Source organism: Selaginella moellendorffii, unplaced genomic scaffold, assembly GCF_000143415.4.
Source record: "Selaginella moellendorffii unplaced genomic scaffold, v1.0 SELMOscaffold_13, whole genome shotgun sequence".
In the NCBI taxonomy this organism is placed as follows: Eukaryota; Viridiplantae; Streptophyta; class Lycopodiopsida; order Selaginellales; family Selaginellaceae; genus Selaginella; species Selaginella moellendorffii.
The window spans coordinates 2,765,246-2,835,394 of NW_003314274.1; the positions used below are offsets into that span (position 1 = coordinate 2,765,246).

A 70,149-nucleotide genomic window follows, 5' to 3' on the forward strand; every position below is an offset into this window, starting at 1 on the left:
ATCAAGTCTGGAAACCTCATCTCGCCCTTCATTGTTCGGTAGTAGGGGATCACGTTTGCGATGTCGGGTGTTACTGGACTTGCCAGCATCTTCTGCTTTAGTTTCTCCACCCACTCATCAGATACTAGCCTGTGGTTGTATTTGCTTTGGATGTCGATGTGGCTCACATCGATTGTATATACTTTATTGGAATAGTAACAAGTACTATTATCTGCGACGATTTTTGCTACCTCTTCTTGCTCTTTCTGCTCTTTGCGGCTCTTCTTTTTGGTGGGTGTAGTATTCGAACCCGAGGCAATGGCATCACCGAGTAGCTTCTTTTTTGGAGCAGGAGAGTCGGACGTCGGCTTGAGCTTGACCACCCTTTTCTGCTTTGGGGTATTTTCCAGATTGACCCCCTTCCCCTTCGCTTCGCGAACTGGAGTCACTCTCAATGGCTCAATGTTGGAATATAGTTTTTGAACATCACCATAGGTGAGGTCCGTGGATTCCATGTCATCTTCATAGACCCGCAGCGTCTTTGAAATTGTGGGCCTCCTGGACAACCTCTCCCTAGCTCCCTCTAGGAATTCCTCATAGCCGCTGCCCCCCTCCGGGAAGCCGCTAGGATGTGCAAGGTGGATCTTGAAGGCGGACGCTGTCTCTATCACAAGTGGCAGTCCATATTCTTGCATGGAACTGCATGGAGTGTCTGTCACTTGGATGAGGATCCCCATGCATTCTTTTCTCCCACCATATGTGTTGTACAGCCTCAGATCCTCGCCTTCTATCCTGAAAGTCCAACTGGTGAGCTCCTCCCCCTTCTCTGCATCCACATTGACAGTGGCTGGAAGAAGAATGCAATTCCTCGCCTGTTCAGAAATGCACAACAATTAGAGCTGACAGATGAAAAGCTAGCAGCTGGAAATAACGTGAGTGTGAGACACAAAATCCCTAGGCCCCAAAGTGGAGCCGGAAGGGCGCCACATGGTAGTGGCCGAAGCGAGAGCCAAAAGAGCGTAACACGTTTGGACCAAAAGCTCCGACTTGAAAAGTCAAGAGCGGGAGTGGAACTCCCAACGAAGTGCTCGAGGAACGAGCACGAAGCGAGCAAAAGGCAAGGCTCCAAAAAGGGACCCAAAAGGACCAACACATGACACGTGGGAGTGTCCGAAATGGACTCGAGTTGGAGTCCGAAGTGGAGTCCGAGATGGACTCGAGTTGGAGTCCGAAGTGGAGTCCGAGATGGACTCGAGTTTGAGTCCGAAGTGGAGTCCGAGATGGACCCGAGTTGGAGTCCGAAGTGGAGTCCGAGGTGGACCCGAGATGGACCCGAGTTGGAGTCCGAAGTGGAGTCCGAGATGGAGTCCGAGATGGAGTCCGAGATGGAGTCCGAGGTGGACCCGAGATGGACCCGAGTTGGAGTCCGAAGTGGAGTCCGAGATGGACCCGAGATGGAGTCCGAGATGGGACCCGAGATGGAGTCCGAGGTGGACCCGAGATGGACCCGAGTTGGAGTCCGAAGTGGAGTCCGAGATGGACCCGAGATGGAGTCCGAGATGGAGTCCGAGGTGGACCCGAGATGGACCCGAAATGGAGTCCGAGATGGAGTCCGAGATGGACCCGAGATGGAGTCCGAGATGGAGTCCGAGATGGAGTCCGAGATGGACCCGAGATGGACCCGAGATGGAGTCCGAGATGGAGTCCGAGATGGAGTCCGAGATGGAGTCCGAAGTCGAGACCGAGACCGAGAAGGGCCAGAGCCCCGAGATCGGGACCGAGACCGAGACCGAGGCCGAGGCCGAGACCGAGCCCGAGCCTGAGTCCGAGTCCGAATCCGAGTCCGAGTCCGAGTCCGAGTCCGAGTCCGAGTCCGAGTCCGAGTCCGGAGCCTGAGAGGGTGAAAGCCCAAAGCGTTCGTCTCCCAGACCCTGGGGGGTTTGGTGAGCCCCAAAAGTATAGTAGGGGGAGGACTGCAGTGGAGCCAGTTTGGCCAGGAAAGGCCAGTTTGGCCCAGGAAGGCCCGACCCAGTGTTGGGTGATGAGCTGCCCACTGGGAAGTCCAAGACTAGAGTGAACACAGACCGACAAGCGGGGTAGCTTGGTGAAGTGTTCAAGAGCCGGCTCTAGTTCCCCCGGGAGATCGACTGGCCGATGCTCCCAATCCAAGTGTGGGTGGCACTACCTACTTGGATACCTGGTGTGGCTCAACGGAACCCGCTCTAAGCCCATGGCTAGAGCACCCAAGGGTAGAAGGCGAGGAGAGTACCCAGGTGGCTCGCGTAAGGCCACGGTGTTCCGAAATGTTGTCCCAAAGGCCCAGACTGTGGAAAGGAAGAGGAGCAGTCCTCTGGGGTAGTGACCAAGGACACAGTCGTGTGGTGAGGAAGTCCTAGAGGACCGTGGGACTTAGTGGTCGGGCCTGTGGGTCTCGGTCCTGTGGCAGTGTTGGCAAACACGGCCAGGGGCAGAAAGGGACTTAGTGGGGACTGACAGAGGGATATTGGGGAAGGCTATTCCCCTTGTCGGTGGGCATCCTAAGGATGCTAAGGAGTGGATCTGAGATGACCACTCACGGATGGTTTGCCTAGTCTTGGGGAGCCAAGACTGTGATGCAAGTGGTATTGGACTACCAGTGTGGCAAAGGTGATTGGGCATGGCCTTAGCGTAACGGGCTGCTATGTCGGTGGTACCTTTGAGTGTCGGTCATGGGATCGGACACGTGGAGCACTTGGACCAAGTGCAAATGTTGAGTGGCATGGATGCCATTCTCGGGGCTAGCAAGTCCCAAGTCCTGGATTGGACTTATGGAGGTTGTGAATGAGACTCCTCCAAGTGGTCGGAGGTGTGGTTAAGTGACTAAAGTAGAATGGAAAATTTAGTCGCTTACAATTTGGTATCGGAGCTGTTCCTTAGTCCAACTTTTATTGGTGCTCAAGTATATCACCACTAGTGTTGGCATCGGAAGGTCTAAGGAGTGGGTCTATCCTTGAGGAGTAGCAAGTCGGGAAGACATGGCTCTCCATTATAGTTCATGTGTGAACTTGTAGACGAGGGTGGATAGAAAAGTGCCAATAATGGAACGACTTTGGGATCTTGGGAACAGTGCAAGGTTTTCCTCATTGAGTTGAGGATGTGATCCGGATGAGCATTTGTCTCAGCAAATTGGCTAAGGTTGTTGTGGTAAACAACCAAAGTTGGGATCACGGGAAAGATAGAGACTCCAAAACAATAAAGGAGTCACAAGATTATCCTCATATAGTTGAGGTTGGTGCTCATGAATGTGAGACCAAAGGTAATGACCGTGGAAGGTCAAATACGGAAGAGGACTCAAGTCCTTGAAATGGTAGCCGGGGCTACCTCTAATAAATGCTGGAACAACCCAAGGAGTTGGGGGTGTATTGAGTGGATGAGTTGGTATTCTCATCACATGGACAAGTAGTCCTAAGGGGCAAAGGTTGCCCCCAGAGAACAAAATCAAGTGTCGGAGTAACACTTGTGAAAATAGTCCTTTTGAGTAGGACAGGAATGCAAGAAGTGTATTCCAGTGAGCTAGTGCCTCACAAGTAGGACCTTATGGGTCTGTGGATTAACCAAGTCCAAAATTGCTGGATGACTCAAGTAGAGTCAACGGATGGTCCTAAAAGGACTGATGGAAGCATTTGGACTGAGGTGTGTTGTACCCCACAAAGGATGGGGGGGGGGATCATAGGATCCAAGGATGAGAACAGAGGGTATCTCATCAATGGCAAAATAGGCCATGCTAAAGTTATGGGAAAGGTGTTCCCAGAAGAAAACAACTCTGACATAAAGTTGTGTGTGACCTCTATGGTGCAGTGCTAACGGATGGTTGGCATGAGAAAGAGCGGTGTTGGTCTTGGCAAAGACTTAGACACGAAGGGGAAATGTCATAGAGGTAGGCTCGTGGAGCCGATGGTGTGGAGACACCAAATGTGCCAAGGTGTGATACCTTGAGGCTATGTTGGTGGGTTCATGAGAACCCCTTGCCAAAGGAATCCCAATGGAAATGGGAATAGCATAGCCTAAGCTGCAGAGCATGCAGTTGGAGTGTGGTGACCCAGATAATGATGGAAGTGTGAAAGCACCAAGCAATGAGTTGTAGGACTTGACAACTATGAGGCAACTAAGCAAGAGGTGCAAAATAACTGGTTAAACGGGTAGAAGGTAGCTACCCAAGACTTCTTAATAGCATAAGGAAGTTGGATATACCCTTACGGGGGATAAGTTGCTTGTGTTGCGATATAGTAAGTCAATGTCATAAAAGGAAATACTCATTGTCAAGAAAGCCATCATTGGGACACCCGGACACTCTAGAACACCAGAAGGTGGTGTTTGATGTCGCGAGGGCAATGGATAAAGCCCAAGGGACTAAGTCCCTAGCGAATGATGGATAGAAGGTGCTATCCAAATGTCCAAGGTTGCGGAGACAGGAGAGGACTGTCTACCCGAATTGGACAAAGCCAAAAATGGAATTTTGGCAAGGCTAGTGATGGGCATGTAAAGGCCCATAAGCAACAATGTAATCCCAGTGTGTGGGATTATAAGGTGAGCATACCCGGATTGAGGAACCACTCCCTAGGCTATTGGGTAGGTCCATCCCTAAGAATACTTGCTAAAGCAGGACAGAAAGTGCAAAGCTATCCTCCTGGTCTGGAGGAGAATGACCGAAGGAAAGGTGTGAAGCCAAAAGCAAGTAGTATTGGGATGGAATTGAACCATAGAAATCAAAGGGCATATCCGACAGTGGTTATGAAAGTTGGGAGTGGAGAATCAAGAGGGTGCTCGAGGATGTTGTTGCTAGCAACCGTGATGCCATGGAGAGTCTAAAATATGGAATTGTCCATGTTAGACTATATGGCAATTATAAAGCTTGCGAAAGGGGAGGCCTTAGCAAGCTGAGGGACAGAGTTCCTTCAAGGTTCCCAAAGACGATTCTAGGTAGCGTAGTACCTAGAAAGGCCAAGTGTAAATGGTTCATGGAAAGCGCGAAATCAGAGTGGTGCAGCAGAAGTGTGGTCTTGAAGCTTGCCATGAGGCAAGGTTATCAAGGTTAGGGAAGTAGTTCCCGAGTGTTCAAAGAGAGGGCTTTCAACGAAAGTCGATGGTCAAGGACTTTCACGCTTATGCAGGAACCATGTTACAATGGTCGGAGGACTTGCCAAGTGAGATTGGCACGTCGGGGGAACAAAGACCCTAGTTGAAGGTGATAACTTCAAAAAGGGTGGGCCATGGGGCCGAGCATGGAGGAGTCCATGCATGATCACAGACATGTCAAGTGAGAGGACTTGGCAGTGTGGAGGAACTAGGTTCCTAAGCTGTGATCTGTAGAGCGCTTTAAAAATAGGTTGGTGCACCGGCGTGGGGAGTCATGCCAGGCATCTAGTGTGATGCCGTCCGTAGATGCATATACGGAGGTTGGGTTCGAGTCCCGACCCTCTAGTGCTTGGGTTCGAGTCCCAAATCACTAGGGCGTGGTGATGGTTTGGAATATGAGGACACTCATATTTCGGTGGTCATGGACTCTCAGTGGGGAGACTGGTTTGGGCACACCGCCAAGCGAGGGATGCCTCGGAGTCGTGATGCACGGTTAGATTGCTTAGTGTGAAAGCTCAGCATATCTAACTTGAACACTTTGGTGCAAGTGGCACCAAGGTCGTGGTGAGTGAGATGGGGACACCTAATCTCAGTTGCTATGAACCCTTGGCCGTAAGGGCTAGCTTGGGTGCACCGCCAAGTGTGGGGGATGCCCCCGGGGTTATAGTCAACAACTTGGAGGTCTAGAAGACCAAGTACCTCTTGGCAACTCTGTTAAGGTGCCAAGGTGAGATCACTAGGTGATCTTATGGCCAGATAAGGACAAGGTCCTTGGTTGGCTAAGGAATGAAATTCCTGGTTCAAAATGTTGAAATTGAACTGTTTAAGGTGGTGTGGCTTGGTCGTGATAACCAAGTGGGAAGAGCACCTAAGGGAAATAAACTATGTCCGTGCGATGGCATAGTGAGTCCGAGGAAAGTAGTCTCTATAAAAGACCCATGGGAGGGTCACGAAGTTGGGCCGTGGATAGAGCCCATAGCAGAAGATGCTAAAGAGACGTACTAGGGGTGAACATCCTCCGGACTTGGCAAAGAAGAGTCTTTGCTATGGAACCGAAACAATACCTCAAGGAGGGAGGTAGAGATTCGATGTTGCTTGGTGCAACAATCAACGGATAGGAGCAAAAGATGAATGGCCAAGATAGGGCCGTGGAATCCCTTGGAAGGAATCCAAGTGACAAAGTTAGGCGAGGAACACTAATGTGTTGGACGCTAACAAGTTGCGGGAAAGGAAGTGTGTTTCCAAGGAGGGATTCCGAATTGCTCCGATTTGGCAAAAGTGGAAGCTCCAAGGGAGGGAGCGGTAAGGTAGCCAAATGATAGGGCCATGAACAGCCCTAGCACAAAGTATGATAACTGGAACTTTGGCACGAAATAGAAGAGAGGATGATGGTGCCCTCAAGTAGAGAACTTCCTAGGATGGGAAGTGGAGTTGCACAAAAGGTGCAAGGCAAGGTGTCGGAGACACCTAGGAAATTGACTCCAAGAAGTCAAAATTCAAAGTTCCAAAGTGCAAAGGTTATATCGATGGAAATTGAGACTACTCGAGAAGGAGTAGTGGGTTTGATTTAGAGAAGGGTCTCTAAGAGGTTTAGCGAGAACTAAACCAATAAAAGGAGAGAACCAATCCTTGTGGTCCAATCAGTCTCTAAGTTGGGGAGACTACCCTCCTTAGAGGATAGGCAAGGCATGGTGAGCCTTTGGTGTCAAACCATTGAGGCATATGCAAAAGGCATGGTGAGCCTTCAATGTCAAACCATTGACAAATATTGGCTAGGTGCCAAGGATGGAAATGGTAACACATACGGGTGTTACTTTACAAAATGGTTTACCGTTCGATGAGGACATCAAACTTCGTCTATGGGTGGTGGAGTTGTGAGACACAAAATCCCTAGGCCCCAAAGTGGAGCCGGAAGGGCGCCACATGGTAGTGGCCGAAGCGAGAGCCAAAAGAGCGTAACACGTTTGGACCAAAAGCTCCGACTTGAAAAGTCAAGAGCGGGAGTGGAACTCCCAACGAAGTGCTCGAGGAACGAGCACGAAGCGAGCAAAAGGCAAGGCTCCAAAAAGGGACCCAAAAGGACCAACACATGACACGTGGGAGTGTCCGAAATGGACTCGAGTTGGAGTCCGAAGTGGAGTCCGAGATGGACTCGAGTTGGAGTCCGAAGTGGAGTCCGAGATGGACTCGAGTTTGAGTCCGAAGTGGAGTCCGAGATGGACCCGAGTTGGAGTCCGAAGTGGAGTCCGAGGTGGACCCGAGATGGACCCGAGTTGGAGTCCGAAGTGGAGTCCGAGATGGAGTCCGAGATGGAGTCCGAGATGGAGTCCGAGGTGGACCCGAGATGGACCCGAGTTGGAGTCCGAAGTGGAGTCCGAGATGGACCCGAGATGGAGTCCGAGATGGAGTCCGAGATGGAGTCCGAGGTGGACCCGAGATGGACCCGAAATGGAGTCCGAGATGGAGTCCGAGATGGACCCGAGATGGAGTCCGAGATGGAGTCCGAGATGGAGTCCGAGATGGAGCCCGAGATGGACCCGAGATGGAGTCCGAGATGGAGTCCGAGATGGAGTCCGAGATGGACCCGAGATGGACCCAAGATGGAGTCCGAGATGGAGTCCGAGATGGAGTCCGAAGTCAAGACCGAGACCGGGACCGAGACCGAGACCGAGACCGAGATCGGGACTGAGACCGAGACCGAGGCCGAGGCCGAGGCCGAGACCGAGCCCGAGCCCGAGTCCGAGTCCGAATCCGAGTCCGAGTCCGAGTCTGAGTCCGAGTCCGAGTCCGAGTCCGAGTCCGAGTCCGGAGCCTGAGAGGGTGAAAGCCCAAAGCGTTCGTCTCCCAGACCCTGGGGGTTTTGGTGAGCCCCAAAAGTATAGTAGGGGGAGGACTGCAGTGGAGCCAGTTTGGCCAGGAAAGGCCAGTTTGGCCCAGGAAGGCCGGACCCAGTGTTGGGTGATGAGCTGCCCACTGGGAAGTCCAAGACTAGAGTGAACACAGACCGACAAGCGGGGTAGCTTGGTGAAGTGTTCAAGAGCCGGCTCTAGTTCCCCCGGGAGATCGACTGGCCGATGCTCCCAGTCCAAGTGTGGGTGGCACTACCTACTTGGATACCTGGTGTGGCTCAACGGAACCCGCTCTAAGCCCATGGCTAGAGCACCCAAGGGCAGAAGGCGAGGAGAGTACCCAGGTGGCTCGCGTAAGGCCACGGTGTTCCGAAATGTTGTCCCAAAGGCCCAGACTGTGGAAAGGAAGAGGAGCAGTCCTCTGGGGTAGTGACCAAGGACACAGTCGTGTGGTGAGGAAGTCCCAGAGGACCGTGGGACTTAGTGGTCGGGCCTGTGGGTCTCGGTCCTGTGGCAGTGTTGGCAAACACGGCCAGGGGCAGAAAGGGACTTAGTGGGGACTGACAGAGGGATATTGGGGAAGGCTATTCCCCTTGTCGGTGGGCATCCTAAGGATGCTAAGCAGTGGATCTGAGATGACCACTCACGGATGGTTTGCCTAGTCTTGGGGAGCCAAGACTGTGATGCAAGTGGTATTGGACTACCAGTGTGGCAAAGGTGATTGGGCATGGCCTTAGCGTAACGGGCTGCTATGTCGGTGGTACCTTTGAGTGTTGGTCATGGGATCGGACACGTGGAGCACTTGGACCAAGTGCAAATGTTGAGTGGCATGGATGCCATTCTCGGGGCTAGCAAGTCCCAAGTCCTGGATTGGACTTATGGAGGTTGTGAATGAGACTCCTCCAAGTGGTCGGAGGTGTGGTTAAGTGACTAAAGTAGAATGGAAAATTTAGTCGCTTACAGTGAGGCCACACGCCATTCACCACTGCATCAGATGTCTTGAGGTTGCATCCTAAGATGGCGTGAGGCTACACGCCATCTGTAACCGGACTGCACTCGAGAGCCCAATCGGTGCATGCCAATGTTGCTACTGAATGGCATGTGGCCTCATGCCATTTTCTACTTGGCCTAAAAGACTTACCATTTGAAGCCGAATGGAGGCGTGACAATCGAGGCCGGACTCGCTGGCGAATGTGCACTGTGTGTGCAGCGGATCGTAGCAGCAAGGCTACTCTGCCACTTACAGTTGGAGAGTGGCGCTGAAATCTCCCAGGACGCCAAGTGGGCTGCGTGTGGGTGGCGGAGTTGGCGGCGAAGTTACACACTGGGTGTGTCTTGAAGTGGACGCCGATGCACACAAGCGCGATGCGAGTGCAAGTGTGATGCAAGCACGAGTGGACGCCGATGCACACGAGAAACCTGTAGAGAAGGTAGATGAGCGCAAATGTGAGCGTGATCGCGAGTGGGAGCGCGATGCAAGCGCGAGTGTGCGCACGCGAGTATGAAGCAAAATGCAAAACCTAACCTCACACGCGCGAAATGTCACGACGGTTGGTAATCCCGCAACGTCATCATTCCTCGGACTTGGGTGCCACCATTAATTTCTGGATCGCCGCGCGCATGCATGCAAGTGAAATCCAAAAGAAATCCGCAATGTCATCATCCCTTGGACTGCATGCACGTGAAATCCAAAAGAAAGATCATGATTGGGATATCATTTAATACCCTCACTATATTTATATCATGCATGATTGGATATTCCAAAGCATCTTGTATTTCCAAAAATGCCAGATGTTCAGCTAAATAAAGAATGGTATACAATGTCCTTCTTGATGACCCTGCAAAGAAGCATCTCGATCGGACACCACATGAGACCACACAAGCCTTATAATGTTTCAGGGGCATTTGCCATAGATCCGACCGTTATTTTGCTCCAAGATTCTACAGTTTGGTGTGCATTGACCTTTCCATCGACACTGCAAAGGGACATCACAATCAGATGCGGGATCACAAGAAACCAACTTCACTAACTCTGGTTTCACCAAGATCTACGTAAGGAGTTATGAAATGAAAGGACCCTCTCTATTGAAATGTGTTTATGGTCCTAGGGGCATTGTGACATATCAAAAGATTTTGCATCAAGTTCTGTATTTTCATGTTTATCAAGCTACTGAATTGCTAAACCCTAAACCCTAAATATGTGGCAAATGCTGCGTGAAGAAAGATGCCCTTTCTGGGCAAATGCTGTAAGAGGCAGATGCCGAGCAGATGTATCTCAGGCTAGCAAAGGGGACAAACAAAAGCTAGCTATAAACATGACGGGATGCAAATAGATTACTAGGCTGGTCTTGCGAAAATCAAAAACCATAATTGAAAACATTGAAAATGCAAAAAGAAAGGTATATAATATTTTTGAATTTTAAGCAACCAAAGGAATGTAAGTAGGGCATGTGTTTGTAAGTTTAAAAATGCCTCAACCACTTAAATTCCCAAGTAAATAAAGCTGTTTTTATTTTTGGTATAGGTAAACTTTATAGCGTGTGGGCTCATGCAATTTTGAACCCAAAAATGCACCAAAAAATGCTCGACTAGCATTATTCTTTGAATGGCGTGTGGCCTTATATTGCCATAAATCGACGTACACACACAGCATAATTATTCCTTTACACGGCGAATAATCTTGGCGCGGATTGCTGACATGGCATGGCAAAGTTCGAATCACTGACATGGCACAGCTGGATCGAGGCAAGGACATGATGTGACAAAGTTCAACGTCCGACAGCAAAGTCTAGAAGCTACTCAGTTTGAAATTTGTTAGAGGAATCATAAGATCTGGTTTGTCAGAGGATTTGATGTGACGTTCAAGCATGTGTTATTTTTGAATTCTCGAACTCATTCCTAGGTCTATCATTTTTGTGCGCCGTGTTCTTGGTTCCGCTGAGCGCAGTGAGCGCTACTTGTGTAAGCGGCGTTGTGAGCTGTGGTTTATGCGTCTACGAGCGGTTGCGGCATTGCGAGCGCCATTGCGAGCGGCAATTTATGCGAGTGGCAGTTTGTGCGAGCGGCGCTACGAGCAGTTGCGGTGGTGCGAGCGGCGCTACGGTACCACTAATGGTATGAGGGCTCATGCCATCTTGGGGCTTGCAAGTTCATCACTAGCATATTGCCAATAGTTTCTTTACCTGCCTGTAGCTCTGTGTTTATCAAGATGGCATGAGGCCTCATGCCAACTTTGTGAATGTGAAATTTCACGTAGGTGTCAATAGCATGTTTGAATAATGGCATGTGGCCTCATGCTATTGAGGTTGTTTGGTATGTTATGATTTAGGCCATTCTCCAATCATTTTTTGTATGGTCTTAACTTCTTTTCTGCACTTTCAGAATGGCCTCCGCAAGTGCGATGCATGTTCCCTCCGTGGATCTTAAGAACTGTGCTACATGGATTCAGACAAAGGTGTTTCTAAACAACCCCGAGGGGGAGGTGGTAGCTGAGGGCTTAGCCACAGTTGTCGATCCAAGAGATGCGGTTGCTAATCAAGAATTGGGCTGGGATGATATTGCGATTTTAGAGGTTGTTGACACAGAAGAAAATAGTCTGACTATTGAAAGCATTGTGCGGTGGAAATTGAGGCACTTAGTGTTTGAGAATGTGAAGGATTCACAATCAAACACCACTACAACTGATGATAGAACATCTCTTCATGGGAAAAGAAAGTACACCTTCCTAAAGCGCAGCCAAAGGGATCTGAGCAACGAACCGAAAAGGCAGAAAATGGCGATGGAGGTTCGAATGGTCTCGACAGTTGCTTGTTGCAAGAGGAGGTGCTGTCAACATGCTGATTGGGATGCTATTGAAGAGGAGAGAGCAAGATACAAGACATTGTCCTGGAAGGCAGCTCACAATTTTGTGTATGAGGCATTACGGTCATTTGTTGATGCTTCAGAACATCAGGTGGGGGGCATGGTCTTCCAGAGGGGTTTGGTCTACATGAAGGCATGGAGAATCATTTATGGAGTCCCTCAAACCACATTCTACAGAATCAAAACTGAGTTCGAGGAACAAAGGGTTCAACAGGCAGTCCATGGGAACGACGGTACTCACAAAACCAGGGGTCATGTTGTATATGGAGAGGCAATCTTCAAGAGGTTTGTCGAGACATGTAACGAGCAGCAACCTCATAAAACCCGCCTCTTGGAAGATGGAACACGAGACACCCAACGAGTTCTCCCTTCCATGTATACCAAGGGGGCCATATTGGAAGATGTGAATCGGGAACTCCAGAGTAATGGCTACAAGAAGCTGAGCCAATCTAGATTTAGTAGATTGTGGAGCAACAGGTTCAGGGATGTGAGTATAGGAAAGTACTCCAGCTTTTCAAAGTGTGACGAGTGCACTGCTATCAAAATCGCTTTGTCGAAGAATTCTTGCATCGCTCAAGAGCGAGAGACGTTGGTTAGAAGGCGGCTCGACCACAACATCGAGCAGAGAAGCTGCAGGACTGCATATTATCATAACAGGATTCTCTCCATGGAGAGACCTGACTCTTACCTCTGCATCATCCATGACAAAATGGACCAGAAAAAGACGTGCTTACCTCGACTCAATCCTGCCCCCAAGGCAATCTCTTCATCCATGCAGCTGCCTGTGTCTCTGTTTGGCATAATCGCTCATGGGCATGGTGCCCAGAACTATGGGAACTTCTTTGTACCTCTATGGGGTGGCGGGGGTGCAAACATAATGATTGCATCCCTAGCAAAACACTTAAGGTCTCTGCAAAGTGCGCAAGGTCTCTGCAAAGTGCAAAGTTAAATGACTTCTCTAGACTAGCAATGCCTCTTGCTACACCTTCACAATTAGATTCGTTAGAAAAAGATAATATTGAATAATATCTAAATGTTCTCACTATTAAGTTATATGTCTGGCTAATAGGAATGACGTTCATCTTGGAAAGTTCACCACACGCTCAATGAACAAACAAATAGTGTGTGCGCACATGCCATCGCTCTTCTTTAGCTTCAGATTCGACTTGTTCACCTTGACAATGAGATTTATTATACAACCAGATGGACTCAGTCTGGACACAAAGTCACCGCGCTAGTCACCATGCCCCAGATATGTCTAGCCCCTGGACAAAAAACATATAATTTCACGTCATTTTCAAATACTTGAAAATTTGTACCTAGTCCCATTTTACTGAATAAATCCCACTTTAACGAAATAGAGCTTTAACTCGCCAATCTCACTTAGCAAGTCATCCAGTCATCGTAACACGGTTCATGCATAAGCATGAAAGTCCTTAATCATCAACTTTCGTTCAAAGCCCTCTCTTTGAACACTTGGGAACTACTTCCCCAACCTATAAGCAACCAAAGGGAACGACTTGAGAGACGATCCATGGGGTTCAAATATAGAGGGAAAGGGCCCATGAAACAAGAGTGCACCCCCTTTTCCAATCGGTTAAGGGTCTTGGGATATTTGGGGTTAAGCGTCCTTGGGTTTGAATAGTACTGGGCTGGGTGACCTCCCGGGAAGTCCAAACTCAGGAGCTTACACAACCTTGATAGCCTCGCCTCATAGCCAAGTTCAAAACCACGCTTCTGCTGTTCCACTCTGATTTCGCACACTCTAGGAACCATTTACACTTGGCTTTCTAAGTACTTATCTACCCAGAATTGTCTTTGAGAACCTTCAAGGAACTCTGTTCCTTAGCTTCCTAAGGCTTCTCCTTTGCAAGCTCCCTACTCACCACATGGTCTAACATGGATAATTCCACATTTTAGACTTTCCACGACATCATGGTTGCTAGTAACAACATTTTCGAGCACCCTCTTGATTCTCCACTCCCAACTTGCATAACCACCATTGGTTATGCCCTTCGATTTCTATGGTTCAGTTCCTCCCAATACTACTTGCCTTTTGGCCCCATATGTTTCTTTTGGTTATTCTCCTCTAGACTAGTGTAAGTGACTAAATTTTCCATTCTACTTTAGCCACTTAACCCGAACTTTAACCACTTGGAGGAGTCTCACTCACAACCTCCATAAGTCCTATTTCGAACTTGGGCTTGCTAGCCTTGAGAATGACATCCCCGCCACTCCACCTTTGCACTTGGTCCAAGTGCTCCACGTGTCCGATCCCATGACCGACACTCAAAGGTACCACCGACATAGCAGCTTATTACGCTAAGGCCATACCCAATCACCTTTGCCGCACTGGTGGTCCAATACCAGTTGCATCACAGTCCTGCCTCTCCAAGACTGGGTCAACCATCCATGAGTGGTCATCACAGATCCACTCCTTAGCATCCTTCGGATGCACACTGACAAGGAGAATAGCCTTCCCCAATACCCCTCTTTCAGTCCCAACAAAGTCTCGTCCTACTCATGGCCGTGTTCACCAACACTGCCACTGGGTCAAGGCCCACAGGCCCAACCACTAAGTCCCAATGCCCTCTGGGACTTCCTCACCATGTGAATATGTCCTTAGTCATTGTGCCAAAGGTTTGCTCCTCTTCCTTTCCACAGTTTGGGACTTTGGGGCAACATTTCGGAACACTATGGCCTTACGCGAGCCACCTGGGTACTCTCTCTGTGTTCTGCCCTTGGGTGCTCTAGCCATGGGCTTAGAGCGAGGTTCCGTTCAGCCACACCTGGTATCCATGTAGGTAGTGCCACCCACACTTGGACTGGGAGCAGCAGCCAATTGATCTCCCGGGGGAACTAGAGCTGGCTCTTGAATACTTCACCAAACTACCCCGCTTGTCGGTCCGTGTTCACTCTAGTCTTAGACTTCCCAGTGGGCAGCTCATCACCCAACATTGGGTACAGCCTTCCTGGGCCAAAATGGCCTTTCCTGGCCAAACTGGCTCCACTGCAGTCCTCCACTGCAGCCCCTTACTATACTTTTGGAGCTCACCAAACCCCCCAAGGTCTGGGAGATGAACGCTTTGGGCTTTCACCCTCTCAGACTTGAACTCGGACTCAAACTCGGACTCGGACTCAGATTCGGACTCGGACTCGGACTCGATCTCGGGCTTGGCCTCGGTCTCGGCCTTGGCCTCGGTCTCGGCCTCAGCCTCGGTCTCGGTCTTGGTCTCGGACCTAGTCTCAGTCCCGGTCTTGATCTCGACTTCGGACTCCATCTCGGGTCCTTCTCGGACTCCATCTCGGATTCCATCTTGGGTCCATCTCGGACTCCACCTCAGGTCCATCTCGGACTCCATCTGAGGTCCATCTCAGACTCCATCTCGGACTCCATCTCGGGTCCATCTCGGACTCAATCTCGGGTCCATCTCGGACTCAATCTCGGGTCCATCTTGGACTCAATCTCGGGTCCATCTTGGGTCCATCTCGGGTCCACCTCAGACTCCACCTCAGACTCCATCTCGGACTCCACCTCAAACTCCATCTCGGTCCATCTCAGACTCCATCTCGAGCACTTCCACGTGTCATGTTTTGGTCCTCTTGTGTCCCCTTTTCTAGAGACTCACTCATGGCTCACCTCGTGCTTGTTCTTCGAGCCCTTCATTGGGAGTTCCACTCCCACTCTCAACCTTTTCAAGTCAGAGCTTTTAGTCCAAACATGTTACGCTTGTTTGGCTTTCGCTTCGGCCACTACCACGTGGCACCCCTTCAGCTCAACTTTGGGGCTTAGGGATTTGTGTCTCACAACTAGGAGGATAGCTTTGCACATTTTACCATGCCTTAGCAAGTATTCATAAAGATGAACCTACCCAATAGCTTAGGGAGTGGTTCCTCAATCTGGGCATGCTCACCTTATAATCCCACACACCGGGATTACCGTTGCTACTTATGGGCCTCCATATGCCCATCACTAGCCTTCCCAAAATCCCATTTTTGGCTTTGTCCAAATCGGGTAGACGGATTCCTTTCATCTCCACAACCTTGGATGTTTAGATGGCATCTCCTATCCATCATTCGCTAGGGACTTAGTCCCTTGGGCCTTATCTATTGCCCTCGCGACACTAAACACCACCTTCTGGTGTTCTAGAGTGTTTGGGTGTCCCAATGATGCTCAGCCATGGGCTTAGAGCAAGGTTCCGTTGAGCCACACCAGGTATCTAAGTAGGTAGTGCCACCCACACTTGGACTGGGAGCATTGGCCAGTCGATCTCCTGAGGGAACTAGAGCTGGCTCTTGAACACTTCACCAAGCTACCCTACTTGTTGGTCTATATTCACTCTAGTCTTGGACTTCCCACAGTTCATCACCCAACACTAGGTTTGGCCTTTCCTGGCCAAACTGGCTCCACTGTAGTCCTCCCCTTACTATACTTTTGGAGCCCACCTTTCTGGGCCAAATTGGCCTTTCCTGGCCAAACTGGCTCCACTGCAGTCCTCCCCTTACTATACTTTTGGAGCTCACCAAACCCCCCAGGGTCTGGGAGACGAATGCTTTGGGCTTTCACCCTCTCAAACTAGGGTTCGGGCTTGGGCTTGGTCTCGGTCCTGGTCCCGGTCTCGGTCTTGGTCTCGACTTCGGACTCCATCTCAGGTCCGAGATCGGTCCCAGTCTCGGTCTTGGTCTCGATCTTGACTTCGGACTCCATCTCGGACTTCATCTCGGGCCCATCTCGGACACTTCCACGTGTCATGTTTTGGTCCTCTTGTGTCCCCTTTTCTAGAGACTCACTCATGGCTCGCCTCGTGCTTGTTCCTCAAGCACTTTGTTGGGAGTTCCACTCCCACTTTTGACTTTTTCAAGTTGGAGCTTTTAGTCCAAATGTGTTACGCTCTTTTGGCTTTCGCTTTGGCCACTACCACGTGGCACCCTTTCAGCTCCACTTTGGGGCCTAGGGATTTTGTGTCTCACAATTGGTTCTGTCACTTTGCTAGTTTAGATCTCACTAAATCTGCTATAGACACCTTTGTAAGCTCTTGAGTTTGGACTTCCCGGGAGGTCACCCAGCCCAGTACTATTCAAACCCAAGGACGCTTAACCCCAAGTATCCCAAGACCCTTAACCGATTGAAAAAGGGGGTGCACTCTTATTCATAGGCCCTTTCCCTCTATATTTGAACCCCATGGATCGTCTCTCAAGTCATTCTCTTTAGTTGTTTACAATCCACCACACTTCCCTGCAAGTTCACGCCCTCGTGAACGGAAGCTAAGAGCCGCAGCTCTCCCGAGAGCCCCACTCTCTTGACACCCTACCCCTCGGGTTGAGCCTAGCGGGAGCAAACTGGACCAGCCAGATGTCAATCAACATGTGGTGTGATTCCTTTAGCCAACCAACAGAGTTGGATCTAAGACCGCTCTAATACCAAATGTAAGCTCCTGAGTTTGGACTTCCAAGGAGGTCACCCAACCCAGTACTATTCAAACCCAAGGATGCTTAACCCCAAGTATCCCAAGACCCTTAATCGATTAGAAAAGGGGGTGCACTCTTATTCATGGGCCCTTTCCCTCTATATTTGAACCCCATGGATCGTCTCTCAAGTCGTTCTTTTTGGTTGCTTACAACCTTCTCTATCTCAATCTTATTACTCATTTTGGAATAATCTTGAATCATACCAATATAAATATTGCTTTTTAAAACATTAATATTAACTTTTTGTATCAACTTTCTAGGTGTCTCCAACACCTTCTATTGCACATCTTTGTTGTGCAAATTTTACTTCCCCATTTTAGGGAGTTCTTTACTTGAGGCACTATTATCCTCTCTTTTATCTCATGCCCTGTCATATAAAGACCAAAACATGTTCTAAAGAACCATACCACTAACCTAGTAAAACTTTTGCAAGCTTTATCAATATCTTCATCCCATGAGTTTTTCTCATTATGTCTATATAGGCCGATCAAGTGCTTTTGAGTATACTTGGTCATTTTATAATGTTCTGATTTTGATCACTAGGTGCTTCTCGGGGATCCAACCTGAAAGGAGTTTATGTTACATAATGAGTACGTTATGTTCTACCTCAGATAGATCAGGATCTTTCAATCTGCTCATGATCCTTGCCTGTAATTCCTGAATCTCTTCATGAAGTTTCTCAACCTTTTCACCTGTCTGTTCCTTTGATTCTAACTCATCCAGAAGTGGTCTATATAAAATCCCTTGTTCGCTATTATCTTGAGAAAGTTGTGGGACACAGCTAGTTTCTTCATTAAGAGTTTCTTTCGAGAGCTTTGAGCTTTCATGAAGATCCCATGGTTCCAATGATTGCTTTTCAGACGTAGCACCATCAGCTTGCAGTGCTGCTCTTGCTTCATTGTAAACGTTCCTCATAGAACCGTTGATCTGTGTTAAAGGCCCGGAACATTGGTTGGCTTTAGCTGACACAGTGTCTGTCCATGACGACAAACTTGAAACAAAAGCTTTTGTTCTTTGAGAATCTCTATCTGTGACGCAGTTAGCAATATCTTTGCTAATAACAAATCGCATACCAGATCGTAGCTTCATTTCATATTGGAGCCTTCTTACTGATCCCTCTTCCATGTCCAGCTTTCTTTGCAGCTCCTGATATTCTTGTTGTGCCTCTTGCATCTGCCCGATCTTTTAGCACAAACAACCATAGAAAATAGAAACAACCTCAGCTTGCTTTTGCATGAGACTACTTTCAAGGTGATGAATACGACCATCACGTGCTCTCAAGGCTTCTGTGAAGTTGGAATTCGCAACAGACAGCTTTCTTTGAACTTCATTGAGCTCTAGTTCCTTTCTCTGGCAGTCACATGGAAAAGTATGCAACAATGTAATGAGAAAACTGTATTACCCTGCAGTTCCCCTCAAGAGTCGCATATTGATTTTCACGGTCTTCAAGAAGCCTCCGCAAAGATGCCGCAATTTCAAATGCGCTAGTGAGCTTCTCCTGCGACTCATCCGATGCCCCTTCTAATTTCTCTGCAGTATCCTTTAGTGCCTGGACCAGAAAAAATTAAATAGAGAAGAGCCCAATTTGATGTTACTTTTTCATATGAAAGGAGTTGTGAAGTCTTTTCAGAAAGCTGAGTTTGAAAGTCCTTCAATGTCCTTTCAAGGGTTTGAATCTCTATGGTATAATGCACTTCGTCAGCAGTATCTTCTAGATTTTTAAGCTGTAGTTTCTTCTGCATAAAAATGTTGACAGATTGACTTTGTCATCAATGAGTTTCCCACCTGTAAATTTAGAACGTCTAGTTCAAGCTCTTCAATTCGCATATTCTGCTGTTCGAGATCTCCGTGAAGAGACCCTTCAATAACAGCACCATCTTCTAAAGCGTGTCGTAAGTCTTCTTCTTGCCTTTCCTTCTCGGCAATAGTTATTTTTAACAAAGCTATTTCTGAAGACATTGCATGAAGGCGATCAATCAGCTGAAGGTTTTCAACATCAACAGCGGTTGTTTGCTGTTTTTGCTCCTCACATTGTGCCTAGTGTATTTTAGACGCGTCAGCCAGCTTGCAAAGACGGAAAACAGAAGGAACCTTAGCATCAGACAGCTCAATGTGAAACTTCGCATTAGCAACAAGCAGGTTGTCAAATGTCGCATGTATCCATCCGTGTAAAGTATTTGCTAAAAGTGTTCCGTGCCTTCGTGATGATAAAAGCTGGCTAAGCTGCCCTGCACGTCTCCTCCAAGCATTTTCTTCCCACCAGCAAATTAAAAATTCTCTAGCTATCTGTAGGAAACTCCTTTAACACTAGCATAGATTGCACGGAAAAGACGTACTTTTCTATCTCGTCTCTTTCTGCACACACTTGCCTTCATTTCTTTCTTCTTCCTGTATATCCAATATGAGCACAAAATATCATGTTTATGAACATAAATACTTAATTGCGTGAGACACAAGGTAATCACGCCAAAATATCATCGATGCTCTCTTCAGCGCTTGGTTAATTTCTTGCATGGCCAATTTCTCCACCTGTTGTATTTTAACACTTCGTTTCCAGGCGCTAAGACCCTATAATTAAAAGTCAAAGCGGTTTAGAAGAGCCATAGCAACTTGTAACAGATATTCAACCTTTAATCCAAGAGCCCGAAGGTATGTTCTGAATGCAAAGGCCATTGAAACCCTTTTCTGCCTTTGAATTTCTACAAAAGTGTGCCAGCAATTAAGTATAAACTTTTTCTGGTGACTACTGTAAAAGCGAAATGCATTATCCGTGTAATTCTGCTGATTTTTTTTATCGCTCAAAAATTGGAGCCATCTGTAAGAAATACTTGATTGAAATATTTAGCATATTATGAATACCTCCACATTGTTCGCTGCTTGCATTTAGACGTGCCACTTTTTGCTGCTTGCTCGCTTTTCAGCAATTTGATACGCTTGACTCGAACAATTGATTTCCAAGCATATAGAGCCTGTTGGCACAGTAGCTTATTGACGTGAATCTGAAATTCCCGCATTTTTATCTTCCTTGGTTTTGCCAACTTTATTATCCAGCAGTGCCACCGCCTTAAGTAATGCTGGCATGTAAACCTTCTCCAGTGCTTTTTTGCCGCATTTGTAAACTGATGCTCTTCTGCATTCGAAAGCTTTCCCATGCCTAAAACTGCTCTCCAACTATTCACCGTTTGACACAAAGACAACTGCTTTTTACGTCGTACAGATATTTCAAATCTCTTCTGAGAAATTGTTGCCAATCGCCAGGACCTCCAGCACTCCTCTATTCCTGCCTGTAAGACCTTAAGAGGTAACAAATGGTTAAGACACAAACCTTCGCTTGTCGGTCATGGGCCTCTCTGATCTTCAAAGCTCGCTTTGTGGCGAGGCGGAGAGCTGAAAATCCACTCTTTAAAGATCTGTATTTCACAAACTCTTTCGCCATTATGTCATAATAAGACAGCAAGCGCTGGTTCTGCATAGCCTTCTTGAAATTGTGTAGAGACCTTCGTAGTAAGCTCTTCCGGAAGCAATTATCCAGTAGCGTCTCCTTATGTTTCTGTAAGAACAGGTTATTGAACGTTTTCAGTAACATGTAAGAGAAACCTTCAACATCAACTTTTGGAGCTCGTTGGCATACTCGTCAGCTTTATGTGTCAGGTAATCTGTTTCAATAGTTGACGTATTAAGTTTCTCCTCGAGCTGCTTTTTGGTAATTAAAGCAAGTTCCAGTTCTGCCTGAGCAACAAAGTCCCTGCTGACGAAAATGTCAAGAGGATCAAAGAAAGGTCCTACCTGAATCGCTCTTGCTCTGGCTTGCGAATGTGACTTTTCACGCAATTCATCATTCAGCCTCGTGATGCGTGATTGGAGGGAAGATCTTTCAAGGTCAAATTCTTCTAAACATTTCCTTAACGCTTGCTCTAACTCTTTCTTTTCTTTTTCAAGAGATGAGGCCCTGCAAAAAAAATTAAAAACCGTGAAATTTTCTATATGAATTTTCGTACTGGATTTGCTGAAATTGATGTCACCTTTGAGCCAGCCTGCGTTGCAAATCCAGTGTCTGCTCCATATCTTCATGCAACGTGTTGAGCTCATTTTCTGCTCTCTCCACGTTTTCATGGTTCTGTTGCATGTATAGCTCCAGTCTGCATGGCAGCGTTGTCATGGAATATGATCCAATTTTATCCGCGTCACCTTTCACGAAGTTGTTGGTTGAGACCCTGCAAGCGCTTCTCTCCCTCCACATGAGATTCTAAATCCAACTGCAATGCTGCCACTTGCCGCCTCAAGGTTGCAGCATCCGATGCAGGCGGTGCCATGAGCCCCTCTGCCCGCAGGCGTGGCCCAATTTTCTGCATGGAAGCTAGCTGAGAGCCCGAAATTGATGCCCTTGCAGCATTAGCAACACTGATGGTTCTGGCATCCTCCGTGCCCAAGGCTGATCCGGCTTTGTTGCTGTCACTGTAGCCAGCTGCCCTACTGCTCGAGACGGGCGTGCTATTACCACCGGGAGAACTGGCGGCTCTGTTGAGCATGTTAGCAGCCAGAATGCTAGAATACGTGGGAGCGGCAGAGCTTCTTCTAGGTCCAATTAGTTCCTGGGCAGGGTCCGGCTCGTGCTTCCTGTCACCTAGCACCTGCCACATCACTCCGACAATTTAGGGCAATATAATCGCGGTAACGGAGTCGTTTGTGATTCGCACCGGTTTATAACAATATGTCCATTATTGCTAAAATCGTATACACTTTCTTGCCTTGTCCAGGACATCCCTGCGAATCTTGATAGAGTTGGGAAATAGCTGCATTACAGCTTGACATATTGCAATCGCGTCCATGTACCTCTTCAATTTAAGGTAGACCCTTGCTAGTTTGTATCCAACGGTGAGGGAAGACCCTCGTTGGTGTTTCCACGCACATTGATAGAAATTTGCAGCTTCAGTGTATGCGTTACCTCTCTCCATCGCTACTCCAAGGAACTCCCACGCCTTCGATGATGATCTGTTATAGCTTATACATTTCCTACATAGCTGTTCAGCTACGTCCAGCTTACCAGCCTGCTAAAATACATATTGAGAACAACTAAGTGAGAACATATTGTAGACCTGAAGGTAAGTCTGAGCAAGCATTAGCCAGGCCCTCTCAAAGTTTATCCCTTCATTCCATTTGTATGTCAATCTGTCAATGCTCCGAAGTTCAGCTTTTGCTTTCCCAGTCTGGTTAAGTATCATTAAAGCAACAGCACGGCAAAGCATTAAAAGGACGTGATCCTTTTCTCTGGCTGCAGCTTTGTTAATTTTTACGAGTGCAGCTTCAGCATCTCCCTTTTGTCCGGAGTACATTAGACCGAAGCATTCCCAAGCTACCACAGTTCCATATTCTTGTCTAACTTAGAAGAAATTAATTATATATAAAAAAGATTCACGAAAATGTTCACCTGAATTCGCTTAGCAGTTGTTGAACTTTAGAAACGTCCTCCACTTTCACATATGGAACCGTGAACTCAAGGTTCTCCTCGTCATGAAATAATTCATCGTCAATATGAGAATAAATTTCAATCATTGCAAGTAGAGCACGTTTTCCCCATTTGGCATCACTACGTGCATAGTTGAATAGCTGCACATTTGAAACCACTACTTTTAGATGCTATAGAGGTTTTTAGCATACTTCAACAGCTTGCATCGATTCATTCATATGCTGGGCATAAAATCCTTTGCAATAATAAAGCCCCGCATCGACATCACGTTTGGACGATTTTTCTGCCTGCACAATGTAATAACTGGATTCTTCAACTCGCCCCAGTCTTCGCAAAAGCTCAATAATCTATTTACAGATAGGTTAAATTAAACTTCTAAAAGGTGGCTTTAAATTTCATACTTGTTCAAGAACAATGTAGCAAGTAGGATCTCTCTGAAGGAGTTGCTGCATGCTTGAAAGTGCAGCATCATACATTTCTCTCTGTAGTAAAACCAGAATTAACAGCTTACCACCATCTGAGCTCGTCATATCCACTTTCAATAAGTTGGCACAATTAACCTCACATTCGCTTAATTCACCCCTGAGGCAATCACTGTATGAAAAACAAGAAAACTTGAAAATTACAGACCTTACTAAGTGAATGTTGGACAACAACAGAAGTGCTGAAGTATGAGCAGGACAATCGTTCAGGGTTTCGCTTAAAAACAATATGGCGGAGTCCAAGTCATTATTTTCTTGGCAAACCTGCAGCCCATATTTAACGCAGGTTTTACAACACAATGTATTGTCACCTTTGCAAACTCCAAACAAAAGTCTGCCAGGTAGCTTCCTCGCTTGGCAGTGACCGTCTGTCTTAAAAAAGCTTTCAGCTTTACAATCTCCTGTGAAGCTAAAGTTAATGAATGATGATATATGATAACATTAAACCTCTGATGCAGGACTATATCTTCCTTGAGAACTTTGAATCTTCATGGAAAGTAATAAAAACATCAGTAATGTTTTACTTGGAGGAGAATGTTCCATCTTTGCAATGGCATCTCTTGTAAGTTGTTCTGCTTTGAGAAAATCTTTCAAAATGAAGTATAATTCTGCAACGAAACACTGACGAACGTTCCAACACGCATCTTAATGACAGACCTGCTAAGTCATATTGAACATATTGATAACAAGAGTCCCTTAGATTGCGTCCTAGTGATTTCACGTACAGTGCCTTAGCTCTTTGATACTCATGACATGTTATCAATGCGTTCCCAAGCTTTTTGATAATTGATGCATCATTCGGACTGTTCTTCAATGCCGACTCCAACGATTTCATTGCTCGAATTGGATCATTAACTTTATTAAATGCGTCAGCTAGCTTCAAATGCATCTGCATTGTAGAAGATCGTAGAACACCTATGCAAGAATAAACCGGACCTTGGCACTTGGGAAAAGCTCAGCCAGCTCCGAGAAGCACTGTAGAAACCGCATTTTGTCACCTTTATGCTCCAAATATATGTGAGCCATTGCTGTCCTTGCTTCTATTAGACAGTGGCTATCACAAGGAATGTGGTGTAGTATTTCTATTCCCAAATCAATTTTTCCTTTTGCAACGAAAAGAACAGCTCTAGCTACTTCCACCAAAGCCTAAAACAAAAAATATTAAGGAAACCAAGTATAAACGATTAAAAAAAACGAACCTTCTCGTGTAGACCTGAAAATAAGCGACTTGCATCATCAATGGTTTTTTCCGCTTCAGCAAAATTTTGCATTTTTATCTGCATCTTAGCAAGTAGGAAATACAGCATCACTTTATTTGCACTGCTTTCGTCCATTAACATTTTGCCTTGCGTTGAGTAGTATTCCAGTTTTTCACTGTCCCTGTTCATAGATGGCAGAATGATAGCAGATTCCAATACCTATTAATTACATGGTTAATAGAAAGCTGTAAAAATACAAAGGTACTTAACGGAAAGAGCATGGCCAAATTCTCCAGTTAGTATATGTAGATTAGCTTGCAAAGCAAGAAATTTTAGACTTTCTCGGACACTTGAATCGACAGTTGATGCTTGCTCTAAATAGGATTGCGACAAATCTATGTTCATACGTTCAAGTTCAATCTACAAGAATAATATTCAAAACGGCTTAAACGCAACCTTCTTATACCTGAGCTAAAAGAATATAAGCGCAGGCACAAGTTGAATCGAGCAAAAGGGCAGTTTGAAGAGATTCCTGAGATACTTCTAAATCCCCCAATTCCATATGAGTGCGTGCAAGCATAACATGTGCATTCACGAAACCAGGTGCCGCTGATAAAAGAAGCTCAAGTGCTGCAATCTGTCTAGTAAGGCTAACAGTGCCATTTCTTGTAGTACACTTTGCAAATAATGCCAGGTAAAGGTGTCCTGCTCCAAGAATCATGTCAGGATCTATTTCTGTATAAAACTGATAGTCTCGCCTGATCCTTGTTGACTGTTTAAATTGATTTGAAAACTCAAAGTCATATTTATCTTTTGAATTACCTTTAAATGCAATTCCAGTGCTCCGTTAAGAAACTCCCAACATGCCTCATGCCGATTCTCAAGCCACGACTGCTGAGCTTTGAGGTAAAAGACGAAAGATGATGTTCCATCCACTGATTGTAAGAGCTTGCTGGCATCATCAAGATTTTTCAAAATGAGCAAGCATTGAATTACACCATTCGTCGCTTCAGTTTTAACATCTTCCATTTGGGACGCAAGCCTGCAAGACAGATGTTCTGCTTAAACTAGTCTTCGTGATAAAAATTAAGAATGCCAAGAATGATAACTGGTCACCTGAAACGTGAGATTGCAGCTGAATAGTCTCCTAGAAGAAAAAACTCCTTTGCCATCTCTAGAAGATATATCCCATTGTTTGGAGCAAGTACCTGAGACTTCTCAACCAGAGAGAGTGTATGATTTAGTACACCTGGTGAACCTCGTCCGGCAAGTCTGGCAATAGGTTGGGCAACTATAACATAAAAGATAACAATGTTTGAGCACATTAACAAGCTAACGCCAAAACTCACACTCAATGTAAAGTCTTGCATTTCTCGGTTCTTTCTGGCAAACATTTCGCACGAGATTCCCAAGTAGGTACATGGATGTGACAGTACTGTTATTCTTACACAATAGAAAATGTGTTTGAAGGCGCAGAGCATCAATATTCTCTGGGTCCTATCACATTAAAACTGTTCCCTTCAACAGGACGCTTGCCAGGGGGCAAAATTACCTTCTGTAGCACTTCTTGAGAAGACTCATAGATACAATCCCAATCCTGTACCAGCATTCCCACCCTTGCCTTCTCACAAGTTGCAGGATAAAACCATGGATATAGCAGAGCCGCCTTCATAGAACATTTAAGCACATGGAACCAGACGTATTCATGAAAGTACATACCTGATCTAATTCATACATAGCCCTTGTGTATTCCTCCATAAATTCAAAACAAGCCGCTTTTCCTAACATTGCGTCCAGACAAGTGTGTTTTACACCAAGAACTTTGTCAAAATTTTGGCTGGCAGCTCCAACCAAGTCCGCGTTTAGATCAACCTGAGCGATAGTAAGTAGAATCCATCCATGCAAGCACTGAGCCTCAATGTTATCTTGGGATCTTGAAATCCTGAAAATAAAATAAAATAAAAACTAGATGAAGCGTGTAATTGGTTTAAACCTTGTAACATATTGCTTAGCTCTTTCTAAGTCCTTAAGCAGCAAAGAAAATACGGCAGCTTGAATTAGCATTTCGTCAGAAGCGTCTTCTTCTTCATATTCAAGGTTTGAAATAAGCTTTAGAGAAGTCTCTTTATCTTCGCAGATATGAATTTCAATCAGGAGTGCTGCCATGAGCAGCTCCCGTTCCTCCTTTATAACCCGCAGCTCCAGCAAAATATCTCTGGTCTTAACGCCTGCTACGGCCATCCCGTAGATCTGTGAACGGTGCCAATTTAAGAGGAAAGCAAACACGTTAGCTTACTTTCCAAAAATGTAGCAGCCTGTCGTGAGTTTGGGGGAGATACATGTTGCAGATTGACAGGACATGATTTGCGTAGCCTTTCCGAGCATAGTAGCGAATTAATGCTATGGGGTCCGCCATTGCTACCCTAACCTAATTTCATAACAAAAACTAAAAACAGTACCCACTAGGAAAGGGGAGCCCGGATGAAGATCTGCATTCATCAGTCTCATTGCTTCACAATTGGCACCGCGAGACTGTCAAAACAGCATATAGACAGCTAGATAAGACATGCAGACTAAAAAACATGAGCAAAATTCTTCTTCAGGGTGTAGGATTTTCTTTCTTTCTATCTATTGTTTTACAACGGTGACCCTGGCGGTGCTCAACAAGAAGCATAAGACCATTGCAATATACATTGTGAAAAGGTTTGATAATTGTTGTTGACAGCTCCACTCTCCACTATTTCTTTATTCTCATTGCTCCTCCACGCTCAACCTCTCACCTCCCTTGTGCTCCTTGCTCCTGTGCCAGCATTCCTTTTCTCCTCCTCCTCCAGAGAAAAGCAGGAGGTGCTGAGGAGGCACTGAGAGTCATCCACCATTGTTTTGCTTCTGCTCATCTTCTTTCATGGTATCAGAGATGTTGAGGTTTACACTCTCTATGACATGATCCTAGGTGGCAGTAGTGCCACATCACTGATCCAACTGTAAGAGTCACGACTATTGATCGTGTATATACACAGTGATGATATATCAGAGTACCATCATTTGCTTCTGCATATCTCTTCATGGTATCAGAGCCTTGAGCGCTCCAGATCCAGGGATGATCTGGGGGAGGTATATGCTCTCTATGACATGATCCTAGGTGGCAGTAGTGCCACCCACTGATCTAGGTATGGAATCCGGGATCCTCCAATTCTTGTTTCCCTGCATAAAACAAACTTAATAAAGAATAGGATTTGTAGTGTCACTAGCACATGCAAGATACAGCTGATGATTCTGCAGCATGCAATTGCATAGCCTAAGACTGCCACCAAAGTTATTGACAAGCTTGTGTGTGTGTCATTAATGATCAACCTGGAGTTGGGGCATGTCCAACAGCTGCTGGCTGTTGATGCCATGTGACTCCACTCCAATACTGGACAAGAATCTGCAGTGGAACTTGCATTTTTGAGGAGGCATAGTGTGTTGTACAAGGGAACCCCAACTAGTCCGCAGTGGTTAAGTGTGGATGGAGGTGGTGGTGGGCAAGGCAAACAGCCCCACCCACACCCGGCTCGGTCCATAACCATACTTACTCTTAGTGGCATTATTCTTGATGGCAACAGATCCCACTAAGGTGCTCCCAGTCTCCTAACACTGGCAGTTGCCCTAACCCTAACCCTGTCATCCTGGCCATTCATTGTGGATAGAGTAAATCTTATACATCTGTTTCTTTCTACATTTATTTCCTAGCAATATACAATTTATGCTCCTTTCTAGATTTGATGACATGGCAAAATCCTTGTGAGTTATAAGATGTGACTGTGCCATAATGTAGAAATATCACAGCCACATATCTGGAATGTATAAATTGATGGCAATACAAAATGACAAATGAGAATCATGTGTTTTCTTGCATGTCATAAAATCTTATCATAAAATGTTAGAATCTTAAATTCATAAATTCATAAAATTCTTTTACTTATTCTACATTCTTATAGTAGAAGGTGTTATTTCTAAAGCAATGTGACAGATATTTTACTATAGGTGATAGATGATAGTACACAGGTGAAATATATTGAAATGAGTATAGAAGAATGTGATGATTTCTGGCTTTTATCATGTATTAAATATATGTATAATATTTAAGACTAAAATGACATTTGACTTGGACAATTTTGTAGTGTGTATGGGATCTTGCTTACACTTTAGACTTGCAAGCTAGTTTGAAAAATCATTTATCATATGAACAAACTTAAAGCATGTTTGTAGTTTGGTGATATTATGTATTAGTCCATCATCCAGGTCTTAGAAATTGATGTTGAGAAGGTTGGTCTATCTAATATTCTTACTCAAAGATTGGTGAAGACACACTACAAGACAACTCCAGAGTTGTTGATTTAATGGAATGGCTATCTAGGAATAAAGCTACATGGGAAACTAAGGATGATGTGAAGGAGTGTTCTGAGTTTTGGTTATAACTTAGATAAGATTTCTAAGGATGAGTTTCATAGCTGTTTTACTATATGATTTGAACTATTTTCTCCATTCTCATTCCTTTGTTTCTATGACTATATTGTCATGTGAGAAAGCTGTATTGTTTTCTTTCTTTCATGATTGTTTATCATGATATTAGTGTTGTCATTTGCACATCTTTTCTCCATGGCTATATTGCCTTAGACTCCCTTCATGTAAGGCTCATTTAGCTTCTTGAGGCTAATGTGCTAGTGTGGAGGGGAGAATGACACAAATCATAAGAATATTCTAAGAATATCCTATAGCCTAGGGGATTTAAGGCAAGAACACTTTAAAGGTTGGGAGGTTGGCCTAGGGTTTGCTCCTTGTTTGTTTCAATGAGAGTCAGACTTTGAATACTATTGGGCAGCAATATTCTGCATATGATCAGCAATTGCTCTCAATTGTTTATGTTTTGTGGATGTGAAAGCATTATCTTTATAGTGTGGTGTTTGTAGTGTTGACAGATCATAAGCATTTTGTGTATTTGTTCACACAAAAGAAGTTGAACACTAGGCAAGCTTATTAGATGGTCAAACTCAAGGAGCACTAAGGAAGCTAGCTAGATGGTCAAACTCATGGAGTTTGGAGAGTTTCTTACTGATTATAGTCTAGGTAAAATTGAATATGGTGGCAGATACTTTATTGTGTATTCATTATGTGACATAATATATGTTATAGTTTTGTCATCATTTAAGTAAGTTGGTCAGCAAGTTTTAGTGTGATTTCTTTGCCTAAATAGAAGCACCTTTCTCATTGGTAAATGAGATGTTGTACTACAATGGCCATGTGTATTTACCATAGGTGGATGCATTGATTAATGAGGTTATTTTTCACTATCATGATCATCTTGAGGCAGTAATTATGGGGGGAAGAAGATGTATGAGTTGATTAAACACAATTTTTAATGAATGAATATACTATTGTAAGTAATATGATCTCTATGAGTGGGTAAGGTGCCATAAGAGAAGCTAGGGGGACTTTTGCAACCTTTGCCTATTCTAAATGCATGCTTTGCCAATGAAACCAGAAGTTACAGGAGATGTTATGCTTTAAAATTGTATGTATACAAATACTGTAGAGACATGATGAGATAAATGTGATAAGAGAGATATGGAAAAATGATGCCACCTTATTCATACTGCTAATAGGTTTTAGTTCTCCCTTTCAATGGACACTTGTCAAGTTATCATGTTTGCAATGACTTTTGTTCATACAAACGTATAATAGACAATTATATGGATCCAATCACACAGAAGGCTTTTACATTATATATGAAGGTAATTCAATTAACATTTTTATTGCAAAGCCACAAACCTCAGAAAAAAAGGGAGTAGCAATAGTCGAAAGTCAATTAAAAGAAATATCTTTACACATGTTCAAATTTATTTGTGCAAAAGAATTAGATTGAAAGTCCAGTCATTAACCTTCTTTTAAGCTAACAGTCATATAAAAGTCAATCACGACTACCTTTTCCAACTGCAGCTGGCTACGATGTGCTTCCAACCTGTTTCCTGCCTTTCTTTCAAACATGAACTTCATTGCCAGAGGATTTCTTTAAAACAATACGAAAATCGACATCTACTTTTTGGCTATCTGAGATTTGATCGTTGCAGTCAAACTTGGAATTCGAATTATGTGCTCCCGCACTGCGCTTTCAATGCAGTGCTGTGCTTTTTCAGCAATTTGATTTTCTGTATTACGATGGCTATCACGCTCCTCCTCGAACTTTTCTTTGCAGTGGATTATGCTTTTATTGATTCTTTCCTACAGACTGTAATAGCAACAGGATATTACACATTACGCACTCAAACAGTTACCTGAAACCTGGCGACTTCACTTCTGATCACATTTTGTGCTGTTTGTGCTGGAATAGAACAATCTTCAATACATGCCTGAATGTTGGTCACTGTCTTGAATGTATCAAAGCAATTGGCTGCGCACTTATAGAAACCTTTCTGTAGGAAAGGATAAGACAAGACACCAATGTTCGCTGTAAATTAAACCTGTATGTTGAAGAAGATATGCATCTCTAATTCACCCATCGCATTGGTGAAAGCCTCGTTTAGTTCGCGCTCCAGTCTTTCGGTCTCCATAAGCACAACCTAAAATGGCTATGCCTTAACAATCCTCTTATAAGCTGCAAGTGATGCTTCGAGAAACCATTTGTCATCGGGAAGAACACTAGACAAAAAGAAATGAGCAAATTTCCTAGAGAGACATCAATTTAGAAACCTCATTGGATCTTGACCATTCAATGCGAATGCATTACTTGCTAGGGCGATGTTGCCAGCAACCACCTTATACATGACATCTGAAGTGCAGCTTCTTTCAGTGGCGATCTCAATCACGAATTGCATGTCTAACACGAACTACAGAGGAGAAACAAATTATGTAAGTGGAAGAAGTGACCAAAATTACCTTTCTAAGTCCTATTGAACTAAATGTTTTTGGACCTTCTTCAACTTGGCTCCAGAAAGATTTGTTGTGCTGGATCGCAGTTACCACACTGGTCAAAATATCTGTAATCAATAGAAGACAGACATGTTCTTGTCCCCGAAAAACATCTTCCCCTGCTTTAGCTAAGGCGACGACTTTAAAGAGGAGTTGCTGATTAAAGCATGTTAGAAAATGATAAGAAGAGCTAGCATACCTCGAAAGGTGACGATGGAAATGGGTTTTGTTGCCATTCTGGGTCTGCGGCTTCAGAATAAAGATCGGGAGTCAGAAGTTCTCGATCTTTATCGTACAGAATATCCTTTATAAGAATGTTGCATATAGTAGACTTCAACTTCTCACACGTGTGCTGCAGGTATAACTTCCACTCTTTTTGCTGCTCATCATCAATGGAACTGTTGAAACTCTCCTGACATTGAAGTAGTGAGCGAGAAACCTTGGGGAGTATATCCTCAGATAAAGCTGTTGCATTGCCCAAGACAACAAGTTTTTGTGACATTGTTTTTGCTAGTTTTATGTTTCCTTTCTGCAAGATCTGGCCGTCAGGCAGCAAAGCGTCTATAAGGAGATCCACATAGCGCTCATAGATCTTACACAAAGCTTCAAGGGCCGAGTGGGCCAGCTGAAATCTTGTCAAAGGTTTGACACCATGCAGAAAGTCCTGTAACTAGACTTCCAATCACCACAATCTTTGTTGGCTAAATTTCCATACCTCGATCAAAATGTTGAACGTGTGTGCACTGCTTGACAAGCGTACATAAATACCCTCTGCAGTGCGATAAGATGCTCTCCCACCCATTCTCTGATCATGGAGGGGCTGGATAAGGTTCCAGTCATCTGCTGCAGCTAATGCAATGACGTTGTCCCCAATTCGTACAACATTGGCTGAAACTGCTTCCTCTACAGATGGCTTGAGAAGACTCGAAAGGTAAGGACAGATTGCAAGTCCCTGGGTTTCAAGGAGAAAACAGTGTCCCAGAGCCATATGCACGCATTCGGCAGCTGCTCTTAGTCCCCCTGCCGCTGCTAGAGATGAGAGCACATACTTCTTTAGTAAAGTAACAAATTCCTGGGTTATATCTCGTGCCCATAAAACAAGCTCTGATCCGCAACTGAAGTTTCCATTAAACACAGCAGCGGAATCCTTTAAAGCCAAGGAAATAGCAGAAAATGCAAGCTGAGAAAGAGCTGCGGTGTAGGCACCGCCATATGAACTCTTGCTTCTGCATAAACCTTTGATATTGTACAGTAGCCTATTTCGATGAGACACAAGCAGCAAGTCATGAGCTCTTGAGCCTTCACCAAGTTTCTGAAGAACTGAGCATGTATCACGTAGCTCAACGCCACAAACAGAAGCCTTCATAGTCGAGTTAGCTAGTTCTTCTGCTAGTCGTTCTTTCATTGATTTCAAGTTCAATGCAATTACGGCAGCTTCCGATTTCTGGGGTGCATTTTCATCAAAAAACACTCTCCCTTTCTCTAGCTCATCTAAAGCTTTATGTGTTTTCTTCTCAGCAAGTAAAATTTGGAGATTGTCCAGCAACTCTGGAAACTGTTGTCCCCACTTTGAAGATTTAGTACCTTCTTCTTCCTGGAGAAACTGCGGATTGCTCACATCTTGTGCGCATAACTCAGCTGATTTTTGAGGTTGTTGCAACAAACAATGAATTATCGCGGCTTGATTAGAAAGTAGATTTCGCACCCTAAAAAGTGATGTCTCCAGCCATGATATGTCCCGAGTCGCTCTGTACGACCCAAATATTAAAGAAGTCAAGGTAAATCAAGGCATTTAGTAACCTTATGAAGTAAGTATAATCTCTATGTACATTACTTCTCGAAAATTCTGTACATGTAATTTTTAGATCAATGAGTTCTTGCCGCAGCTTTTTCACTCCCTTCACACAAAACACGAACTTGGCATTGGAATATTTTTAATTAGACTACTGAAAACCTTTTCACTCATAAGTGGACACTTCGATCGGATGTACTGGTCAATATCAAAAGCGTCTCTTTCCAAAAGTCGTAAGTCGTTTGCTAGAGCTTCATCCGCTCCCATGGATCGACAAAGAACCATGGCTATGCTATGTTGGCAAACAGAAAAACAGGAAGACACGTCGTCCCTCAAGACATGTCATGCTGACTAGGATTTCCCATCGGATACAAAGCATCTTCTACGATGGGATGCAGACGGCCATAACCCGTGTATGATTTTAGGGAAGAGACTGTACACATAAAGATGCAGGCAACTCGAGTTGTTCTGCAGGAACCCCTACGCTTGGCAAAAATCCTTGATCCCTCAGAGCAGGTGCCTAGAATATTTTAGATTCTTTTCAGCTCAGTTCCATTTCTGTTACAGGTTGGACATGGAAATTATCTCTCAATGTCAAAGATTATTGGGACACTCGGGCCAAAGTCGCGTGCAGTGGAGACAATTGAGGGCATGCTGAAAGCCGGAATGACAGGTAGTTTGAAAGAACCATCATTGCCTCCGGTGAATTGTTTGCAGTCGCGCGAATTGATTTTTCATATGGAACACCGGAATATCATCAAGAAACAATGGAATTCTTGAAGCAGGCTGTTCGCAATACCCGAACCCTTTGTGGTGTACGTTTCTGTTTCCAGGTAGCTGATTAGTTTTAATGCCCTCGAGAGTTGAACAGGTTATGATGGATACACTTGGGCCAGAGCTCCAGATTATAAACAAGAGTGAAACTCCAATTGCTATTGATGTAGATGCCTTTGTCACCTTGACACCAGATCAAAGTAAAGAAGCGTCTTCGAAGTACCTGCCAATAAACTTTCAAAACCTTGCTAACGTAAGCTTATTTTAGCTTTATTTTTCATGGTCGCCCTCACACAAATAACTTGTGCAGGTAGTGAAACCAAAAGACACAATCTTTGTTGGGCAATACCTTTTTACAGGAAGTGAAAGCACCTCAATATGGCTTGAGGTCAGACTCATTTCTCCTCGAAACTATTTCTACATCAAATTTTCAGGTGAATGAAGTGAAGGGCAATGAAATCGTGTGTCGAGCTAAAAACGCTGCTACCTTAGCCGGGCCACTTTTCACCGCACTGGCTTCTTCAGTGCGCATTGATTTACCAACACTAAGTGAAAATGACAAGAAGGTGTGTGCGTCTTCATTTTGCCAGTGAGATTGAGATTTGCTGTTCAGGTCATTGCTTCGTGGGGTAAAGCAAATAGGATTGACTTCCTGTCTTTGTCGTATTGCCGACATGCAGAAGACGTGAAACAGGTATATGAGTGTCACCCATGAAACCTTTCAACCCTCGTTTGCAGGCTCGGGCACTTCTTACATCACTAGAGCTTACCAAGACACAAATTTTTGCGAAGATTGAAAATGCCGAGGTTTGCTCAGGTCAGATTCTCTGAAGTTAAGACTAAATTTGAAACTTAATAATGTTGTAGGGTCTTAAGCACTTTGATGATATACTCAAGGAAGCGGATGGGATTATCCTTTCTCGCGGGAACCTTGGAATTGATCTTCCGTCCGAAAAGGTACAGTAATTCTCAAATTGTTATTGACACATACTGTTTTACAGGTGTTTCTCTTCCAAAAAGCTGCTTTATACAAATGTAATATGCTTGGAAAGCCAGCAGTAATTACGCGTGTTGTTGATACAATGACTGAAAACCCCAGGCCGACGCGTGCGGAGGCTACAGATGTTGCTAATGCTGTTCTTGATGGTAAAAGAAGTCGGGTCGTTGATGTCTCAGCTATCCTGTCCATTCTAGGAAGCGACGCTATTTTGCTAGGAGCGGAGACATACAGGGGAAATTTCCCTATCCAGTGCATTGGAACAGTTCGCCGAATCTGCAGGGAGGCAAGTTCTACTTCTAAATAATAATCACGAGACTAGGATCATTTTCATGTAGGCGGAAATTGTGTACAATCAAAGGTTTTATTTCAAGAAAGTCCTTGAATATGTTGGTGAACCAATGGGACATCTTGAATCTATTGCTTCCGCAGCAGTAAGTAACTTTAAGTACTTTAAGAAGCGATATAACGTTAACAAGTACCAGGTACGATCAGCAACTAAGGTCGGTGCGTCAATGATAATTGTATTTACATCTGCAGGCCAAGCTGCAAGGCATACGTTTAACTGATTCCCCTTTGTAATTTCTAATGCGGCTAATGCAGGTTGATAGCTAAATATCGACCTCTGATGCCTGTTATGGTGGTTGTCATTCCACAAATCAGCACCAATTTTATGCGATTTAGTTTCAGTGGGACGTTTACGGTACAGTTGTTCTGAAAACGAGCATATCTGACGTCAATCAAATTTACAGACAACTCCTCCTACTGCAACACAAGAAGCAGTTCTAAACAGTAAGATCATGCTGGTATGTGTGTATCCTCAAACTGTGTGTGTGTCCCTCGTTCACTCTTTTACATTTTCTGTAGGCAAGACAATGCCTGATTGTCCGCGGATTATTTCCGATACTTGCGGATCCTCAGGTAAGAACTTTTTCCTGATATTGTGTTTAGGCCAGCTCGTTTGCAGGTAAGTACAAGCAATGCTGCGAATGAGCTCGTCTTGAAAATGGCTATTGAGCATGGAAAAATGGCTGGGTGCATCAAGGCTAACGATCGTGTGGTTGTATGCCAAAAGATTGGTGACTCATCTGTGGTCAGGATCGTAGATATGGCGGCATAGAAACCTTCCTGTGCTGACTATACAATCTCAAAGATCTTTTTAATAAGCTCAATTTAGGGCAATTAGCCGAATGGTGTCAAGGGACCAAGGGACACAACCCCCGTCCAAGATGGCATCACCTTTCCTCACTTTTGAGCAAAAATTGTGGCCAGTGCGTCAATGGCCAGCACAACAAATGCCAGCAGCAGCAATGCAAGAAAGAACAGTATGGTATGCTGCTCGTCTTCTTCAGGATTACCGCAGCCGATCGCTATGCCACGGAGATGGGGAAGCCTACCACCTTATATGGATTGGAGGCTTTGGGGAAACCTTCCAGATGATCTAGTCGAGAGGGTCCTTGCTTGGCTCCCCATACCTTCTTTCTTCCGCTTACGGTCCGTTTCCAGGCGATGGCGGTCAATCATGTATTCGAAAGGCTTCATGGAAATGTGTGCCGACGTGCCACCGAGGGGTTTGTTCTTCCTAAAAGTTGCCAGGTGCCGATGTAGAATGGTAGCTGCATACTACCCCTCTGGGAACAAGTGGTTGAATATCCCGATTGGTTTTCTGCCCTCTCAAGTCAGCGTTCCTGCAGCTTCTTCCAAAGGACTTATGTGTTTTATAGCTACTCAGTATACTGATGGATATAGCGTTCTACTCGTTTGCAATCCATTGACCAGGTGCTGGAAGGCACTACCACCTATGACAACGCGTAGGTACCCTTTTGTGGTAGCCCTGGTCACTGACAGGAAGCTAAGTGCTTACAAAGTTATTGTTGCGGGAGACTATAATTCCTTTGATAATAGGCGGACCACGGAGGTTTATGACTCTGTTACCTCGACATGGAAACAATCTGGCCCTCTTCCACGAGAAGAGGAGATTACAAAAAACATAGTCGCCTGCAATGGTTATTTATTTTGCTTAAGCCGAGGACCTGGGAATGGCTTGCTAGCGTACAGCTTGCAGCAGGAAATCTGGATTAAAGTTCGAACAGGCAGAATGCCAGGATACTCTAAGTTTCGGCATCTGGTCGAGTGCAATGGAAGAATCATTATTGTCGGAAAGGCGTTAAGAAGGCAGGTCCTCGGACTTTATATATGGCACCTGGACCCGCCCACAATGAAGTGGAAGGAGCTGGCAAAAATGCCCCAGCCACTTTCCGAACAATTTTTTCGGACGCAGTCGGAGTGCTTCTTTTGCAGCGCCCTTGGAGACCAGATATTCATCAGCAGATTTTTCTGCGACATAGGACTATTATACAATATCAGTCATGACACATGGCAATGGATCCCGGATTGCCCCAAGATAGCGAATCCATTCATTCTCACCTTGGAACCAGGTTTCGATGCAGTTTACTAAATCAATGAAATTTATGACTCTGTTCGGTTCCAAACGTTACGCAATAAACGGTATCTTTGGGCAAATGCATCTTTGGCTGACAAGTAAGCAGCCTCCTTCCCGTCAATACAACCATTCTCGACCAACAAAAAGAGAGGTGATTCAAGTTCCTCGAGTTCCTCGTCACTTGTATGTCCCTTGCGAAACAGGGACGCGCTCCTGGTCTGTGTGGGAGAGGCCATCATTTTCATATCGACAATGTCACCCATGCATGCAGAAGATGGTGGGAAGTATACAACCGGAGGAGCTGATGCCATGATTATTGTCCCGGGGCTGATGTCCGATTCGCCAACTCTTTGCCTCTCCATAGAGATCTTTGGTCATGCATGAAAAAAACGAAAAGTGAACCTCCAAAGCTTAGCAATTTCCCCTACCTCGGCATTGAGAGCTGCCAGAAGGGAAGGTGGAATCGGATCAGGTGCATACTCGTCTGGAGCGAACTTAGAAAGAACCCTTCTGATCAAAAGCAAGCTTAATGCAGGGCAGACCTATGGTACATTGTTAATCGAAGCACTTATAGAAATTTAAGGGCTACCTCCTTTCTTATTGATTTTTCCATTAGCATGTCCTTCGGTAGCATCAACAGGTCGCTCATGGCCCGCAACATTGTAAAGTGAGATGTTCCTTTCTGTATGTTTGCTGCAGCAGCTGCCTCTTCACCAACGTGAGCAGTCAGCGCCAAAAGCCATGTAGACCATGTATTTATCTGCAATGCAATTCTTAGCTCGCAATCACATGAATTGCCACGAAACCCCTAACATGACCGCACCACATTCTTCAGCTGAGCACCTCCTCCGAAGCTGATACCATCAGGTGGTATAGGAAGAACACTGAGGTCTGTAATGGGATCAGAGATGGGATCTGTGGGAACGTTTTCTTCCATATCCCTCAATATGGCATTGAACATTGCAACATCCAACCGTGCAACGCACTGCTCAACAATCTGCATTGAACAATTGTCAAATCAGTGAAGAGGGAAGGGGGTCTTACCATTCTTTCTACAACCTGTAAACACCCGCAGTCGTGGCCACCTGCTCGAACAGGACAAATCCTTTGCAATGCGTCTAGAAATGCTGCCTTCCATATTTCAATGGATAGCATCCCTTGATGCGAATCTTCAAAAGGCGTAACCACAAAACCCCGCACGCTTTTTTTTAGTCGTGAAACAACAGAACGCGGAGTAGAAAGCAGGCTCGACTGGTCTACCGCTGATGACTGCATGTGGGGAGTCAACGACTGCATGCAGCTACATTAGCTAGATCGACGGATTATGTACCACATATTGACCAACCTGCCACCAGATGCATTCGACGATCCTTCCAAAAATCCATGCCTCAATCCTTTCCAGCATAGAAGCTAGAGTCGATTTCTCATGCCAGTCATGGAAAGCACTGTCTGAGGCAGTCTCAGGTAATGACGGTGGTGCAGTGTCAAACGCATGCGAAATCATCTCCCTCAGAACAGCCACGTTAGACCACCAGAACGTCAACCTGGGAAGAAACAGACAGACGTTTAATATAGAATATGCACGAGCTATCTCTTTGAAAACCTTGAGACGTCATTCTCGCAAGCCCGCACAACAACCACAAGACCTGAAGCACAGGTCCTGGCAGTGCTGGCCCTTGTACGTTGGCTAGACTTGTTGCAGGCATGGATGTATATCCTTGCAAGACGGCGTGCTGGGGCATGAATCTTGTGCGACGAGCTGCCGTGCTGGGCGACAGCAGAATACAAAGCCAGCTCCAGGGCAGCAGCTTCCTGCAGCTCCCATTTAAGATTTCCCACCTCATCCATCAGCTGCTTTGCTTCGTGTTGAACTGCAACAGCCTTAGCTTCAGCAGCATCCGCTCTCTGCCTTGCTTCTTCCACTGCCTTTTTATCCAACCTCTCACTTCTCTCGCCCGCACCTTCTGCGTACTTAATCCTTGCGGCTTGTATTACGTTGCTAGCACCACTGGCCTTTGTTTTTAGGAGCTTACTTTTCTGTTCAACATCGTTGTTCCTTCTAGGTGATGCAGAGTTAAAACTGGGTTTCCTTTGAGACGCATAGGCTGATGCAGCAACAGCTGCAGCAACAAATGAAGAGGAAGAAGATGAAGAAAACGAAGAGGATGCTCCGGCTGAGTTAAGAATGCGTTGAACCCTGTCATTCCTGGTGCTCGACGGCATGGCTTCTGGATCTGGGGGAACGGTAGCGGGACTGAGAGGAACAGATCTGGAACTCAACTGGGAACTTCCTTCTTCCGCGTCTTCAACCTCATCTTCGTCTTCGTCCATGAAAGCAGTGATGTCGTCCTCCTCGTCACTAACCAAGGATGCAATGAGGGATGAATATTCCTCTTTGTCCTCTCTCACTGGTACAGGAGGAACGCTGCTGCTGCTTGTGATGCCTTGTGGAGCAATTGTAAAGGAGAGACGGGGGGTGCCCAGTGAACTAAACTCTTTCCTTGCCACGGCCACTGGGATGCTTGAAATTGCGTTTCTATTCTGGTCGTTGAGATTTCCGTAGTCTGCAAGGTCCAGCACCGCCCTGCCCAGCGGCTGCCCTCGCGGGATCCCTTGTTCCGCAGCTTCACATAAGCTAAAGACAATGCATTTCTTTTGGAATCTAGGGCTCTCATGCTTTTTCTCCGGAAACTTGTACAGTGTAGCGGGGATTGTAAGCGAGTCGTTCAGTATGATCTTGTCCTTGTCTCCACTAACGCACTTGGTGTGCCCTGTTCGTTTCTCACCTCTCTGCCACTGGATCATTACCATAGGGGGAAGTGTTACAGACGGCCATGGCTTCACATCGTGGAGCGCAATGTTGTACACTAATCCCACTGGGATACCCTTCTTCTTCCCTATGCCTAATACCATTCTAGGTCCAGTAAGCCCGGGCGAGGCTTACTGGAGTCCACACTAGGTCAAAGCCTTTACTGTGCTCAGATCTTGATCGCCCTTGCTCATCACGCCATTCCCAAGCCAATCCTCCCTCTAGCCCTAGCTCCCACCATGTCCTTTATCGCTGCCCTGCTGCATCCCAAGAAGTCCCCCGCTGATCTGCCGCCTGATCCTCTGTAACAAACCCTTCCCCACCACGTCAGATCTCCTTGCCGAGTCATCCCTCCACGTGTTCTGCCTCACTTTGTTATACGGGCTTGTTATTGGCCGCTACACCACCCTAGAACTATGTTGAACAAGCAGTGTACGGTGTAGCGGCCCAGCGAAGCAAGTGACGTGGAAAGTGATGTGGCACTTAGAGGAAAGAAGGGCCAGATCTTGGCGGGAGAAATTTTTCACCTCGTGGTGGAAATTTTTCAGGGGGAGAAATTTCACCTTGGGTTCCATGCCCCCCCTTGGTGACATGGCAACCAAAATGAGGGGAAAGGGGGAACCTGGTGTCTACTACTTTGCCACAATGTGAGTGTGTGAGTTTTTGGAAGGGTTCCATGCATCCCCCACTTGAAAATTTCTCCACCCCAATGACCCCCTTGGGGAAGTTTTTTAGAGGGGAAAATTTTTAACCCCTTGTTCCATGCACCTTACCAGTGACATAGCAATGGAATTGGGGGAAGGGGGGAACCCCGTGTCCCCCTTGAAAATTTCTCCTCATGCTTGGAACCTGGTAGAATAAGTTAATAAAATAGTGCCACGTATAAAAATAGTAATCACTAGTAATTGCCCAGCATATGCTGCCTCAGTTAGCAAACACATTTTGATTATCATTATTACTTTGAAAATAATGTCTATGTAAGTAATTACTGCAATGCAAAAACCTCAGACATCCAACAAATAAAAGATCAAACTGATCACTGTTTGCATCTCGATGTCCTCTTCAGCTAGAAGTATAAGCTGCTTGAGGAGTGGTGTGAAAAGGAGTGCTCCCGGCCTTGACATGAAGAAAGTTCGAGCGGCTTAAAAGAAAATGCCAGCAGTAAGTTCCTATTTCCTTTTCACCATTACTGACTTCATTTGCTTGCATTTTTCTTTTTTGTATTCTCCGGACATCAACATCTCTTATGTCTATGGCTGGAAAACATTTTTGGTGGCTGCCGAGAACAACTGTGGAATGAAAACAAGTTGGAACGAAAAGGAAAATGAGGGAGTTGAAATGTAAAGAAAGAATTGTAAAACATTTATTGATATATAAATAAAGACCAAAGTTGAATTGAGACCTTTCACTAATCATCCAATATATTTAAACGAAAGAGCCTCATTGATCATTGCAGTAGGTGGCCCTAATTATTTTAATCTATATATATAAATTTAATATAATATTGGAAGTTTCAAACCAAATAATGAAAAATATGCAGCTTATTCACAATGAAATATTTTAGATACTGCTCAAGCAACGGAAATAAAATTAAAAAACAAACACAATTATAAATGCAATAAGCAAATAATGGGTGGTCTTGACAAATTATTAAAAGAGATAAATCCCCATGCTAATGCATTAAAAAAATGGTAAGAAATAGAGAATGAAGTGTTAAATTCAACAAATATTCAAGGAGGCATAAGTGATATTGTAATACATATAAAAAGGAATTGGACAACTGATCCAAGATGATATAATGCACTAGGTTCAAATGACTTTAAACATTTAGTTGTACAAAGGTGGTATTCATTGATGATTTTTTTTATTATGTCTACTATATACGATATTTTTAAAACAAAAAATATGTTCAATATGTTTTAAAATATAGTATCAAATCAATGAAATACTCTTTCTTCTATAGAACAAAAACTATATAGAACAAAGAGTATCTGATTAATTCAATACTACATTATTAAAATTAAACATAAATTTTTTTACAAAGATGGTATATAGTACACACAGTAAAAGATATACTATAAAGTTAAAAGTAGATAAAGTAGTGATAGAAATGATATATTTTATAACTTAAAATAGAAGAGTTGAATAGCTTCAGCTATTATATCTTGTAAATAAGTTACACTTTTATAACTTTTATGATATTGCACAAATATGAGACTATATCTGAGCTAACAGACAACTCAATATGAAGAGATTCATTGATGAATATGTAATAAGTCTGTTATTTACACTAATAATTTGTGCATTAATACATGCAAAATAGATAAATAAAATATCATTGAGACAACATTAGACACAATACAAAAGGCTACCATCTTAAAAAATGTGATTCATCATCACTTAAAATTTTATTATTAATAAAGAAATCTATGGACCACTTTTTCATTTTCTGATATGTTATGGTTTTAGGAAAAAACAATATTATGAATCATCAATACCATAATATCAGGATAAAAACTTACCTTTCATTGAAAGATTTTAGCCTTAATGTAAATTTATATAAGAAAAAATAAAACATAAAGGTAACAATAGTAATTAATTTTAGCATTCTCTCTATATAAAAACATATACAGAAAGAATATTACTTATATAAAATATAATACTTTAATTCTTTTATAGTACTTCTAAAAAGTATAAATGTAAATATTATGAAGGGAGAGGATATCGTATACAAATATGGAAAAAATTCTAAAATAAAAATATAATATAATTTTAGAAAATTAGTTTAAATAAATTTTAAAAATACTAAATATAATAAAAGAAAAAATAAAAGATCTGAATTAGAATATAAATAAAATAGTTTCTATAGAAAATGATAATTTATAACTTAAAATAGAGTAGTTAATAGTCCTAGATACTTGTGTAAAATATTTTCTTATTAGTAATCTTATATTATTTATTAGTATAAATATAAATGGAATTAAACTTATTGAGATGTCAATTGGCTAAGATGTAGTCTAAGATTTATATAATATCATAAATTTTCTACCACTTTAATCTACATCATATTTATACATGAAAAACATAATAAGGTATAAATATGATTGAGACAAAATTAGTACATGGACCATATAAAGATATTTAAATATATTATATTGAACCTTCTATATACCATTCATGAATTTTCTGATATATTATAGTTCTACCATAAAGAAAAGATTATATATCATCAAACCCTACTCTACCCCAGTATAGAGTAAAACATTACCATTCATTTATCATCATAAAATTTCAGCATTCATAACAGTGTTATAAAGCCTTAATTATAAATATAAATACATGAATATAGGGAGATAATAATCTTATTTCAGATTTATAAAAATAACTACAGAAATAATGTTTATGATATATAATGGAATACTTTCTATTTTAAATATTACTCTCAAAATGCATGAATATAAATATTAGGTAAAAAGGGAATATCAATGATAAATATGTAAAATATTATAATTTTATAAAAGAAAATATAACACATAAATCTAAAATATTTCACTTATTATCATGAAATTCCAAAACATTCAGTCTGAAATGATGAAAAGAGAAACTCCATAACAATGTTTATATTTTTTAAATTTAAGAGATGTATGCACTTTAGGTGAGTTTTTAAATATATATTAAATATATTTTTAACATCATTATATTTGAGTATAGTTAAGTAACACATATTGTATTAAGAAGAAAAATATAGAGTTTAATAAATCATCAAATAATATTATTTTTATCAAATATATTTATATATTTCTAATAAAAAAATTAGTTATTAAAAGAATGACTCATCTGGCCATGGTATCCCACAGTGAGAAATTCTATTTATTGAATATCCAAGACTTCACTCAAGAATCAGAATTTTATATATGATATAATGTACTGAGTTATATATATTATGTTATGATGTGTGTTGGTGATAGAAACAACTGTAGAAGAGATTTTTAATATAAAGATTATGTTATGTTTAACTATATATCTTATAATTATGATTATTTTAAAAATTACAATTACGCTTACAACTCTTTGAAATTATTAAAATATAAAAAATAAAGACAATGCTCCCAGCGTAGCTGGGACTTTTGCTAGTCATCAAACTCTTTATTTAAAGTTGCTATTTTGGCATCGGCATCACATATTCCATTTTTATCCATTTTTACTTATGGTGGATGCTCCCAATCGGATGGACTAAATCTGTGACGCTCCAAAAGAACGGTGAAGATTGTTACATGGTGGCAAAAACGGTGGTGCCTCTTGAATTCTAGATTCGTAGCTTTGGAAAGTTTAGGTTTATGAAGGAAACTAAATTTATCGAGCAAGATCCTGCAGTTCTTTCCAGATCTTGTGTAATGAAATTTGAAGCCAGGTACGGTGAATTTGTAATAAATTTTCTTCTTTCTTTTTAAAACTAATGCAATGTCGTTCTGTTGCAGTTTTCTATCGTTAAAGAATTGAAAGGCAGAGAATATATGAGTGCTGTGTTCTTGCAGTGGTCTGTGTGGAGTACAATCCTAAGATTTTGTGATTTACAGCTGTTTTACAGTTTTGGAGCCGATCAAAATAACCAGTGTTTGTTTAATGAGAACTGACACATTCTCAAACGGAGATTGTAAGGTGTTGCCGCGTTCCTGGATGGGAACTCTTCTGTTGTAACGTCCAGTTGGGACTTGGTAATTCTTTCCTCTCCATCTTAGAATTTGATCCAGTGTTTCTAAAAAGATGCTAAACTTACCATGACGGTTGAATCTCTGGCAGCTATGGCTAGAGTGTGAGCGCAGGGATAGCTCTTGGTGGACATGAAGCTTGGAAGGGACAATTTTTACACTTTACTTCCATCGGTGGGAGTTGAGTCAAGAAGAACCGATCCATCACAGCCCTGAAGAACAGCAAAGTTAGCAGACCAGAATTTAAATCTTGCAAAGCTCTCCTGTCAACGAAACAGTCGTGGAAGTGCAAGTGAAGAACTCCTGCTGGTATCGTCCTCTCCCAATCGGTGTGCTTGCTAAGGGTGTCCCTGATGATCCTCTCGGCTTAAGTACAGGATCTCGAGTAACTGTGGTAGCCATTCTTGTGTACTCCACTCTCATCATGAGCCAAAACGCCCAAGCTCAGAGACAGCAGAAGCAAAACCAAAATGTTCCCTCTCCAACTTCCCATCCTCAGGTATTGCAGCTTGGCATGTCTTCTTCCTCCTTGAATTTTCTTGGCAGTGATCGATGATCCGAAGATGAGCATCGTTCTGTGATGAAATGGGCCACTGATACAAGGCTCTTATAATCCAAGCTAAGTCGTCATAAACCGTGTCTGCTGCCTCTGATAAGTGTTTCCATCCTTAAGAAATCCTTTGACATGGTCCAAATACAGGGAAGCTAGCGCTCATAATTTGACGAAGTTCAACCTCTGTACAAGAAATAGGAAAATTCAACCAACTAAAGAAAGGTTCTGAAACATAGGACATATGTCTGTAGGCTGCGTTTTCTATTCCATTTCCAAGCTTTCACTTTGTTGTGTTTGTTAAGCTTTTTCTTTTTCTTCTTCTTCACGATGTTCTTGCCCTTCTTTTTCTTCTTGTTTTTCTTCTTTTGGTCTATGATGCTCAATGGTCAATGCTAAATGTATAATGGGTAACGAGATATGAGTCCGATAAGCTTGCCAATTTGAAATCTTCATTGTTGTCCATTACTTCGTTGCTGGCTACAGGTTAGTATTTATAATTTGTGATATTATTACTTTATCTGGTGTTTGTAGGAGGACTGCCTTGGATCCCAACAACACAGTTTCTTGCTACAACAGAGGCCATGAATTTTCGAATCTGTAAGAATTTAAAAAATTCTGTACTTATAAAAGAAAAAAGTACTATACTGAACTGTACCTTGATCTTAGTGAATCAAAATAGCTTTTTTCCTTGCTATGGAATATGTCCAGGTGTGGCACTTGTTTTTGTTCTCTACCTACCTGCTTTATTCCTATTGTGTAGTACTATTATAGCAAAGACCCCAGCTCCGCTGGGAGATATAACATACTCAAGATAAATAAATCTTATTTTCTAATTTTACAAAGTTAGACATTTTGATTGTTTACAAGGTTAAAAAAAAATTTGTGTGTGTGTGTAATGAGGGAGGTCTTCCCTGCAGGGCGCTGTGGAACCACCAGGACCTAGTGGGTGAAGGCACTCCTCTCTGGGGGGGATGCCTACGCACATTATCACACTGCTGCCACCCACACAAAGAATGGGTATTCAACTGTACCTTCACACGCTACTTTTGAAAATTGCAAGCCTTTTTGGTGCAGTGAGGGAAGAGTAAAATGTTCTAGATGAGAAAAAAAAAAAAAAAAAAACAAAAGAGTGAAGTGGCGATCCACTGTAAATTTTCTCTCTCTCTCTCTCTCACACACACACACCTGATTTTTATATCTGACATCAGTAGCACTAAAGAGGAGGAAAATTCTCTACTGGGACAGAGAGAATAACTACCACATATTTACATGATTCAGAGTCTGCCAAGCATGGAATTTAAGCCAGCCTTTGTGAAAGTTAACAGTGAATGATATGGTGTAAGCTTTGCATTGCTTACTTGTTGCTTATTGCTTAGCAGGATTACTGGAGGAGAAGAGATGACTTGCGACAGGCCACCTATAGTCTCCATGGTTTATGTCAAGTACATAGCTTGATTATGCAAAGTGACTGTTGATATAATATGCTTCTTTCAGTCTGCTGCAACGTAAATGGTATTAAGCATTTTTTAAAGGTTTTGAAGTACTTGTTTTGACATGACATGGGATGCCAGGTGTAGGGGTTTTGGAGCTTTTTAGGCGCTGAAACAAGCTGGTTGTAAGCCAGATTGCATGATTTGTACTACACTAATCTCAACGTTGTTCAATAGCTCTTAAGATGGATCTTATCTTTCAAGCAAGAAATTTTGGTCCTGTCCTTCGTTGGAGTAACTCAGTTATAGCGCAGGTTTTCCGTGAAATGGAAAGTGTTTGTGTTGAAGCCAGCTTTCTTACATATGGAGCAATCATCGATGGCTGCACCCAAACTGGCGAACTCGCTATTGCTTTTGGAATTTACAGGATCATGCTCTCAAAGGTTTATGCCATTTGATTCAACAATTAGCAGCAACTTTATCGTGTTCCCCTTTCGCAGGTTAGAAAATAAAATCCGATTGAGTCATTTTCAAGTAGCTAATCAAAGCTTCGGTCAGGAGCAGTGAAAAGAGCATTAGAGGTCTTCACAGAGTTGAAGTCTGAAAGTCCTATAGATCCAAATCACGCCATAATGTGTTTTCTCATGGACGCATGCTCAAAAGCAGGAGATGTAAGTGGTTTTATGATTTCTGTGGCTTTGTTGTGACAGCCAAATTTTTCAGGGAAACTCCGTAGTTTACACCATGATGCACAAGTGTGGAATCCAAGGATCCCTGGAGCCTTATACAGCAGCTGTTCATGCATGCAGCAATCATTTTCCATCTACAATGACATGAAGGAAGAACATGTGAAACCAGATGAGGTAATGATTTGTGATCTAATTTCATTTTGTGTGTTTACTTGATTTTCATTGTGCAGGTTTTCTTTAGTGTTTTGATTGATGTTGCTGGCCATGGTGGTAAATTTGACAGCACTTTTGTATTACAAGAAGTTGAAAAGTACTCTCTTATTCTTGGTGATGTGATATTCAGCTCCCTAACAGGAGTCTCTAGCACGTGAGTCACTACAATGTTATTGCTTTGAACTTGATGAAATATTTCATGGCCAGACAGGGATATTTCTTTAATAAAATAATATTTTATAAATGCATTAAAATTAAATATCAATAATATATATCTGAAAGTTTATAGAATTTTTATAAAATATGTTAGTTATTTATGTTTTAGCTGAAACATTATCTCATCTTAATGAAACTGAAGTTCATAAATACCTAAACTTTTATAGAGTATATACTTTCAATTAAATTAGCTTTTATAGTTTTTTTATTTTAATAGATATCCAGTTTGCAAAATATTTAAACTCATTTCTTGAAGTTGTCCATGATTAAAAATAGTTACTAGCAGGGATCCCAGCTCCGCTGGAAAAAAGTAAAGAATGTTTTCAATATGAAAAAATGCAATCATACATACTTTGGGTTAGAACAACACATTTAAAAAAAAAAATAATAGAACAATGACTTATGATGTTCGTCACTGCACAGAAACTTTGCAGGTGCAAAATGCAGCTTCAGCACTTGCATCCACTCTAGCCGTGTCAAAGAGGGGAAGAAATTATTGGCAAAGATCCTGGGATTATCCTTTTCTAAGTTTGGTAGTTGACAATTTGTCAAAAAAGAATGGGAGAGTCTCTCTTTGCATTCTCCCCACCACCAGTAAGTCTTTTAGCAATTCAATGAGCTCTTCATTAGTCTTTGCAACTAAGTTGATTAAGAATACCTTCAAAACCAAGAGAAAGAGTATACATCTATAAGTTCAATTACCAGATTCTGGCAACCAGCTCTGGACTCTCAAGAATCTAGAAAAAAAAAAACTTCACTTACTTCTGTTGTCACTACTCCTGTAAAGGGTCATAGTCTAAACTCCAATCATGAAATTAAGAAGTTCTTTGATGCAACTTGTCTGATCAGAAAACATTAGAAGAGGATTGTTATGGCCCAAGTGTTGTCGAAGTTGGGTGGCTCAGAAAGGTTGCACAAGTCACTTAGTTCCGGAGGTAGATCCTCTTGTTATATGGCACCACAAACACAATGGTCATCTGGATGCTTGTCTTACTCTTTGCATTTTTTTTGAACAATGCTTCAAGGTACAACTGGAGAAATTTGCTAGAGATGCTCATCTTATACATATTATATGTTATGTAAATCTGTCTATTCTTTAATTCTTTTAAAGGCATCTCGTTCGTTCTCACTCATCACGTACTATTGATGATGGAAGTGAGGCATGGGAGGCCACTATGTGTAGCTCCAAGACATGTGTCATACTAACCTTCCCTAAGTTGCATGAGTAGTTGATGTTTCACATATATCTTAGTATTATCTGGCGCACTGAAACAAAGTGGCATTGACAATGAGGTAGCCAATGAACTTACATGTGACTTAAGTTGTGTAGACCGGGAAAAAATGGTGAAAGAAATCTATCCAAGAGCTTTTAACTCATGATCCAATCTTAACAGCAATCCAGGTGGCTTGAAGTACTTGTTTGTTGTGATCACAACTTTCTCAAGCAGAGAATTTGAATTATCTGAGAAGAATCTGAGTAGTCATCTGGCTTGATGGGACAACACATTTGCAGTTGAAAATAACAGGAACAAATGTGATGAATTTAACTATGTTCTATGCCTCGTAGATCTTATTAGTGAAGCCCTCTAAAGCAAGGCCAAGGCCTATTCTCTGTGTTGTATTTATCCTGAAATCCTGACATAAGAACAAAGTCAGATTCCAAAAACTTTTACTGAGTTTGACATGGCAGCATTGTTTTCTACACGCCTGGGAGTGACCCTCTCCTTCTCTAAGCCACACATCCACCAGGCTCCCACACAACTTAAGCACCGTGGAGAGGCTTATGGCAAAACCATCACAAACAAACAACTCCAGAACCACCTCCTTGCCAATCCCAGCATCAGTGACATCTATGACACAGCACTGTGGCAAGCCATCTTGTCAAAGCTGGCTGAGAATCCACCAAGTTTCCACATTTCATGTACATGCCCTGTTTATCAATTTTTCTTATACTATATACCATTGGATGCATTAGAATCAATTTTGGCTTGTTGGAAATTGTCTTTACGAATGTTAACAGTTAGAATGAACACTACATTACTGAAATCAATGCCATGAACCACTAAAATAGTGACTCGTCTTTTAAATCTGCTATGTAAACCTGTGAAAAAAAAACTAAAGAAACTACCTGATGCAAACACAGAGTGCAGCTTGTTTTGTATCAGCTTAAGTTCTTATTCCTCATCATACCACGGGTCTGCTGCTCACACCACTCTGATAACCGAGCCCAGTGATCGATCTCTCCAAGAACATCCTCTTGTTAAATCCATCAAACTCGCAGTTTCCACCTGTGAGTAGAATCATCCCATCCATAACTCGGCTGACGAGTTAGTTTGGCACTCTCCTCATGGCAATGGATGCCATTTCTCCCACTTCTGCCTGATCTACAGGCTGGAAGAATATCTCTGAATCGTTCCACACCAAGTACTATTTGGTAGTCCTTCTCAGTAAGAGGCTGTTGTATTACAAACTCTGGCACTATTTCCTGCAGTCCGGGTGGTGGCGCTGAAGTATATGAAAGATCAATTTCCTGGAAGTAAAGCAGTTAGAAAGGGAAAAGAAAAGTAGTGACGAAAGTGATATACCTTGAGTTTCGAGGTTAGACGACTGAGTTCTGCTTCATCTTCATCTACATCTTCTTCTACTTCTTCTTTGTAGTCTCTGTCCATTTGCTTGTACATATGCCAGTCCTCATCATTCATGCCAAAAGTGTCTTCGTCCAAAGGTTGCTTGCATTAAGAGTTTCATTTGTTCTCTCTACACGGCAGTCAGCCTTTCACTTTTGACCGTGAGTCTGCAACTACAGTACCATGGCCGTTGGTTGTGCAAACTTTCTGCTGTTTTCTTTGGTCTACCTTTGTTGAAACTTCACAATGCCTGGCCTTCAACTCCTCTAGATACTTCTCCAGGTTTTCCTATGATGAGAAAGAGTTGTAAATATTTAGAAAGAAAAAGATGTAAAAGATGTACAAGCGATACTCTTCTTCCATTTGTTGCTTGTGCTCTCTCTGCAGGGACTCTTCTTAACATCTTTGCCTTGCTCAAATGTGTCTATCAAGTGCACAATCCCGATTTTTTGGGTTTTCTGCCAGTGGTGCTGTTGTTTTTAAAAAAATCTTTGCTTTTTCGCTTCAATTGCCAATGCCAAGCACACAACAGCTGACAAAAAGAAAATTTGATATACACAACTGTTCCTTGAATAAAAGGCTTTCTGCATTTTCGAGCAGAGGGTACTTTTGTGATGCTAGAATGTCACCACTATTCACTATCTTTTAACACCTTAATGCTTTCTCCGTTAGCTTTACATATACTACTTCAATCAGTATAGATCCCGAAAAAGGTTCTTCAAGTATTCCGCCTCATTTTCTAAATCAATAAGCTTTGAGGATAGTTTTGCTGCTGCCATTTCTTGAAGCCGCTATCACTGCTTTTCTCTCAAAGCTGCCAGTTCATCCTCCCCAGGCTGCTCTTTTTTAGGTGGCAGTATCCATGGCACCTACCACCATCTCGTTTTCACTAATGCCTAGGGAGATTATAACTGATGAAATAAATTGCTACAACATTGACACACCGAACTGCTTACCTAAAATAGTTTTAGCTCTGCAGTATAGTCAACTGTAATGCAGCTATTCTCTGTTTTTCAAAAACCACATGTGGTAGTTATGCTATATTCAATCAAATCGCTATGGACTTACAGATATTGAAGGCACAAAAAGCACTTTAGATAATCAGAGACATGAAAGCCTCCTACCGATTTTCTGCAGCATACTTCCATAATAGGCTCCTTAATAGATATCTAACACAATACGAGTTTTGAACTTACAACAAAAGCAAAAACTAACAGAGAAACCATCAGTGTATTGGTATAATATGAGTTGTAGCAAACAAGTATACCATCAGAATTGCACGTGTGTGTGTGCGTGTGCTCACACAGAGAGAGAGAGAGAGAGAGAGAGAGAGAGAGAGCACGCACCTGTCCAGTCGATTACAGTGTCAATCCATAAGGGTGCGAGAACTGGATTGCTGGCCGCGATGGTGGCAAAATCCAGCACCGCCGGCTTGATCCCTGCGATCCAATATTTGGACTGGATCCCGATCCGTAGGAGATGGCATCGAGGGAATCCCTCACAGAGCTGGATAGCTGGAAGCTTGTGACGTCCTCACTGCAGCAATCATGGCGGGGGAGCGCCACCATCGCCAGCCACCTGTGTGCCGACGCCAGGTTCTTGTGGCACCAGGATCTCTTTTGGTGCGTTGCTCATCACCATCCCCAGTGCCATGGAAGATTGATAGGGGAGAGAGAGAGAGAGAGGGAGAGAGAGAGAGAGAGCACGCGAGAGAGAGCATGCACCTGTCCAGTTGGTTACAGTGTCAATCCATAAGGGTGCAAGAATTGATCACGTCCACAATCAGTACAAATATGAAACCCTCAGATACAAAGAGCCATAATAACTGTTTTTAAGAAAGTATTACATCTAAACCTTTGATTTGACAAATCGAAGGGTAAGAGAATATCTGTCCCCCGATGCCAATAGCACTTTTAAATAAAGAAGTATGAAACCCTCAGATACAAAGAGCCATAATAACTGTTTTTAAGAAAGTATTACATCTAAACCTTTGATTTGACAAATCAAAGGGTAAGAGAATATCTGTCCCCCGATGCCAATAGCACTTTTAAATAAAGAAGTATGATATAGAGAAAAGTTATGAGTAAATCTATGTTCTCCATAAAATTATTATTAAACATCAAGAGTTAGTAACTATTAATGTGGAGTAAATTTTAAATATTTAAAATTTAAAATTGAGTTAAATTTATATATATAATTCTTTTAGTGCTATTGGTTCATGAGTTTTAGACATGTTGATTAGAAATTGCTAGACATTAGCATTTTTAATTTAAGGTATCTAGATAGTGGACATGAAATGAAAGTGTTAAAAATGGGTTTCACAACATGACAAAATGTAAAAATATTGTAACCAAGTACCAAAAAGTGAATTTGTATATTAATAATTAACAATTTAAAATTTATCCAGAAAAAGTTTTTTACTTAAACATCAGATAATGGATTTGGTGTTGAGAACATAGAAGAAAATTTAAAAGACATATTAGAACAAATATTAGGGATTAGCTTATTTTTTCCTATTTAAAAAAATATTTAGTGATTTATAATTTTTTTAATTTATATGTTATTTTTATAGTTTTTATTTTAAAATAAATATTTTTATTTGTATTACATGTATATAATGGTATATCATTTCTATGGAACTATATTATTGATGTCTTTTATAATATATTAGACCTTAATTTATTCTTATTTTCTATTCTTTAAATTTTAGATTCCGTTGTTCTAATTTTTAAAATAGGATAATGACAAATTACAGAGGATAAAACGCATTAATAACATTTTGTTCATAAATGATAGGCTTGATACAACAATGTAAATATAAAATAAAATAACCTCATGTTTAATTATATAATTATTAATTACTATAAAACATTTAATAATGTACTATATAGAAAAGATAATAATATTAATATGAACATATCAATGTGTTAGATGTTAGTATGTTTGTAATCATGTCCTTCTTTATATTATTTGATAAATAATAAGTAGTATTGCATAATTATTTATTATGGTATTGTTAAAATTAAAGTTTCAAGATTTTTAGTGATATATGATTTTTAATGTTTTGCTAGACACAATCTTTACTAAAATTGTTTAATGTTTTAAAATTTTTTAATGTGTTTGAAATGATAACTTGCATATAGAGCTTACTAGCATGATATCACCTAATTATAATATTAATGAAGTATGGTTTATTATTTTCAACATTGTTCCTATGAATCTGGATATTTAATTGAGAGCTATTCTACTACATTATAGCCTAATCACTTTTACCAAGAAGTTCATATAAACCAGACTTTTTAGTATTTTAAAATTGTATTTCTACAAGTTTTCCTTCTCTTTATTTTAAGTTTTTCTTTCACAAGTATATTTTCTCTTCATCATTTAATTTTCATAGTAATCTTAGTGTTGCAAAATGTATTACACATTCTTGATCTAATACTAAAGCATGTTCTGGTTGGAAAGGCTTTTGAGGTGTATTAATATTTTATATTTTAAAAAAATTTATTCTCTATATTTTCCAGAGGATCTTGCAAATATGACACATAATTGTGCTCTATTTGGAAACAATTAACTTCTGTATTTCATTTAAACTTAAGTTACCCTTATGAAAAAACTGGATATTTTAGTCATGCTTAGGTAACAACTCTCAGGGATTGACATAATACAATTGCAGAGCAATAACAAAATATTTATATAATATATGTGTCAGTATTTTAAGTAAAGATAAAATGTATGTAAAGATGTTGAAAAATTATATAATTTTATGAGCAAGAAGATTAATAGAAAATATATAAGAGGTAGATACTTTTTAAGATATTACTATGAAATGGATTTCATATTTGTATGTATATTAGATAGTTTATACTTATTAGATACCAAGAACCATTCTCTATTTCCGTGAGGTTTAATATAAACATGGTAGCAATTTGTATAAACTTACTTAGTGAGTTCAATATTAATGCAGAGCTCAAGTAGTGAATTTGAATATTAAAATATAAGAATTTCATATTAGGCTTGTAGAAAGTTATTAGTTCAGAACCAGATAATGGATTTGGTATTTGAAGCAAGAAATAAAATATAAAGATGTTCCTACTCTTTTGAAATACATAATATTATTAATATTAAAAAAATTTATATCTCCAGGTGGATGGTAAACTAAAGCTTTAATATTTTACTTTATCTTTCCTCATCTTCCATGATTTGTCATGGCAAAGTATTATTTCTACATTGGCACAATTAGCTTTTAATATTATTTATCTATTATATAAAAATAAAAGCCTGTCAATACACTAGCAAAAAAGTAAAAAAGAAGCACCAGAAGCTTTTTAGATCCTTTATACATACCCAAATAAAACAAAACTTTTGGCACAAGTAATAGCAAATAAGGGACAGTTTTTCTTTCATGTATATAAAATGTATAAAGAATTTGGTGGTTCTCACTCACCATATAACTATAGTTTGAATATTTCTTTTAGAGTATTGCATAATTAAAACTTTTATAGAAAAATTACATTATCTTCTTATGTTGCAAATAACTATTCTACATTTCTTAGGTTTGCTCAATTTATAATTTCTCAATATGTCTAGAACTATTCTCTATTGCCATTGGTATTGGTAGAAATCTGGATAAATTTGCTTATGCATGTTTTTAAATGCAAAACGAGATACATAATAGAAATTCTATTATTCTTTAGTAAACTATAAATTTTAAAGGCATCATTACAATTCAGGTAATAAAGAAGTTAACTCAGTACACAATTAAATTTATAACTTCACCAAACCAGTTATAAAACCTATTATTCTTTGGTATAATTCTTTGATTTTGTGAAAACTCAATTTTTTTTAAAGGTTGGCAACAATCTTGTGGATGTGTTTAGGGTTGTGCACCTTTTTGAAAAGGCAATAAAAAAAACTCAAATTTAAATTTCATGATGATAAATAAATGATTTTATCTTCCTTAACACATGCATTATTATCTAATTGCATTATTAGAGCAAAGTATTACTCTAGAGATGTTTATCTCAACACTGTATACAATAAAAATTTCTAACATTCTAAAATTAGAAAAGAAGATCTATTTATCTTGGGTATGTTATATCTCCCAGCGGAGCTGGGGTCTCTGTTAATCAAACTCTTTATTTAAAGTTGCTATTTTGGCATCGGCGTCACATATTCCATTTTTAGAATATCCATTTTTTCTTATGGCAGATGCTCTTGATTCAACAATCCAGATCTGTGATGCTCCAAAGCAATGGTGAGGATTGTGACATGGTGGCAAAGAGCTTGGTTTTAGGTTTAAGAAACGGTTATTATGGCTGTTCACAAGCCACCAGTGACTTGTGAACCTCTAGATATTACGCTACAAACCATCTGTGGGTATGCGCCATGGAATTTTTTGGGAGTCTTGACTCTTTTCTTTCATTTGTTGTGATGTCTAGGCCATTTTCTTCTCACAAACTTGCTCCTGGACAAAATGATGGAGACTGCCAACGAAAGTGGCATCAAGTGAAGAATTGTCAATCTCTCCTCCACCACACACATCACCTCTTACAGTGGTGGAATCCAGTTCTCACATCTTAATGACAAAGCCTGGTACACCAAACGATTTTCTTTTCTTATGAGCTTACATTCTTTCTTTTTTCTTCCAAAAGGTACTCCGACACTAGAGCATACAGTCAATCCAAGCTCGTGAACATCCTCCATGCCAAAGAACTGGCAATGAGATTCAAGGTATTTGTCTAATGCTTTGAAATCTCTCCCACCTTTCTCTTTCGTCAATGCTTTCTCTTTCGCTGATTATGCCGAAGGAGTTGACATCACAGCCAACGCTGTTCACCCAGGGTTTATAATGTCGCCTTTGATGTGGCACACATTCTACATAATGAGTTTGTCTGTTTTCGGTTACTTATGGAACTTTGATCTTCATGCAGGGTTTCTCAAGTTCTTCTCCAGCTTCCTTTGGAAAAATGTGCCACAGGTAAGAAGAATTCTCCCAATTATCTGGAAGTTTTTCATGACTAATATGTGAGTGATCTCTCAGGACGCTGCTACAACGTGCTACACGGCTTTACATCCAAGCCTCAAGGACGTCACCGGGCAATACTTCGTGGATTCCAACAAATCCATCTGTAGCACTTATGGCAGAGATCCCGAGCTCGCTCACAAGCTATGGACCTTCTCCCAGGAGCTTATAGACAAGCATTCTCTGTCCTAAAGGTAAAAGGCTGATGGTGCTAGAGAGCGAGCGAGAAAACGAGGACAACTTGGCAATGATTTGTGGATAGACTGTATTTACTCTTCTCAAAAGCTTGAGCTTGAGCTTGAGCTTGATCAAAAGTAAGATGCGTTACCTACATTGCGCATGACTAAAACTTTGGTTCGAGCATGTCGTCCATCGCGTACTTGACACCCTCTCGTTGGATTGCAGAGTCTTTGATCCCACCATATGGCTGGCTATCAACGCACATGCTTGGCGAATTGTTGAGGCAAACTCCTCCAGCTTGTGAAGGTCAGATAATCATCAAACAAACAATCAATACTTTATATATCTCAAACGCAAAGCTACCTCTATGTGCTCAAATGCATAGAAGGCCTTGTTTAGATCATGCATAAAGATGCCGGCTTGGAGACCGTAATGCGTGTTGTTAGCTTCCTTCACGGCTTCCTTGAAATCACTGCATCACCACCAATGTATAAGTATGATAAGATAATATTAGTACTTGGACCATACAAAGAAATTTGATTCATCATCAATTGAAATTTACTTATATTAAACCTATCTATATACCATTCACGAATTTTCTGATATATTATAGTTCTAGCAAAAAGAAAAGGATTATATATCATCAAACCCTACTACAGCCCACTATAGAGTCAAACCTTACCATACATTTATCATTATATAAATTTTTAAGCCTTAATAAATTTTTTATAAAGCCTTAATTTTTAATATAAATAAATAAATATACAGAGAAACTAATCATAATTCAGATTAAGATTCTCTCTATAAAACATATACAAAATGAATGTTTATAACATATAATAGAATAGTTTTAAATTTACAAAGTCGTGTAAAAAATGCATGAACATAAATATTAGGCAAAAAGGGAATATTGAAGATAAATATTTTAAATATTTAAAGTTTTTTAAATAAAATAAAACATATAAAGGTAATACATTAAACTAACTATCATGAAATTAAAGAAATTTCAGTCTGAAAATATGTAAAACTAAACTCCATAACAATGTTTATATTTTTAAATTTATAAATGTATGTATTTTATGTGAGTTTTAGATCAATATTTTTTAACTTCATTATATTTTAGTGCACTTAATTAACACTTACTTTAGTAAGTAGAAAAATTATAGTGTTGAATGAATCATCAAGTAATAATATCTCTTTATGAATTATATAGATTTCAAAAAAAAGAAAAAATTAGTTACCAAAATTCAATCTCTAAATGACTCTTCTGGCCATGGGATTCCATAGTGAGGTATTCCATTTATAAAAGATCCAGGACTTCACTCATCAATCAGAGTTTTAAATGTGATATAATGTTATGAGTTATATTTATTATGTTATGATGTGTGCTGGTGAGGGAGTCCATTGTAGATGGGATTTTATACATAAAGATTATATGATGTTTAATTAGGCATGTTATCAATATGATTATAATAAAAATTACAATTACAATTACAACTCTTCGAAATTACTTGGACATTACTAATAAACATGATACTCCCAGCATATCTGGGACTTTAATCACTAATTTTCCTCCTAGCATTGATAATTTTATTACGCTATATTAAATATAGTAACATATACAAAATATAATAATACAATTATTTAAGTGCTAGATATAACTTTATTAAAAATATGAATCATTTTTTTAATCTATATCTGTTTATAATCATGTTTTCATTTATCTAATCATGGTTTTAATTAAAATAATTGTAATTTTATGCTTGAACTGGAATTTTCTACATTTTTATCTATATATAATTTAATATCCATTGGCTAGAGACAATCTTGAATAATATTGTTGCAATTTTAAAAGTTTATTAAAGCTTCTAAAGTCATCACATTCATAAGCTTTTATAATCATAACTTCTAGCATGATATCACCTAAATATAATCTTCATAAAGTGTAGTTTATTATTTTCAACTTTATTACTAACAATCTAGATATTTAATTGGGAGTTCTACAAATTTTTAACCTAAATCTCTTTCCATGAGAACTTCATCTATGCCACTTTCTTTAACATTTTAAATTCTTAGTTGTATAAAATTTCTTCTATGTTTTTCCATCTCAAGTATTTTGTCTCTTCATCATTTAAATCCTATAGTAGTTATCTTTTATATTATAAGGTACAAGATGTCTTACATACTCTTGATTTATTGGTAAAGTATTTTCTATATTATTGATGTATTAATACTTTTTATTTTATAAAACAGCTAATAAAAATATTTTTAAAACTATTATTTCTATATTTCCCATAGAGTTGTATTTTTCCCATAAATGTTACATATAATTTTGCTCTATTTAGAAACCATTAACTTTTATTATTTTAAAAACTTAATTTACCTTATGTTCTGATAGGGATTGAGATAATACATATACGGAAAAAGAGCAAGATCAAAAGATTTATGTAAACCATATGGTTTATCTATAGAAAATAAATCATTGTGTAAATAAAGAGGCAAAGGATAAAACTCATATAAAGCTGTTGATAGATTTAAGTAAGGTTATGAGCAAGAAGACTAATTAAAAACATAAAAGATAGCTAATTTTTTAGATATTATTAAAAAATGGATTTGAGATTTATTTGTGTATGAGATATTTAATAGCAATATTAGATACCGTGTCATATATGAGACATGAATTCATATTTTTATCATGAAGCTTTAATACAGATTTGTCTTAATACAAACATTATATCTCTATTGTAATTATTATATTTGGATGAAGATTAGATATTAGATATTAGTTTGATTTAGAATCTAGAATGTAAACCATTCTCCACTGTTGGCTTATAAAGTTTAATATACATGTGGTAGCAAGCTAGATAGATTTATTTATGTATGTTTTAAAATGTAAAATTAGATACATAATAGAAATTCTATTATTCTTTAGTAAACTATGAATGCTAGAGGCATCTTTATAGTTCAGATAAAAATAATTTAACTCAGTATGCAAATAAAATTATAATTTCTCCAAAGTAAGCTATTATTTTTTAGTAGTCTATGATTCTTTGGTTTTGTGAAAACTCAATAGCTTTTCAAGCATGGCAAAAATCCTGTAGATGTGTTTAGTGTTGTGCACCTTTTCATAAAGGCAATAAGACATCAAATTCAAATTTAATGATGATAAAAAATGATCTTATATTCCCCAACTCCTGCATTATTATCTATTTCTATTATTGTGCATTTCTCTAGAGATGAATAGTAGAAAATTTTAGATAAATCTAGCTTTATATATATTCAAAATTTCTAAAATTGTAAAATTAAAAAAAGAAGACTTTTATATCTTGGATATGCTATATCTCCCAGAGATAAAATATATCTGTCAGGAATCCCCCAATCCTTGCCACATTCCTGACTCTCGCCAGATTTCTGACCTGCAGACCACATTCCTGACTCTCGAGACACTTCCCTATTCCTGACTGTCAAGACACTTCCCGATTCCTGAGTCTCGAGCCACATTCCTGATGATGATGTGGCACCTCCTCAACCTCAGCTATATTTAGGCCGTCCTCGATCCAAGAGTGGTGGAGCTTCATCAACCTATAGTATATATAGGTTAGCCTTATTCCATTTCTCCACAATCTGAATCAACACCAGTCTAAGGCCTCTTCTTTGTTTTCACTAGCTTTTTCTCTTTGTCTTTAGCATTTTCCAGTCTTGATCTTGTTGGGGGTCTTGACAGTTTGATTCAGATTGTGTTTTTTCATTTTTTGATTTAGCTCGTTTTGATTGTTTGATTACCTTTTGCCTTTTTTTCCCCCTTTTTCCTTTCTTCTTGCTAATGGAGTCTCCAAGCCATCCTGATTTCTTTGCTGAAGTCCTTGCAAAAATCCAGTCTGAGAATACCGAGCTGAAGGCGACCCTTCTTCGCATGCAGCAGGAGCTTGCTTCACTTTCGGCTCAAGGATCCAGCAAAGTTCCTGAACCGAAGGTGAGCTTCCCGGCAAAATTTTCAGGCAAGCGTTCAGAGCTTCGCGGATTCCTGAACCAGATGGAGTTGATCTTCGCACTTCAACATCGGCGGTACCCTACTCCCAAGTCTCAAATCGGCGCAATTGGGACGTTGCTCGAAGGTGCAGCTTTGTCATGGTTTTCTCCTCTTCTGGAGAAGAGCATGAAAGGGGTCATGGTTCCAGAGCTGATGGATCTTCAATTGTTCAAAGAGAAGCTCGAAGTATGTTTTGGCGAGACGGATCGGGTTCGGGCTGCTACCACAAAGATGAGACGTCTCTCTCAGGGGTCTCGTCCTGCCTCGATCTATGCTGCAGAGTTCCAACTCCTTGCTTTGGACACTCAGTGGGATGAGCGGGCCCTGATTGACCAATTTCGTTTCGGCCTCAACAACGGTGTTAAGGATTTGTTGCTCACCATGGAGGATCCCAAGGACCTGTCGGATGCCATCAACAAAGCTGTTTAATGTGACAATCATCTCTTTGAACGTCGTCAGGAAAGTCACCGCGCCGCTGTTTTTCCGTCCCAGACTCAGGAATCCCAGCTTGAGTCTTCGGGGCATACTCCTGAACCTACTACTCCAGTTCCAATGGATATTTCTGGTACTCCCCGACTCATTAGAGGGAAGTTGAGTCCTGCTGAGAAGCAACGTCGAATATCTCATAATCTTTGCCTCTATTGTGCTGATCCTAATCACAAAGCAGCTGTATGTCCCAAGAAGCTTCCTCGACTGCTCGAGTTCACTCTGCCTCAAAGTCCACCTCTATTGCAGTCGGGAAACAACCCTGTCCAAACAGAGTAGGAGCTGTCTGTTTGGACTCCCCGAATAAAAATCACTTTTCTTCTTTATCAAGCTCCTCACCACCTTTCATCAAAGCCACCACCAATTCCCGCAACTTCCGTGTCCCATGTCTCCTTTCTTTCACCGGACAATCAGGACTCAAGGCTTTGGCGCTACTGGACTCGGGTGCAACTTCCTGCTTCATGGACACGGACTTTGCTGCCCGACATCACGTTCCTCTTTCTCCTACAATACGGGATCTAAGGGTTGAAGGCATCGGTGGGCATTTTGTGTCTCCATCTTCTGGACTTAGGGAAATGTTGCCCGTTCGAGTACACATTGGGTCCACCATCACCGATATCGCCTTCAACATCATCAATAGCAAGTCCTCCTCTGTGGTGCTCGGTCTTCCTTGGTTCCAACTACATCAGCCTCAGATTTGTTGGAAGGACTTACAGCTCATCTCTCCCACATCACCATCTCCCACGGCTTCCCCTGCTGTTCATCGAGTCTGAATCAGGAAAAGTTCCCTAAACTCAAATCGGGGTTCTGTTCCTGACTCTACGAAGTTTTCACCCTCTTCTTTTTCCTCTCTTCCGTCTTACACTGGACAGTATCCTCATCTCATCATTCCATTTAGTCGTACACCTCCTCCTATCTCCACAATCACTATGCAAGAACTCCTTCATGAAGAACCTATTTTCCTTTTTGCTTTGCATGTTTTTCCTGTCAGTCTTCCTGAGAAGTATCATGATTTTGGGGATGTGTTTGACAAGAAAAAAGCTAGTGTATTGCCTGCTCATCGGCCTTATGACTGTCCCATTGATTTACAGGAAGGACCGTCGCCTCCGTGGGGGCCTATCTACGGGTTATCCCCGTCCGAGCTTAAGGCCCTCAAAGAGTATGTGGATGAGAACCTTGCCTCAGGGTTCATTCAGCATTCGCAGTCCCCAGCTGGAGCGCCTGTCTTCTTTATCAAGAAGAAGGATGGGAGTTTGATTACCCAGTCCTCAATCGATTACCAAGGTTTGAACAAGGTGACTGTTCGGAACCGTTATCCGCTGCCCCTAATCTCGGACCTGTTGGAACGCCTCGGCAGTGCCCACTTCTTCACCAAGATTGACCTCCGTGGCGCATACAACTTGATCCGGATCCGGCCTGGTGATGAATGGAAGACTGCGTTCCGAACCCGCTATGGCCACTTCGAGTACACTGTCATGCCATTTGGCTTGACAAATGCTCCAGCAGTTTTCCAACACATGGCGAACAACGTCTTTCGGGAGTTTCTTGATCAGATGGTGATTGTCTACCTCGATGACATCCTCATCTACTCAAGAACTCAGGAGGAGCATGACGAACATGTACGCAAGGTGCTGGCGAAGCTGCGAGAACACGGCCTATACGCGAAGCTTGAGAAATGTTCCTTCGATCAGCAGTCTGTGGAGTTCCTTGGGTACATTGTCACTCCTGAGGGTATCACAATGGATCCTGCCAAAGTCAAGACTATTCTCGAGTGGGAGCCTCCACAATCAATGTCGGACGTTCAGGTTTTCCTTGGCTTCGCCAACTTCTACCGCAAATTCATTGATCACTACTCTGATATTGTCCTTCCCCTCACGCATCTCACTCGCAAGGATGTTCCCTTCTCTTGGTCTACTGCTGCCTAGCACGCCTTCGATACTCTCAAGGCAGCCTTCAGTTCTGCTCATGTTTTGATCCATGCTGATTCCTCACAACCTTTCTTCATCAAGGCTGACGCCTCCGACTTTGCCATCGGTGCTGTGCTGTCTCAACTCAGAGCGGATCAAGAACTTCATCCAGTCGCTTTCCATTCTCGGAAATTCCAGCCTGCGGAGATCAATTACGAAATCCACGACAAGGAGCTCTTTGCCATCGTGGATTCCTTTGGAGAGTGGCGTTGTTTCTTGGAGGGGGCGGGCCATCAAACAACAGTCTAGACGGATCACAAAAATCTTGAGTACTTTGCCACTTCTCGAGTTTTAAGCCGTCGTCAAGCAAGGTGGGCACAATTCCTGAGTCGGTTTGACTTTGTTATCAAGTACAGACCTGGAAAGCTTCAAGGCCTTCCTGATGCTCTTTCAAGGCGCTCCTATCTCAGTCTCAGGCCTGGTAATCCTGCCTTCGATCAACAAGATCAAATTATCCTCGGTCCTAATCGGCTTCAAGTTATGGCAATTTCCCTAGCCCCTTAGGACTCCTCCTTGATGGATGCCATCAGAAACAATCTTCAATCCGATGATCTCGCCAGTGACATTTTCCCCCATCTTCAGGCTGGACACCCTGTGACTCCTGACTACCGGCGATTTGACGAGTTCGAGTTCTTAGATGGCTTATTATACCGTGGGGAGCAGCTTTACGTTCCTGAAGGTGATGCTCGAAGGTTGGTCCTAATGGCGTGCCACGATAGCCCGACTGCTGGTCACTTCGGCATTGCGAAAACCTATGAGCTAGTTGCACGGGACTTTTGGTGGCCTCACATAGACGCTACATCAAAGCTTTTGTTACCTCCTGTGACACTTGTGCCCGGAATAAGGTACCTCGCCACCTTCCTTCAGGTTTGCTTCGTTCCCTTTCGGTCCCTTCAGGTCCTTGGGAATCCATCTCCATGGATTTCTTGAGTGATCTTCCAAGTTCTGGAGGCTTCAACAGCATTTTAGTCGTGGTGGATCGCTTCACAAAGATGGCGCACTTCTTGCCATGTACCAAGGAGTTTTCGGGCGAGGACATGGCAAAACTGGTATTCAGGGAAATTTTCCGACTTCATGGGATTCCTATAGATGTGGTTTCGGATCGGGGGCCTCAGTTCATCTCTCATTTCTGGCAACGGTTTTTGCAGCTACTTGGAGTGAAGGCCAACTTCTCTTCGGCGTATCATCCTCAAACTGATGGGCAGTCCGAGCGAACGATTCAGACGTTGGAACAATTCTTGAGGTGCTTCATCAACTATCATCAGGATAACTGGTTCGATATCCTTCCCCTTGCTGAGTTCTTCTATAACAACTCTATTCACTCCTCTCTTTAAATTTCCCCCTTCTTTGCAAACTCTGGCCGAAATCCCCGATTCAATCTCTCACTTCCTTCTCCATCCGAATCCTCTCATTCAAATCCCCGCTCTGAGGCATTTGTCTCCAACCTCCAAGAAATCCACAACTCCATCTCCTTCCACCTCCATCGTGCTCAGGAATCTCACGAAACATTTGCCAATGTCCATCGTCAGGATTGTCCCCCTTACAATATCGGGGATAAAGTTTGGCTCCTCAGGCGAAATATCTCCACCACCAGGCCCTGTCCAAAACTTGATTTCAAATGCCTCGGTCCTTTCCCTATCACTGCCATCATTAATCCTGTCACTTATCGCCTTGCACTTCCCTCCTCATATCAAATTCACCCCGTTTTTTACTCCTCTCTCCTTGAGCCTTATATTCCCAGTCCTATTCCCAATCGGGTCATTCCTCCACCTCCACCAGTGCAGCTTGAGGATGGGTCTGAGTACGAGGTTCAGGACATCCTTGATTCCAAGATTTCACGGTCTAAACTCTACTATCTGGTCGACTGAAAGGGTTACGGGCCTGAAGAACGCACTTGGGAACCTGCGGACAACCTAATTCATTCTCCTGACCTTGTTTAGGACTTCCATCGCCGCTATCCTAGTCGTCCCAGTCCTCATTCTTTTTCTCCATCTCCCATCCCTCACCGCTCATCTCATCCTCCTCGTCGTTCTCATTCACATTCTCGTTCCACTCGTTCTTGAGGAGGGGGTGCTGTCAGGAATCCCCCAATCCTTGCCACATTCCTGACTCTCGCCGGATTCCTGACCTGCAGACCACATTCCTGACTCTCGAGACACTTCCCTATTCCTGACTCTCAAGACACTTCCCGATTCCTGAGTCTCGAGCCACATTCCTGATGATGATGTGGCGCCTCCTCGACCTCAGCTATATTTAGGCCGTCCTCGATCCAAGAGTGGTGGAGCTTCATCAACCTATAGTATATATAGATTAGCCTTATTCCATTTCTCCACAATCTGAATCAACACCAGTCTAAGGCCTCTTCTTTGTTTTCACTAGCTTTTTCTCTTTGTCTTTAGCATTTTTCCAGTCTTGATCTTGTTGGGGGTCTTGACAATATCAAGCTCTAAAATCAAGCTTTGGATATGAAAGCTTCTCTAGCAAGAGTCTCAGAATATAATTGAAAGGGGGAAGAATGCATGTTAGTCGTCATTTCTATTGTCACTTGAATATTCACAACAACAGAATTATAACTTGAAATTTTGTACCATATTAATATATAACTAATTTATAGATACTTTCAGTTTAATTTAGATTTATTTGAAGCTATAATATAAACCAAAATATTTTTTAATCTAAAAATTCCCATAAAAATAAAAAGTTAAAAAAAATTTATATAAAAACTACTCAAACCTAAATATCCTAAGACTTTTAACCAATTGCAAAAACTCTTGTTTAAAAACCTTTTTCCTTTATTTAAACTTTTTTGTATCTTCTAGAGAGTCATTCTTTTTGGTTGCATATAATCCACCATTCTTCCTTGGAAACTCACAATGTAAATTTATACTACTATATTATAATTCATCTATAATTTATCATTTTTCATTTATCTGATAATTCTTTTATCATTTATCTGATAACAAATTATAATACATCTGATAAATTTAACCTTGTATACAATAAAATTAGAAAAGAAGATCTATTTATTTTGGGTATGCTATCTCCCAGTGGAGCTGGGGTCTCTGCTAGTCCTTCTATATTTAAAAGAGCAAGGGCGACATATTCAATCGAGATTCTTTTCAAGCTTAATGGTGGAGATGAAAACACGTGGGAAAAACAGTTGAGAGTGGAACGTTTTTATTTTTTTAAGGTAAACCAGTTTTTTTTCAATGCAATGGGCATAAGTCATTTTCATTTCCATCTTGCTGCATCTTCTGTTGTTTCTCCAGCTCTACAAACATGGAGTTATAATCTGTGACAAATGCTATGCTGTTCATTGAAGCATGTGAGCTTCTGTATCAAAGGTAAATGTAAATAATCTCTCTTCCCAATTTTATGTCCTTTTCCAACAGTTTATGTCCATAAATTCCAACGACTGGACAGACAAAGGGGTTGAGCTTATGCTGTTTATTGGTGGCAATGCAGCTGCAAATGCTGCATACGAGGCCTTTGTTCCTAAATCTTGGTAAAAGACCCATGCCAGAATCATCCAATCAAGAGCAATTAGTATGAAAGACAAGAATTTGTAAAGCCATCTATGCGTTTGGCTTCCTCTTGTCAAGAATCGACATTATTTCAAGGCAAGAAGTTTCTTCTGTTCAATGCTTCAATTCTAGAGGTAAAAATTTTAACTGCAAGGTCTGCAAGGATTTGTTGGATTGATTCGAGTGCATGTAATAAAAGCCATAAACCTTACAGTGAGGGACTTCATGATTGGTGACCCTTATGTTGTTCTCACCCTAGGAAACCAGGTATGTGTCGTTCCTATTAATACAGCTCAAGCAAGTTGAGGAAGATTTGCGAAGCACAAAGGCAAAACATAAAGACTTTCAGAAGCAAGTTGTAAGAATCTCAAGAGAACTGAGTTTTACAACCATACACGTTTTATCAGCCCTTTCCTAAACCGGCCATAGTCTATTGTTTAGCAAGATTGGCCAAAGTTAATGTTATAAGCCTCATTATAATAAGAATCAAGCAGTGTCTACCTACTACCTTCTAAATCTCCTCAAAATCTGTGCATACTTGCACACATCTTGGATAGGAGAAATCCCAACACATTGCAATGCAGTCCCGGCATGCTGCAAATTTGGAGAGCCAAGTGCTGAATTTCCTACAAAATAAAGAGTAGGATCTTGAAAGGCTTCTTGAATGTTCTTTCCTTGCTGCTCTACAATTACCTAGCATGCTAGGTGAAAGTCTGCAAGAATTCACCAGCAATCATCCAGTCTTGAGCATGTTGCTACCAACTCTACAGTCATGTACAGTTGACCAGCTTCTAGCTTTGTATGAGCACTGGGCCGTGGTGCAGGGATTTATCTGGGGAATCAACTCCTTCAATAATGGGGTGTGAACTCAGCAATGTAAACTTGGCTTTCCATTATCTGAAACTAATTGAAAATCCAATCTTTTCAGGTGCTTGCATCCCGAGTTTGCATACAGATGAATGCTTCACAAACAAACGAAAGCCCATAGAATGATCTAAACATAGTTCACAATGCTGCTCAACAGTTATTTAAAAACTTGTTAAAAAAATAACAAAAAATATGGAATAACTTGTTAAATAATAAAAACAGCATTCGTTTTACAACCCTTCCACTTTTGCCAGAATATGTGGCTACAGGTACGAACACATACTACTCATCATGTTAATTGTGAATGAATTTTCCTTTATATAGCTTCCTCCTGATTGGGTTCAACGATCAATGGAGTGTTCTTTTTCATGCGAAAATGGTGATAAAGTCTTTTTTGTGTTTGAAGAAAACAGTGAATTCATGTTTGAACTTCTAAACAATGACTATAGAAGTTTCAAATTCAAGACTGATACAAAATGGCAAGAATTCCTGTGCAAACAGCAAGCAAAAGTAGGAGACATTTGTAAGATAAAATGTAAAGATGGACAGATTGTTGCAAAGATACATAAAATTAGACAATGCTAGAAGAAGCTTACATACTAGCTTTATTCTTTCTCTATGTAGGGCTAAACAGTGCTTTTTGCAAATTCCAGAACAAAACAAAACAAAAAATAGAAAAAAAAACTTCATTATCTGGCTCTATACTACAGAAGAAAGAAGATACTTGCTCCAGTGTCGGTTGCTACCATGTCTTCCTCACTTCATCGTCGTCATCATGTCAGCTGCTGCTTGATCGCCAGTAGTTGTCGTGCAAATTCTCTCCTTCTCAAGCTCCCGATGCACTGCCACCACTAGCAGGAGCACTGTTGGTGTTGGATCCTATCAGAACAAACACAGAAAAAAGTTAGAATGAGTGAATGAAGAACAAACAAACAACTCATGAATTTTCAAATACATACCTGGAGGACTTTTCCGGTCACTATTGTCACCAGCAGCAGCACTGCCTTGATCAGAAGACAGGTTTGTGTTGCCCTCGTCCTCACTACGACCACTGCCGTACTCATTGGCATTGTCATCAGCTCCCCGATGTCGTGCTGCTAATCGTGTTAAGCGTGCTCTCAAAGAGCCCATCTCGCTTGGACAGACAGCATCTTGCGCCGCCTGAAGCAATGCCATGCCTGTTAGGCACCAGGTCAGGATAATAGGATAAGGAAAGGGCCCTACAATCAAGTGATCACCCCTTTAGCCAGTTGGCTTAGGGTGTAAGGGATAGGATCCTAACAATGCCTTCTTGCGAGACAGGATTACAGCCAGAGCCAAGCCCTAGGAGATGGTGACGCACATGAGTAGCTGTACCTGTGCATTAGACGCCACCGATATTGCATCTCCCCAGGGCACTAACCTGTCTGACAGAATGGTTCATGCAGAATGCTTGCTTGAGTCTCTCCTCGCCAAGCTCACGAATAATAGATATGGAGACCTTAACTGAGGTCAATTAGCCTTATAATAAAGACTCCTCAGGGGATCACCGAGTGCTCTTCCGATTTGTTCTCATCGCAAGTTCCGAAGTGTAAGAACAAATGGCTACAATAAAACACCAATACATAGTTTCTGTTCTTGCATTGCACCAGAGAAAACTCCAATGTCAGATAATAAATTGTGAGATATTGTTTACTTGTTCTTGGTTTTTATACTGCTCGAGAAATTCAACATTGTCAGTATGCAGTCTTAGTGAAAATCATAACAAAGAATCAAAAGGAGAGATTTCAACCAGATATTTGTTGCATTTCGAAATAATAACTTGATACCACTGCGTTTTGTCTGCCAAACGGATTTGGCCAGTTCAGGAAGTTCTGTCGCCTGATTATTTTGGTTGCAAAGGTACAAGTCTTTACTGCTATACATTGTCATGCATGTTGTTCCAGGATAGCAGTTTAAGGCACTTCAGGATAATCCCAAAGATAACGTCAGTGTAGCAGAACTGGGCTATCCATTTTTCTACACGAAGCTAGCACGCAGCAACTACAGTGATATCAAAGAAGAGGCCATGGTGGACGTCATTAATGCTGTGAGGAAGCGACCACAAGGACTTGATGGAGTTTCTCAACTTCTTAAAAGAGTTATATTTGGCTTCTGAATACCTGCTAAAAACTGGAATTACACCCTATCTGCCTATGTCCAGGACTCTGTTGATCCATGTGCGGACTTGTGTAATGTGATAGTCAAACTGTTGCACAAAATCTAAAAAATCTTTAAATACGTATTTCTATTTGGTCAGAGCTTCATATTAAACCAAGAACAAAAAGACTTAGACCAGCATGGCTACAAGGAAGCCATAGATCTCTCAAACCCAAAGCAATCTAGCATTTGTGTGTTATCCATGAAAAGACTAAGCTCCGCACAGCATCCGTTGAACATTATGTCTTTCATGCTCTGGGGTTCTAATGCA

At 41.6% G+C, this 70,149-nt stretch overlaps 6 protein-coding genes and 1 pseudogene across 6 annotated transcripts; 3 read left to right on the plus strand and 4 right to left on the minus strand.

Annotated features, from left to right (window-relative positions):
* Positions 1–17,852: 17,852 nt before the first annotated feature.
* Positions 17,853–21,913, minus strand: LOC112346241 (meiosis-specific nuclear structural protein 1-like). Its single transcript, XM_024674665.1, has 9 exons — positions 21,462–21,913; positions 21,060–21,222; positions 20,599–20,823; positions 20,361–20,444; positions 20,133–20,242; positions 19,610–19,661; positions 19,059–19,310; positions 18,676–18,822; positions 17,853–18,455 (listed from the first exon to the last, which is right to left on the minus strand). Exons 1-9 carry the CDS (start codon positions 21,911–21,913, stop codon positions 17,853–17,855), a joined length of 2,088 nt encoding a protein of 695 aa, XP_024530433.1.
* An 84-nt stretch (positions 21,914–21,997) lies between these two features.
* LOC9646399 (tetratricopeptide repeat protein 21B) lies at positions 21,998–27,300 on the minus strand. Its single transcript, XM_024674666.1, has 17 exons — positions 27,202–27,300; positions 26,885–26,953; positions 26,468–26,671; positions 26,141–26,293; positions 25,974–26,087; positions 25,771–25,918; positions 25,538–25,712; positions 25,244–25,463; positions 24,888–25,193; positions 24,422–24,640; positions 24,159–24,368; positions 23,953–24,111; positions 23,371–23,486; positions 23,142–23,322; positions 22,737–22,880; positions 22,370–22,588; positions 21,998–22,321 (listed from the first exon to the last, which is right to left on the minus strand). The coding sequence occupies exons 1-17, from the start codon at positions 27,298–27,300 to the stop codon at positions 21,998–22,000; spliced, it is 3,060 nt and encodes a 1,019-aa protein (XP_024530434.1).
* A 3,837-nt stretch (positions 27,301–31,137) lies between these two features.
* LOC9646401 (exocyst complex component EXO84B) lies at positions 31,138–33,446 on the minus strand. The gene is made up of 4 exons (XM_024674668.1): positions 33,361–33,446; positions 32,085–33,117; positions 31,569–31,994; positions 31,138–31,287 (listed from the first exon to the last, which is right to left on the minus strand). The coding sequence occupies exons 1-4, from the start codon at positions 33,444–33,446 to the stop codon at positions 31,138–31,140; spliced, it is 1,695 nt and encodes a 564-aa protein (XP_024530436.1).
* Positions 33,447–33,608: 162 nt separating this feature from the next.
* LOC9646402 (pyruvate kinase 1, cytosolic) lies at positions 33,609–36,052 on the plus strand. The gene is made up of 16 exons (XM_024674860.1): positions 33,609–33,677; positions 33,729–33,834; positions 33,879–33,976; positions 34,033–34,188; positions 34,246–34,323; positions 34,370–34,501; positions 34,549–34,629; positions 34,674–34,742; positions 34,803–34,892; positions 34,937–35,081; positions 35,130–35,218; positions 35,271–35,366; positions 35,418–35,485; positions 35,536–35,635; positions 35,800–35,853; positions 35,900–36,052. The coding sequence occupies exons 1-16, from the start codon at positions 33,609–33,611 to the stop codon at positions 36,050–36,052; spliced, it is 1,584 nt and encodes a 527-aa protein (XP_024530628.1).
* A 159-nt stretch (positions 36,053–36,211) lies between these two features.
* On the plus strand, positions 36,212–37,390 carry LOC9645719 (F-box/kelch-repeat protein At5g15710). Its single transcript, XM_002969843.2, has one exon. The coding sequence runs from the start codon at positions 36,212–36,214 to the stop codon at positions 37,388–37,390; it is 1,179 nt and encodes a 392-aa protein (XP_002969889.2).
* An 11-nt stretch (positions 37,391–37,401) lies between these two features.
* LOC9645720 lies at positions 37,402–40,288 on the minus strand. The gene is made up of 7 exons (XM_024674669.1): positions 38,979–40,288; positions 38,721–38,919; positions 38,420–38,665; positions 38,199–38,372; positions 37,965–38,135; positions 37,804–37,917; positions 37,402–37,743 (listed from the first exon to the last, which is right to left on the minus strand). Exons 1-7 carry the CDS (start codon positions 40,286–40,288, stop codon positions 37,402–37,404), a joined length of 2,556 nt encoding a protein of 851 aa, XP_024530437.1.
* Positions 40,289–55,935: 15,647 nt separating this feature from the next.
* LOC9646404 lies at positions 55,936–56,838 on the plus strand (annotated as a pseudogene).
* The last annotated feature ends 13,311 nt before the right edge of the window (positions 56,839–70,149 follow it).

Excerpts from the sequence above, each read along its gene's own strand:
- LOC112346241 (XM_024674665.1), bottom strand. The coding sequence starts at position 21,913 with ATGTGGCAGGTGCTAGGTGACAGGAAGCACGAGCCGGACCCTGCCCAG. Across the intron at positions 20,243-20,360 it reads GCAAAAAAGCACTGGAGAAG|GCTCTATATGCTTGGAAATC; the intron begins GTTTACATGCCA and ends CTGTGCCAACAG. Across the intron at positions 19,662-20,132 it reads AAGCAGCGAACAATGTGGAG|GAAGAAGAAAGAAATGAAGG; the intron begins GTATTCATAATA and ends TTGGATATACAG.
- LOC9646401 (XM_024674668.1), bottom strand. The coding sequence starts at position 33,446 with ATGGTTCTTTGTCGATCCATGGGAGCGGATGAAGCTCTAGCAAACGAC. Across the intron at positions 33,118-33,360 it reads GACGCTTTTGATATTGACCA|AGCGACTCGGGACATATCAT; the intron begins GTACATCCGATC and ends TGGGTCGTACAG. Across the intron at positions 31,995-32,084 it reads CGTTCAACATTTTGATCGAG|CTGGCCCACTCGGCCCTTGA; the intron begins GTATGGAAATTT and ends ACAAGATTTCAG.
- LOC9646402 (XM_024674860.1), top strand. The coding sequence starts at position 33,609 with ATGCAGGCAACTCGAGTTGTTCTGCAGGAACCCCTACGCTTGGCAAAA. Across the intron at positions 33,977-34,032 it reads ATACCCGAACCCTTTGTGGT|GTTATGATGGATACACTTGG; the intron begins GTACGTTTCTGT and ends AGAGTTGAACAG. Across the intron at positions 35,486-35,535 it reads TCTGCAGGCCAAGCTGCAAG|GTTGATAGCTAAATATCGAC; the intron begins GCATACGTTTAA and ends CGGCTAATGCAG.
- LOC9645719 (XM_002969843.2), top strand. The coding sequence starts at position 36,212 with ATGGCCAGCACAACAAATGCCAGCAGCAGCAATGCAAGAAAGAACAGT.
- LOC9646399 (XM_024674666.1), bottom strand. The coding sequence starts at position 27,300 with ATGGTGGATGACTCTCAGTGCCTCCTCAGCACCTCCTGCTTTTCTCTG. Across the intron at positions 26,672-26,884 it reads ATCCGGGCTCCCCTTTCCTA|ATCTACGGGATGGCCGTAGC; the intron begins GTGGGTACTGTT and ends CACCGTTCACAG. Across the intron at positions 25,464-25,537 it reads GCTGCAATCTCACGTTTCAG|GCTTGCGTCCCAAATGGAAG; the intron begins GTGACCAGTTAT and ends TCTGTCTTGCAG.
- LOC9645720 (XM_024674669.1), bottom strand. The coding sequence starts at position 40,288 with ATGGTATTAGGCATAGGGAAGAAGAAGGGTATCCCAGTGGGATTAGTG. Across the intron at positions 38,666-38,720 it reads TCGAATGCATCTGGTGGCAG|TCGTTGACTCCCCACATGCA; the intron begins GTTGGTCAATAT and ends AGCTGCATGCAG. Across the intron at positions 37,744-37,803 it reads TGGCAGCTCTCAATGCCGAG|ATCTCTATGGAGAGGCAAAG; the intron begins GTAGGGGAAATT and ends GCATGACCAAAG.